Raw genomic sequence first — 50,935 nt, 5'->3', positions numbered from 1 at the left:
CTAAAGAAGGATATACTTGCCTTGGAGGCGGTGCAACAAAGGTTCACTAGTTTGATTCCTGGGATGAGAGGGTTGTCCTATGATGAGAGATTGTGTAGAATGGGCCTATACTCTCTGGAGTTTAGAAGAATGAGAGGTGATCTCATTGAAACATACAAGACTCTGAAGGGGATTGACAAGGTAGCTGCTGAGAGGTTGTTTCCCCTGGCAGTTGTGTCTAGAAATAGGGGGCATAGTCTCAGGATAAGGGGTAGGCCATTTAAGATCGAGATGAGGAGGAATTTTTTTCACTCAGAGGGCTGTGAATCTTTGGAATTCTCTGCCCAAGAGGGCTGTGGATGCTGAGTCTTTGAATATATTCAAGGCTGAGATAGATAGATTTTTGGACTCTAGGGGAATCAAGGGATATGGAGATGGGGCAGGAAAGTGGAGTTGAGGTTGATGATCAGCCAGGATCTTATTGAATGGCGGAGCAGGCTCGAGTGGCCATATAGCCTACTCCTGCTCCTATTTCTTATGTTCTTATGAACTATTACAAGAGTACTTCAAATCTGACCCCAAAATGGCAATCAATTTCTTTGACTTTGTAATTGATCCATATTCTTACACACAGACGGTGGAGAACATATTCCATGTCTCCTTCATTGTGAGGGATGGTTTTGCTGCAATTGAGCTTGACGAAGACAAACTACCCATCATTGAGCCAATCAATGAAAGTGTGGATAATGAAAGGCCACTACAACAAAGGCAATAGTTATTTTTTGAGTCAACTGCAATGGAAGGAAATAATTTATACATTTAAAATAGCAGATGCCATGATACCAGCATTCACCCAAAGAGACAGATGACATTACTTGATATATTTAATCTGCCTTATACAAATCCCTACAACAAATGGAAGATGTGATTGTGCAGAAATGAGGATTATTTTGTACAAATGGCTTATGAAGTTTAGACAACAATGCAATAAATGCTAATGCCTTCATTTGTATATTTTTTCACTTCTATTTTTGAAAATTGAAAATCACAGCTCCTTTTGGCCTGGATGTAATTGTGCATTTACATTTTTTTGGAAATAAATGGTCCAAATTTTTTTAAAAATCAGCCGGTTCCTATGGTGATGAGGACAGCGTGTCCCCTCTCCTCCTTTGGTGCCACAGTTACAGAAACTAAAGCGGGCCAGATCAGTGCAGCCGGCCACCACTGTGGAGCTGGACAAAGCTTTCAAATCGGTGGGAAAGATCAGTAGACACCAAGTGTACCTCATCTTTTTATTAAATCTATTACACGTAAGTGAGTCGCCGAGTTTTACCCGCATCAGGTGAGTAAGAAGGTACTTTGTTGCTGTCAGATGGCAGTGACATGTTTTAGGAGAGGAAATGAGAAACGAGTTTGTGTAAATTTTGAGCTTTATGTGAATGCATTTTTTAAAATAAAATGATCCTACTGCAGATGGGTTTGTAAGATCAGGCTTTCAATCATTAGGTGAGGCAAGGAAGCATTTTAGCAGAGGAAAGAAGAGTGATTGACACAGGTTTAACTCAGCTACTTTTTACTAAGTCCAATATTCCACCAGGGGTGGATTTATGGTTTAATCTTATTGCTGATGAAAGTTAATAAAAACTTTAATAACGTAAAAAGTGGGGAAAATTGGAGCTTACTTTTGAAAATCAGAATTCTGGCGTCAGGTTTACATTTTTAGAAATGTTGGGGGGAGTTTTGCCAGCCCTGGGGAGGCGGGTATGGAGGCGGGACTGCCGGGAAAATGTCAGAAACTGGGAGCGTTTACCGAGCCCGCTCCCAACCCGCCTCCGTGCCATCTTCCCAGGAGGTGGGTCCCCGAGTCGTGCAGGGACCCATCTCCTCGAGGCAAGAAGGGGATAACAGCCAATTAACTGCCTGTTAGCAGGTAGTTAACAGGCAGTTAAGAGGCTTATCCCCATTTTACCCCTGCAAGTGCGGGCTTCCCGACGGCTGCGAACTTCGCCAGGATCAGCGAGGCGAGCAGTGGGTCTGCGGGGTGAAAGGGGTCGAAATGTCAGCTGTAGAAGTGAGTGATGGGCGCAAGTGTGGAGAGGTAAGTATGAGAGCTGAGTGTAAAGTGTTGGAAAAAGTTTCCTTACCTTTGCTTCTTCCTGCAGGCTTCAACTCTTGGGGATCCGGGGGTGCCTCATCTCAACGGCAGAGATGACAGAATGGCTGCTGCATTCAGTCAGTCATCTCAAATTTAAACATTTCAATCCATTGCTGTACCATTACAAATACAAGAACAATCATAGAACATACCTGGGTCAAGAGTAAAAACAAATAAACCCAGTACAGAATAATTGGGGATATCACTTAGCACTTCAGGTGACAGAGGGTTTCTGCACAATTTTCTCCAGCTACTTACTTTTCTCCTGATAAAAGGTTGCAAACAATGGGCATGAAGTGACTTCATTTTTTTTTGAAAGTGGCAGTTATGTTGTAATGTTTTCCTTTTACAACTACAGTACAAGAGCTATTAATTCTAATTGTCCTAGTAACCATCCTCTCACAGGATAACACTTATCACAAAAGCTTTAAAATTTACATGTGGTGAACTTTGAGATCATTTGCCAGGTGACTGTACAAGTCAGAGCCTTTGAATAGTATGATTTATTTTTAACTAGGCATCAGAACCAAGGCCACTAAATTGCAAAGATAAACATTCATGACTCTAATGATAACACCACTGTTAATATGTAGATGTATGGAAAGACAAGTAGGTAACATACCAGCGAAAGAGAGTTAACTGACGAAGTTCTGACAAAAGGTCATCGACCTGAAACATTAACTCTGTTTCTCTCTTCACAGATGCTGCCTGACCTGCTGAGTATCTCCAGCATTTTCTGTTTTTATTTCAGATTTCCAGCATCTGCAGTATTTTCTTTTTGTTGTAGGTAACATACCATCTGGCTGGGATCATCATCAAAACAAATTGGTTTAGGACTGTACCTCTAGAAAATACAGTCTGCAGCTCAGTGTTTTGAAATAATACAGGGATGAACCTTAGCTTGTGAATGGAGAGAACTAACAATTTGCAGAAGCATTAAATATTAACAACTTTGTAAGCACAAGTTTGATCAAAATAAATTCCTTAATGGTGTTATCCTCTCTTTCATTTTTTGGTTGTGTTAATTTGTTCAAAGTTTACATCTATATAACATGTAAAACACATGCATTTCAATAAGAATTTAACAAAATCAGCAAACTAACAGAATGCAAAATGCACAACAACCAAACAACGACCTGAACTTAGTATCATACGGAGAGGAATTGTGAAACACACCTTATTTTCAGTTCTGAAAATGATTACATAAACTTATGAGTAATAATTTCCAGTGACCCACAGGGAAAGAGGAGATTTACAGCCTTTTCAAAATAAGACATTATTCTTTTCTCGTTATTTCTCACTTGCTTGACTTCAATAGAAAGGAAAATCGGGCGGGGTGAATAGTTGGTGGTTGATCCGCTACCACCCGTTTGTGTCCCCACCAAAGTTGAATTTTACCCCCTGTGTTTGAGATCTACATCTAGAAATGGACACATCCTGCCACTCACCAAGTTTGTTTTTCCACTGAAATCCTGCACCTTCTAGCCCCCAAGAACATGCTGCACATTTCCTGTACTCCAAGATGAACAACCATCTTTGAGTCCTTTCCCAGCACTTAATGGCCTAGAAATTCAATCGTGCCGGACCTGTTTTTTGTGTGCTACATGGGTACATAGGCCTCCAAAATGGTGGGCAGAAAGCGCCCAGAACTCTGCCACCTCTTGCAACCAGACCTCTAGCCTCACACCAGGGGAAGGAATGCGCTACCAGTGGCTGTGAAGGTGACCGTGGCCCTGAATTACTTCGCATTGAGATCCTTCCAGGCTGGAGCAGACGACATCTGCAACTTCTCCCAGTTCACTGTCCACTGCTGCATAAGAGAGGTGACAGATGCTCTTTAAGTCAGGAGAGGGGACTTCATTGTCTTCTCTCTGACCAGAGAGAAGCAGGCGGAGCGTGCACGTGGCTTTGCCAGGATAACGGGCTTCCCATGGTGCAGCGCGCTATCAACTACACGCACGTGGCTTTGCAAGCGCCACATGTAAATGCTAAGATGTACCGCAACCGCAAAGGTTACCACTCGCTGAATGTGCAATTGGTGTGCGACCATGCTCATAACATCATGATGGTGAATGCCAGGTATCCTGGCAGCAGTCATGATGCTTTTATTCAGCGCCAGTCCGCTGTTCCCTCAGTCATTGAGACACCATGACCAACCAGAGAGTGGCTACTGGGCGACAAGGGCTATCCACCTGGCTCATGACTCTGCTGTGCAACCCATGGACTCGTGGGCAGCATGTATATAGCGAAAGCCATGCTGCCACACGGAATACGGAATCTGATAGAGCAGACCATTGGCGTCTTTAAACAATGCTTCCGCTGCCTGGACCACACTGGAGGAGCTCTGCAGTACTCATTAGAGTGCGCCTCAAGATTCGTTGTGGTCTACTGCATACTCCACAACCTCGCCATCATGAGGGCACAGCCCTTGCCACCAAGCATACAGTGACCAGCTGAGGAGGAGGAGAAAGAAGAGGCAGAAGAGGAAGTGGAGAAAGCAGAAGAGGAGGAAGCGGAAGGGAGGAGGCAACCCAGATAGCCCTTTTTTGCCCAGGCTTTCCATGATCAACTCATCCAACTGTGGTACCAGTGACGCAACCCCAATTCCCCATTCAACAATATTCGCCCACCTTACCTTCCCTCTCTTACTGACCATCATAGCGTCCTCTTGGCCACAATACTGAAGTAAAAGCCACCACAAAAGAAACATTCCAATACAACTTTATACATCAATCCATCCAATATTACATAACAAAGTGAACTAATTACCCTTAGTGCCTGTCTTCAGTGTGCCTTTGCCTATCCTAGTGCCCCTACAAAGTGCTACTCCAGTGGCTGCAGCATGGCTGGCGGAAGGCTGCTGACTTTTAGTGGGAGAGGCTGCAGATGGCCTTGCAGGACCACCTCGAGCAGCTCTTGGCCTAGTAGGCCCGGCTTCGGACTTCACCACCTCGGCATGGGTGGCAGCAGTCTGGGCTGGCTAGCTGACAGGCAACAGCAAGGGCACTGGCGGAGTGACAGGGGTGGGAAGACGAATGCTGTCACCCTGAGAGAGGACAGCAGGTTCGTCCTCCACGGAGCCACTGCCACTCCCCCGGGGTGGCACCTCAGCATTCCGAGTAATCTGTCGGAAGATAAACTGCTGGACTGCTGTGACACCCAGCAAGCCCCTTTCCACTGGTAAATGCAGCCACGATGGCAGCAGTCTGAGCTTGCATGGCAGAAATCTGAGCTTCCATTGCAGCACTCAGACGTTGGGTGGCTTCTGATTGTGCTGCAATGGAAGCTGAGGCATCGGCCATCAGACTCTGCATCATGGTTGGGTTCACAAGTGCCCTAATGGAGTTTCCCATCACTTCCATGCTGGAAATCATGGGCTCCAGGCTCCAAGCTCTGCGCAAAACCTTGTGCAAGTTTGGTGCCGGACTCCTCTACGCTCCTTGACATTACACTCAGACTTCCTGGCAGGCCTGCCAATGCACCAAGCATTTCATTGTGCATATCCATCAGCGCTCTCTGTACACCGCCCCATCGAAAGCCTCATATGAGTCATCTGCAGCAGTACTTGTGTGCAACCTCGCCCTCTGAGGATCTGGCACCTGTGACAACCTTTCCCCCTGTCTCAGCTGCAGGCCACTTAGGGGAAACGTGGAGTTGAGGTCAAAGCTGAACCATTACCTTATTGAAAGGCAGAGCAGGCTCGAGGGGTCGTATTGCCTACTCCTGCTCATATTTATGTTCTATGTTCTTATGTGCCTGGTGTCTCACCACGTGCAGATCCCGCGTCTAACCTATCCTTTAAACTACGCGGAGTGTCAGTACCTGTGTGTGAAATTGAGTGATGGTGCTGTGACTTCATCATCAGTGCCTTGGTGCTTTTCTATTTCCTGCTCCTTCACCAGTGCCTGGCTAGGTGACAGTTCTTGGCTATCTGAAAGGAGAAAGGCACAAGGGTAATGTTGTGGTGAAGGGAGGTGGGGGGAGAAGCAAGAGATGCATGCTTACACCATGTGCAGCTTGTAAATCAGAAGAGATTGTGGGATGAGGGGCAAGTGGGATGTGTGAAGGTGGATTACATATGAGGATACCGACATATTGTATTGTTTCAGCCCCAACACTGGCCAAGGGCTGAGCAATGGCCCTCCCAATAATAGCCAGCACTGTCTCCTCCATCGGGGTCAGGATATGCAAACGTGCCTGTCCCCCGCCAGTTAGGTCCTACTGCCGCCGATTGTGAGCTATCTTGGCCTGCAAGAGAAAGGGAAGTGTATCAGTGAATGTGGTGCAATGAGTTTGGGTGATATGCATGTCATGGTTGAATAGCTGACAGTGTGTGCAAGCTGTGAGGTGTGAGTGTGAGGCTTGTAGCAGTGTTAAGTGTGAGAAGGTGAGGTGAAGCTATGAATGTGAGGTATGAGTCATGTTTGGTAGAGATTGTTGGCAGGTGAGTGATGGGGCTCTCATGCAGTGAGCAGTGTGTGAGGCGAATTCAATGACATTGTCCACTCGTGAGAGGTCATTAAACTTCTTCCTGCACTGCATCCAGGTCTCGGGGCAAGACTGCTAGGATTCATAATGACGGCTATCTGCTCCTAATGCATTTTCCGCATTTGCCTGGAGGGCCTTCTGGCCCCCTGTGGAAACAGGACCTCTCCCCTCGGGGACGATTTTCCCAGCCCTGAGGAGGCGGGATTGGAGGTAGGACAGTTGGCAAAAATTGAGTGCGGGTTTGGAACCCGCCTCCAACCCGCCTCCGCGCAACTTTGCCGAAGGCGGGCTTCACAAGTGCAATTCGGTCCCGCCTCCAAGAGGCAGAATAGGCAGTTAAGACCCTTAACAAGCTGTTAAGTGCCTCTATAATCCAATTTTCCCAGGCCTTTGTTATTTTGCCACATTTACAGCATGTTGCACGCCTCTCCTAAACCACGCCAGCTAATCCTGGTGGGTTGACAAGTGGCTGGCCTCCTCACAGCTGCAGCTCCACCATAAAAACAGAGCTTTCAACAGGGAGCAGTTGCAGGTGGCAAAACTTTTGTTCCACAGATCTTTGAGCACTTTTTCCAGGCCTACTGAAGTCGAAGGTGGTGCAGCTGCGGTCTATCTACTTTGGGGCCTTCCCACTTGGACTGAGCGCTTCCCCAACGGAGGTATCTACCAGCAGTATGGGAAACATTTATTTCCTTTCATCATGAACCTCAGATTCGGATGAGGAGCAGCCACAGCAGCAGCAGAACCGGGCAGAACAGCAGCAAAAACAGCAGGAGTGCCAACCTGCTGCTCACCCACTTGATGGTGCACAGGGCAGAAGGCACAAGTTCATGGCAGTACGTCGCTGCAGGGGATACCCTCCTTTCAGGATTTACAGACAGAGGATGAGCTTCCTCAACATGAGTGAGCAGCAGTGCCAAAGGAGGCTGAGACTTTCGTGAGAGGTTGTCGGAGACATCTGCGCAATGCTGCACCAACACCTGGAGCCCAGAGGATCCGGTGGACACCCCTTACCAGCGGCTGTCAAAGTCACCACCGCACTCAACTTTTTTGCTTCAGGGTCCTTCCAGGGATCATCAGCAGCCATCAGCGGCATCTCCCAGTCAGCCGCCCACAGTTGCATCACGCAGTTTACTGATGCCCTCTTCGCAAAGGCCCACAATTATATCAACTTTTCAATGGATCAAGCAAGTGTAACCGCGCGTGCAGTTAGATTCGCAAATATTGCAGGCTTGTCAATGGTGCAGGGTGTCATAGACTGCACACATGTGGCCCTGAGGGCACCCCATCACAGCCCAGCTACTTTTGTCAACCGCAAGGGCTTCCACTCCCTCAATGTACAGCTGGTGTGTAACCACAAAAAGGAGATTTTGCATGTTTGCGCCTAGTACTGTGGCAGTTGCCATGACTCGTTCATCCTGCGGCAGTCTAGTGTGCCTCCGCTCTTCCAGCCGCCAAACCAACTTAATGGATTGCTACTTGGAGACAAGGGCTACCCCTGAAGACGTGGCTAATGATGCCAATTAGGAGGCCAGTGAAGGAAGCTGAAGTGTGCTACAATGCCAGCCACATTTCGACTAGATCCATCATCAAACCATCAGCTTCTTGAAGATGCGATTCACATGCCTTGACCGATCAGGTGGCGCCCTGCAGTAGTCAGTAGCCAGGGTCTCCAGAATGGTCGTGGTCTGCTGTGCTCTGCACAACATCACACATCATCATGGCTTGCAGCTTCCTGAGGAGCAAGTGGCTCAGTACATAGCCTCCTCAGATGAAGAGGAGGAGGAGGAGGAGGAGGACGACGAGAATGATGACCGAACAGAGGTGCATCAACCAGCAGCAGCAGCAGCACGTCAGCACATTGCTGGCTGGAATGCAAGGGGTGCGCTCATCTTGGACAGATTTGCTTAGGCTGCTCATTCTAGCACATGTACTTGGCTCCTTCTTAGCACAAGATACACAATGAACATGACTCTCTGGCTTCCTCTCACTTTGACCACCAACCTGACCAAGCAAGTCTCGCGGTGGCCGCAATGTGGAACTTCCAAAGCCGAAATCACAGAAGCCATAACATCAACAGTTTGCATCACCAGAGTTTAATACATTCACAAAGGGATGGCATTTAATTATTAAACACAAAAAAACACCCAAGTGACTGCCCGTGTGACTAATTGTGCTTTATCTTCCTCTTACATGTGCTCCTATGTGGTGCTTCCCCTGTGGCTTCAGCAGATGTGGGGGCCCCTTGTTCACTTTCATGCTGCTCCTGCTTCGACACCTTTGGCAGGTGTCCTCTGGGTTTGCGAGCCTGTGAGGGCTCGGCAAATGCCTGCTCATCCTGTGGCTGTGCAGGGGATGAGATGCCCATCACAGTTGGGTGAGGACTGTGGTGGGGCTCTGACCGAGGCCTCTGCAATGGCATGGAAGTGTGAGCACTTGGAGAGGAGCCCCCACTTCCTTGTTCTCTGCCACCAACATCCCTCTCATGGGTCAGCCCCACCTCAGTGCTAGCAAGTGGCTTGACAGCACCTAGCTGCACATCAGGGGGGCCATCAGGAAGCGTGTCTGCACTGGCAGTCCAACTGCTGAGGACTTCCATGAAGCTCTGGTCTCTCTGATCAATAGCTGGCCATCACGCCTCCAGAGATGTCAGTCTATTCTGAACATTGACCATGTTTTCAACACTCTGGCGACTTATCTCCTCCATGGCCCTGGCGATTGTCTGCATCGAGGCAGCCATCGATACCACGGAGGTAGACATCACTTCCATGGAGGTAGCCACCCTTTCCAAGGAGATGCGCTCATGCGCCAATGACTCCACAAAGGCTCTGCTCATATTCAAATTGAACTCCTCCATCCTCTCCACACACACACTGACCCTGGAGACAAAACCTGCCAGAGACTCCTATACATGTTCCTAGAAATTAAAGAAGCGTGCAATAAAGGCACAGCAGTCATCATGGGTGACTTTAGTCTACATATAGATTGGGCTAACCAAATTAGTAACAATACTGTGGAGGAGGAATTCCTGGCGTGTTTACGGGATGGTTTCCTGGGCCAATATGTCAAGGAACCAACCAGAGATCAGGCCATCTTAGACTAGGCATTATGTAACAAGAAAGGATTAATTAGCAATCTTGTTGTACGAGGCCCCTTGGGTCGGAGCGATCATAATATGATCGAATTCTTCATTAAGATGGAGAATGAAGTAGTTGATTCAGAGACTAGGGTCCTAAATTTAAATAAAGGAAACTACGATGGTCTGAGGCACGAGTTGGGTAGGATTGATTGGGGAATGTCACTCAAAGGGTTGACGGTGGACAGGCAATGGCAAACATTCAAACACCGCATGGATGAATTACAGAAAATGTTCATCCCAGTTTGGCACAAAAATAAAACAAAAAGGGTGACTGAACCATGGCTAACAAGGGAAATTAGGGATAGCATAAGATCCAAGGAGAGGACATATAAATTGGCCAGCAAAAGCAATAATCCTGAGGATTGGGAGCAATTTAGGATTCAACAAAGGAGGACAAAGGGATTAATTAAGAAGGGGAAAATAGAATATGAGAGTAAGCTTGCAGGGAACATAAAAACTGACTGTAAAAGCTTTTATAGATATGTGAAGAGAAAAAGATTGGTGAAGTCAAGCGTAGGTCCCTTGCAGTCAGAATCAGGGGAATTTATAATGGGGAACAAAGAAATGGCAGACCAACTAAATACATTTTTTGCTTCTGTCTTCACAAAGGAGGACACAAATAACCTCCCAGAGATGCTGGGGAACATAGGGTCTGATGCAAGAGAGGAACTGAAATAAATCAGTATTTGTAGGGAAATGGTGTTAGGGAAATTGATGGGATTGAAAGCCGATAAATCCCCAGGGCCTGATAATCTACATCCTAGGGTACTTAAGGAAGTGGCCCTAGAAATAGTAGATGCATTGCTGATCATCTTCTAACATTCGATGGAATCTGGAACAGTACCCATGGATTGGAGGGTAGCTAATGTTACTGCACTATTCAGAAAAGGTGGTAGAGAGAAAACAGGGAATTACAGACCGGTAAGCCTGACATCGGTAGTGGGGAAAATGCTAGAGTCCATTATAAAGGATGTAATAGTAGAGCACTTGAAAACCAGGGAAAGGATCGGACAAAGTCAACATGGATTCACAAAAGGTAAATTGTGTTTGACTAATCTACTGGAATTTTTTGAGGATGTAACTGGTAAAATAGATAAGGGAGAACCAGTGGATGTGGTGTATCTGGACTTTCAGAAGGCCTTCGATAAGGACCCGCATAAGAGATTAGCGTGTAAAGTTAAGGCACATGGGATTGGGGGCAAGGTATTGAATTGGAGAGAGAACTGGTTGGCAGACAGAAAGCAAAGAGTTGGAATAAACGGCTCCTTTTCCGAGTGGCAGGCAGTGACTAGTGGGGTACCGCAGGGATCAGTCCTTGGACCCCAGCTATTCACAATATATATTAATGATCTAGACAAGGGAACTAGATGTAATATCTCCAAATTTGCAGACGACACAAAGCTGGGTGGGCGTGTGGGCTCTGAGGAGGATGTCGAGAAACTCCAGGATGATTTGGACATGTTGGGTGATTGGGCAGAAACATGGCAGATGCAATATAACGTGGATAAATGTGAGGTTGTCCACTTTGGTGGCAAAAACAGGAAGGCAGATTATTATCTAAATGGCAATAGATTGGGAGAAGGGGAAGTGCAACGAGACCTGGGTGCCCTTGTGCACCAGTCGCTGAAGGTAAGCATGCAGGTGCAGCAGGCAGTTAAGAAGGCAAATGGTATGTTGGCCTTCGTAGCGAGAGGGTTTGAGTACAGGAACAAGGATGTCTTGCTGCAGTTGTCCAGGGCCTTGGTGAGACCACATCTTGAGTATTGTGTGCAGTTTTGGTCGCCTTATCTGAGGAAGGACGTTCTTGCCATGGAAGGAGTGCAGCGAAGATTCACCAGGCTGATACCTGGGATGGCAGGAATGACGTATGAGGAGAGATTGGGTCGATTGGGCTTGTACTCGCTGGAGTTTAGAAGAATGAGAGGTGATCTCATTGAAACTTATAACATTCTGACAGGACTGGACAGACTAGATGCAGGAAGGATGTTTCCGATGGTCGGGGAGTCCAGAACCAGGGGACACAGTCTAAGGATAAAGGGTAGGCCATTTAGGACAGAAATGAGGAGGAATTTCTTCACCCAGAGAGTGGTGCACCTGTGGAACTCTCTACCACAGAAGGCGGTGGAGGCCAGTTCTTTAAATATACTCAAGAAGGAGTTGGATATATTTCTTAAGGCTAAAGGGATCAAGGGGTATGGGGAGAAAGCAGGGACCGGATACTGAATTTGGATGATCAGCCATGATCGCATTGAATGGTGGAGCAGGCTCGAGGGGCCGAATGGCCTACTCCTGCTCCTATCTTCTATATTTCTATGTTTCTATGAGTTCCAGCACCGCTCTCCTTCTGGATGGACCCAGAGGCACAGGGTCCACATGGAGCTGAGCAGAGCTAGGAGAGTCCTGCGACCTCCGACGAGGACCCTCCACTGCTATCCCTGTCTCCCCCAGCTGCTGATGCTCACTTGTGAGCTGTAATACACCAGGTGACAACACTACTCTATCTCCCGAAGGTCCCCCCGAGGTGTGAGTGTCTGCGCTGGTGCTGGGTTTGCTTACATCTGCTGACGCTGCGTCCTCGGAGGTTGCAGGTTCCTCTGAGGAGCCTTCTGCCTCAGGCTCTTTCTCCTGGACAGTGGGGAGGGGGGCTGTCGAAGGTCCTGTGGGGGAGTAAAGGAATGAGTTAGAGATGTGACGGTAGTGTGGCATGCACATGCAATAGCGCAGATGATCAATTGCCATTCTATAAATGTACATTCGCAGCCATTCTAATGACTCCTGCAATGTAAAAGAGAGAGAAGCAAAACTATTCTGTCACCAGCTTGCTCTGCTGTGCCCGTCTGTCCGTCCCCCACTTCCACCTCCACCTCAGCGCCAACGATTTCCAGGGCCGCCTCTTCAGCATTGGTCAATTGGGTGAGGGAAGGTGGCCCTCTTCCAGTCTTCGCCATTTCCCTTTTATTGTGGGCTAGCTTTTCCTGCAATGAGGGAGACAAGTGGAAACATAGAAACATAGAAGATAGGAGCAGGAGTAGGCCATTCGGCCCCTCGAGCCTGCTCCACCATTCAATGAGATCATGGCTGATAATCCAAATTCAGTACCCTGTTCCTGCCTTCTCTCCAAATCCCTTAATCCCTTTAGCCTTAAGAAATATATCTAACTCCTTCTTGAATATATTTAATGAATTGGCCTCTACTGCCTTCTTTGGTAGGGAATTCCACAGGTTCACCACTCTCTGGGTGAAGAAATTCCTCCTCATCTCTGTCCTAAATGGCTTACCCCTTATCCTTAGACTGTGACCTCTGGTTCTGGACTCCCCAACCATCGGGAACATCATTCCTGCATCTAGTCTGTCTAGTCCTGTTAGAATTTTATAAGTTTCAATGAGATCCCCTCTCATTCTTCTAAACTCCAGCGAGCACAAGCCCAATCGACCCAATCTCTCCTCATACGCCATTCCTGCCATCCCAGGTATCAGCCTGGTGAATCTTCGCTGCACTCCTTCCATGGCAAGAACATCCTTCCTCAGATAAGGCGACCAGAACTGCACACAATACTCAAGGTGTGGTCTCACCAAGGCCCTGTACAACTGCAGCAAGACAGCCTTGTTCCTGTACTCAAACCCTCTCGCTACGAAGGCCAACATACCATTTGCCTTCTTAACCGCCTGCTGCACCTGCATGCTTACCTTCAGCGACTGGTGCACAAGGACGCCCAGGTCTCGTTGCACTTCCCCTTCACTCAATCTATTGCCATTCAGATAATAATCTGCCATCCTGTTTTTCACACCAAAGTGGATAACCTCACATTTATCCACATTATATTGCATCTGCCATGCTTCTGCCCAATCACCCAACCTGTCCAAATCATACTGGAGTTTCTCAGCATCCTCCTCACAGCACACACGCCCACCCAGCTTTGTGTCGTCTGCAAACTTGGAGATATTACATCTAGTTCCCTCGTCCAGATCATTAATATATATTGTGAATAGCTGGGGTCCAAGGACCGATCCCTGCGGTACCCCACTAGTCACTGCCTGCCACTCGGAAAAGGAGCCGTTTATTCCAACTCTTTGCTTTCTGTCTGCCAACCAGTTCTCTATCCAATTCAATGCCTTGCCCCCAATCCCATGTGCCTTAACTTTACATGCTAATCTCTTATGCGGGACCTTATCGAAAGCCTTTTGAAAGTCCAAATACACCACATCCACTGGTTCTCCCTTATCTATTTCACCAGTTACATCCTCAAAAAATTCCAGTAGTCAGGCATGATTTACCTTTTGTAAATCCATGTTGACTTTGTCTGATCCAGTCACTGTTTTCCAAGTGCTCTGCTATTACATCTTTTATAATGGACTCTAGCATTTTCCCCACTACCGATGTCAGGCTTACCGGTCTGTAATTCCCCGTTTTCTCTCTACCACCTTTTTTGAAGGGTGGGGTAACATTAGCTACCTGCCAATCCTTGGGTACTGTTCCAGAGTCTATCAAATGCAGAGTGCTGGTGATGAGAGGAGAAGGGGAGCAGAATGGGGGTCAAGCTGATGGTATACTCGCTTTGGCTGATCTTACAGGGTCAGTGAACCTCTTGCGGCACTGCAGCCGTGTTCTGCTGCATACAGATCTGGAGGTTACATTCCATGCCAGCTGCACCCAGACAGCCTTGGTTTGTTTGGGAGGCTTCTTCCTCCCAGATGAGGGTAAGGGCACCTCCATGCTACCTCTCACCCACTCAACCAGAATACTCAGAGACTCATCGGAGAACCTTGGGGAGGCCTTGGCTCTCGAGTTGGCCATCTCTTCTCAGCGAAGTGTTCAGCAGCCACAAAACAACAGTGAAATGAGCCAAGGAAGCAAGCAGCCCTTAAATGAAGCTTCGTAAGTGGCGTCAGCAGAGGCGAGTTTCAGTCCCAAAAGAGTAATTGGCCCAGGGGAACCCACACGCCTGGAATTAATTGGGCAATTAGGGGAAAATCGCAACTTTTTCCCACCTGACAGTGGAGGCGGCTTTGGAACCCACCCCTAAACCCGCTCCCAACCCGCCTCCAATGGGAAAATCACCCCCTTAGAGGCAGTGGAAGGGTCAAGAGAGGTGGTGATGAGGTAGAGCTCGATATCAGCATGTAGAAACTGACGCTGTTTTTTCGGATGATGTTGGCGATAATGGACGTCCGATCTGTAACCGTCCGTTTTCCACCCCCGCCAAAAGTTTAAATTTACCCTATAAACTTTACCTGAATAAAGCTTTTGAAATGAGTCATCTCATTTTTCTACAAATAATTTTGAAAAATAAATGATGGAAGCGGAAGAGGAACATTAGAGCTTGGTAAATGCTGCTGCTGCATCCTGGGAAATGATGTGCACTACATTTGCTGATACTGCACGAGCTGCATTCTGCTGACTGAATCGCAGCTACAGGGGAAAAATTGAGAGCAAGCCTCGGCTTTTGGGAGAGGTGGTGGTCTTCATGTAAAAGCTTTAATGGAAGTATTAAAATACACACAAGAGTTCAATGGGTATATTATTGTCATTGTGAAATATGTATTTTTTATGCCTTTGTTTTGTTTAAAATATTATTTTGGGACATAAGAAACTTTCATGGTTAAGAATTTTTTTCCAAAATGTTTTAAATGCGCTTTTTATGGTGTTAGGTTTTCTTGACTGGTCATTCAGGATTGGTTGTTTTTATAAGTCCTTCATAATTTCTCATTGTCAGTTATTTAGCCACTTTCCTTGCTGTTGATTCATACGTTCCCTATCTTTTCCATTCTCATATGCTACTGCTTTACTTTGAGCCAATCAACAAAGTGTTATGGAAAAAGTATGATGATAGAAGTGTGCTGAACAGGAAGTAAGTGCTAGATGCAAGACTTTTCATAGATCGTAGATATATAAATATTAATGAATGGAAAATCTGGTGAGCCCTTCTGAACTCTGCTCCCAAATTTCCAATTTTCAAGCAAAGTTCTGCATCAGAGGTCTAAATTCATAAAATCTATCCAACGGATTTTTTCCACCCAGGAAAATAAACAAACCAGAGACCCGTCGGATATATTTATCTAGCAGGCAGACAAACATCAGAGTTTATTTAGTCATGTTCAGGTATTACACAAAGATATTTTTTATTTCTGGAATTTCAGAAAAATCTTACCAGCAAATCTCATTAATGGCAAGAATTGATAAATTATTGGTCTGAACTAGTACTTGTAGCTATTATAATAATGGACAAAAGTACAGATACATTGATGATACGTTTAGTAAGTTTCTATTAAAAATAAAGAACAGTACAAAATATTCCTTTAAATATGTTTCTTAACCAAAAGCAATATATATATATATGCAGAATTGTAATTAAGCCTCAAGGTGCACCAACTGAGTTAGCTAACTCCTTTGCTAAGTATTCTTTGCTGGGTTCACAAAGAATTGCTTTTTATTCATAGGAAAATTCAGGATGCATGCTCAAATCCCTCATATATTCTTCAGCACAGCATCCAATTATCACAAGCTACTAATTAAAAAAAAACAATCAATACTAGAAAAGAGACTGGAAAATTTGGTCAATAACTTGCATCATTCGTCATGTCCTGCACAAAGGGATAAAATTGTAGGTTTTGTACTTAAAGAATATAATTACAGAAATTCCAGCACAGAGAGAAGCTATTTGGCCCATTTTTGGCAGATAAAGCAGTGGCCAAACAATATAAAACATTCAAACAGAAGATGCCTAGGGTACAGACTAGACATATTCCCAGAAGGGGGTGCACTAAAAGATCAAGGGGGAAAAATTCAGTTGCTTGCAACTCCCGTTAGCGCCTTAAGAGGGCGCTAATGGGGCACAAAGCAACTAGCGCCTGTGCACGGCGATGTTTGCGCCGCTCGCGAAATTAACTAGACATTTTGCGTCGGCGCTAAACACTACTGCCACGATCTCCTGCACCGGCAGATCGTTATGTCAGTCGAGTGCGCAATGCCCCGGTAGCGCCCCGGACTGGATATTGAGTGGCGCCCCCTGCCTTACCACCTGCCGCTAGCAATGACAGGTTGAGGGGAGCGTTTTGCAGTCAGAAAGGGACTGGGGGAGCGCTATTTAAAGGCGACCGCTTCCTGCCTTTTTTTGTTGGTGACATTTTTGCACCACGCATTCTGAGAGAAAGAGAGAGAGACTTCTGGAGAGATTCATCGCTGTGTGAAGGAGTTTTGGGTACTGAGCAGCACTTTGCAGGTTCATTTTGATTTGCCCTTCCTTGCTTCGCCAGCGCTCTGAGGTAGCACCTCGCTCCTCGGCCTTTGCGCCTTAAGGCAGGTGTGAAGTGCCTGAGTTAGTGCTCTAATCACATCCAGGGGTGATAAAAGTCAAGTTTGCTGTCGGAGGCGATAATTAGCGCCAGACGCTAAACTTTGCGCACGGCCGATAATGGCGCCCCAAAGGGGCGATACTGAATTTTTCCCCCAAAGTTCTTTGGATGATTAGAAAAAATAGAAATTAAACAGAGACTTTTAAAAGTGGCAAACCTGGGGCTACTAATACAAAAGAAAATCAAGTGGAGCATAGAAAATATAGCAGGGAAGCAAAAAAAATTAGAAAAGTTAAGGAGGGTGCTATAAAGAAAGACTGGTAGGTAAGATAAGGGGAAGTAGTATAGAATTTTATAAACATAAAAAGTAAAAGAATTAAAGAAAAAGGGCCGATTTAAGTTAAAAAGGAAACTTTGCGGAATGGTTGCCATTCCTGACATGCCTTGTAAGGGGCAGAACATCTGCCAAACCCTTACAAGGCAAATGTCACCAGGAGGAGGGGGAGGTGGAGCCAGAATCAGGGCTTCCTTACCCCTGGGGGTCCTGCTAGCCTAGCTCAGTCAGAATGTGGCTAATCTCTGAAGCCCAATATTCCAAGTGAGTTGATGCATGATTGGTAAAAGTGGCCTGGACCAGTTGAACTACAAGCAAATTTTTATAGACCCTCCATTTGAATGCCTCCCAAAGACAAAACAACTTTATATCAGTAATAAGGGATTTCACAGAGGCCAAACATCAACTTTGTTGACAGTGTAATTATGGAATCACAGGAATATCCAACACATGCTGACCCACTAGAGCAGGATTATCCAGTGATTAGTTTTAGTGATACCTATAGATTTCGGGTCAGATTTGAATAGTGCAAATTATGTAAAATAAATGCAACTTCAAATTGAAAATTACGTATATGATGGTATTTTTACTCTATTACAATTGGGAAAAAAGGAAATCATGTTAGCTGTGTAAATAAAATTGAGATAGGTGTATTGCTGCCTCCCATTGACACCTTTTCCCTGCAGGAATGGTTGGGTCTTGAAATTTTCTAGCTGTTATTAAAACCAGCTAACAGTTTGTGTGCTACCGAGGGGCCCAGCTGAAAGTTGGCTAAATAAAGGTAACTCATTATGAATATCAGTGAAAACAGCAATTGAAGCTTGAAATCTTCAAGTTGGAAATTTAACTGATAACTACTGAAAGATCAGAGGTGATATAAAAAGTGAAGTTTTATCTTATGAATCACTTCTTGTGGTAGGGGTTTTCTTTTCTTCTGTTAACCCAGCTAACATTTACATTAAAGTCACATCACACATTTTCAACAAAGCCCCTTATTAAAATTTGCATCACTATTAAAAACTGTAGTAAGTTCAAATTGTATCTTGAAGGGTCACAATAATGCTTAAATGGCATAGGAATATTTTATTAGTCCAGTAAGAATATTTCCCCTCTTTGGTGCATGAATGTTTTAGACAAAATCTGATCAGATCATATATAAAGTATATAAATAAGAAAACTGGAGTCATTTTACTTCCATCAGAAAGAGTTAATGTCAAATCAAATAACTCTACATGAGGTGCTGGACAAATAGTTGATTAAGAATGGAATTAATGATTACACATATCTACACATATTTGTCTGTTCCATTGGTTCAGGTGGATGTTAAAGATCCTATAGCACTATTTGATGACGATCAAGACGTTCTTCTGATGTTATGGCCAACATTCCTCCTTCAACTACCACAAAAAACAGATTAACTGGTCATTCGTCCCATTGCTGTTTGTGGGACCGTGCTGTGTGCAAAATGGTGTTATGTTCACCCAAGAATTAACAATAACTGCACAATGTTATTGATTCCACGTGAAGTGCTTTGGGACTTTTCTGAGAATCATGATAAGGGTTCAGAAAATGCAAGTTTGATGTTCCTTTTGGAAAGTTTACCTCAGGTTGGTTCATCACCTCAGGTTGGTTCATTTCCTCAAAAGATCAAATTAACTGAGTAGAGGTCATGATATTTTAAATTGTAGATAAATCTGTGGGAAAGGCAGGGATGGGTCAAATGACCTCTTCTTGTACCATAAATGTTTATTTCTTCACAGTTGTACGTGGGTTAATTCTCGTATTAGTCAGTCATTTCTGTGATTCCTTTCAGCGTACTTTTCAGAATCTTAAAGTTTGCTACTGACATTGAAAATGTACTTTCTATGGTCATAAACACAATGAGGTTTGCATGAACTACTGTCTGTAATTATATGATCTCTGGGTCATCAGCCTCTTCTGTCAAAGAATGATTAAATGGTTCTTCCATTTTAGGAATATACAGATGCTTTAATATGCTTTGCTGGCATAAGATATCTCATCTTCTTCCAAAAGTATGAATTTTGTGATAGAGACGCACTTCTCCACTTCAATGTCCTGTTTGATCTCAAAATAAGCTGAAGTGACTGTGGCAAAAATGTAATGTCTCTTATTGAATTATATTCAATAAGTATCGGTTTTATTAACCTCTCAACCAAAACTTGATGAAGACCTGTCATCAGTTCATACATAGAACTGTCATCTGCCATGCATTTAGCACATACTATTATAATTAATCTTCTACATTTGTTAATGTAGGAAGGTATGTCATTTGCAGAAGCTGAAAAACAAAAAATCATTTTTAGATGATCAAATAATTTCAATAAATGGATTACGTGCACAATTATGAACAAACACAAATTTGAGCTGTTTTACGCAACCAGTTTTCTTTGTGCTCAGGGTATTTTTATTGCTTCATTTTATGTTATTTCTCAGCTGGACAATTCACATTGTCAAAATGTGTAAGTTAGTGTTTTATCCTCAAACGTTCACTCTATTATATTTACTGTTGATATTCTTCATATCAACCAAACCATCTAAACAGGATGTCAAAGTTATGAACAGTTTAGTTCAGTCTGAGTAAATAGTCACGGTGGGGCTATTTTCTCAGACTGGTGGCTGAATTGGTGGCGAGGATATGGAGGGTGATTTTGCCAATGGGGAGCTTTTGGAGGCGGGACTCCCACTTGTCGGGTTTCAGTCCCGCCTCCATCAACTTCTGGCCAACCCACGCTATTTTCCAGGGGTTTAGCCAGCCAATTAAGGGAAAGCCGGTTGCAGGGAATGTCAACGTATGACGTTTCATCATTCAAAAATTTTTGACAGATGAATTGTCATCGTTTGACAGCTCTGTGAAGCTGTCAAACAGTGACATTTTCTGTAGTTTGAATTCAAGACCTCATCAAACCTCTTTCTTTTGCAGAAATGAGATGGTTGTCACATTGGAGAATGCAACGGCCATCTGTCATCTCTACCACAGAGGTACGAGACTCTCCGCATACCCACCGACTGAAGCCTGCAGGAAGTAACAAAGGTAAGTACACTTTGCACTTACCTCAGATACTCACTGCTCCACACTTGCACCCATCACTCACCGTCACAGCGCACTCTTGCACCCCTCCGACCCCCGCAGACCCACTACTCGCCTCGGTGACCTGGCGGGCTTCAGAGCCTTTGGGAAGCCTGCACTTGTGTGGGCAAAAAGGGAATAATCCTATTTTCTGCCTGTTAACTACCTGTTAACAGGCAGTTAATTGGTTTTAATCCCTTCCTGCCTCCAAGGAGATGGGACCCAGCGCGGGACGGCTACCCGCCTCCTGGCAAGATGGCATGGAGGCAGGTTGGGGGCGGGTTGAGCACCCGCCCCCAATTCTGCCATTTTCCCAGCTGTCCCGCCTCCAAACCCACCTCCCCAGGGCTGGCAAAATCACCCCCATGGAGTTTGTGGCAGGAGCCAAAGATGATGGATTCAGTTTTCCCAATGTTTAACTGGAGGAAATTAATTAAGGGCCATCCAGGACTGGATGTTAGACAAGCAGTCTGATAGCACGGAGGCAGTGGAGGGGTTGAGAGAAGTGGTGGAGAGGTAGAGCTATGTGTCATCAGCATTCATATGGAAGCTGACCCCATGAGTGTGGTTGATGTTGCAAGGGGCAGCATATAGATGAGGAACAGGCAGAGATGAATCCTTGGGGGACTCCTGAAATGACAGTTCAGAGGTGGTAGGAGAAGCCATTGCTAGACATGTTCTGGTTACAATCAGATAAACAATGTTAAACAAAGCAAGGGTAGACCCATGGAGCTGGATAATGAAAGAGAGGTGTTGGAGGAGGATGGTGTGGTTAACCATGTTGAAGGCTGCAGAAAAGTCAAGAAGGATAAGGAGGCATACTGTACTACAGTCCGTCACAAAGAATGTCATTCATGACTTTGCTTAGGAGTATATTAGTGCTGAAAGAGGGACAGAAGCCTAATTGGAGAAATTCAAACAGGGTGTTGCGAGAGAGATGGGCATGGACCTGGGATCAATAGCATGTTCCAGGACTCTGGAGAGGAAATGGAGCTTGGAGATGGGATGGTTAAGGAGTTGAAACTTTTTTTTTGGCAGTGGGTGATACTGGCAGTTTTGAAAGAGATGGGGACAATGCCTAAGGAGAGGGAACTATTTACACTAACAGTTAGAATGGTGCCCAGAAATCAAAGTTGGGTGGGCATGAATTTAAAGGGAATGGGATCATGGATGAGTTCAGCTTGGTGAGTGGCAAGAGATGGGGGAGAAATTAGAGACAGACAGACAGAAAGACAGACAGTGTTTCAGGGCTAAAGTAGGAGGGGATTGGGAAAGGTTTGGCTTAGTGGGCAAGGAGCAGGTGGGGAAGCATCAGAGACAAAGGAATCCATGAGCTCTTCACATTCATTGTTAGAGGTGAGGTAGGAAGTGGAAGAGAAAAGAGGTTTAAGGAGACAGCTGGTAGTTGCACTTTGGAATGGTTCTAGAGTGGTGGGCTGTTTTGTCAAAGGAGAGTGAGGCCCAGTAGATGTTGATGGTCAAGCCCTTGGTTCAATGGATTGGATCCGTGCATTTTAAAGGAATCTAGGGAAGAGATAGCAGAGGCACTATTACACATATCGGAAAAAGGTGTAGTGCCAGAGGACTGGCGGATAGCTAACGTAATACCTATATTTAAGAAGGGAGATAGAAAATGTCCAGGGAACTATAGACCAGTCAGCTTAACATCAGTGGTGGGAAAGATTATAGAATCCCTACTAATGGAGAAAATAGAAAAAAAATACCCAGAAACCAAAAATATTATAATGAATAGACAGCATGGATTTCAAAAGGGAAAGTCTTGCTTGACCAACCTCATTGAATTCTTTGAAGAGGTAGCAGAGAGAGTAGACAAGAGTAATGTAGCAGATGTAATATATCTAGATTTTCAAAAGGCCTTCAATAAAGTCCCACATAATAGACTAATGAATAAGGTCAGAGCATGCGGAGTCAGGGGACAAGTGGCAGAATGGATAGCTAGCTGGTTGCAAGATAGAAAGCAGAGAGTAGGGGCAAAGGGTAGCTATTCAGAGTGGCAGAAGGTAGGAAGTGGGCTTCCACAAGGTTCAGTGCTGGGAATACTCTTCTTTACGATTTATATTAACAATTTATATTTTGGAATCAAAAACACAATTTCTAACTTTGCAGATGACACCAAATTGGGAGAAGATAGTCAACACTGAGGAGGGCTGCAACAAATTACAAGAAGACATTAATAAACGTGCAGAATGGGCATATAATTGGCAATTGAATTTCAACATAGATAAGTGTGAGGTATTACATTTTGGTAAAAATAAGGAAGTCATATATTACTTGGAAACCGAGAATCTAAATGGGATATAGGTGCAAAGGGATCTGGGAGTACAAATACACAAATCACTAAAAGTAGAAATGCAGGTTAATAAGGCCATAAAAATGCAAACTAAGCACTAGGGTTTATTTCTAAAATGATAGAATTGAAAAGTAGAAACATTCTGCTAAACTTGCATCGAACATTGGTTAGACCACATTTGGAGTACTATGTACAGTTCTGGTCACCATATTATAAAATGGATATAGAGGCACTGAAGAGGGTGCAAAAAAGATTTACAAGGCTGGTACCAGAGCTGTGACGTTATACTTATCAGGAAAGGTTGAACAGCCTGGGTCTCTTTTCCCTTGAAAAGAGAACAACAACAACTTGTATTTATATAGCGCCTTTAACGTAGTAAAACAGTGTTTAAAAAAAATTGACACCGAGACACATAAGGAGAAATTAGAGCAGATGAACAAAAGCTTGGTCAAAGAGTTAGGTTTTAAGGAGTGTCTTAAAGGAGGAAAGAGAGGTAGCGAGACGGAGAGGCTTAGGCAGGGAATTCCAGAGCTTAGGGCCTAGGCAACAGAAGGCACGGCCACCAATGGTTGAGCGATTATAATCAGGGATGCTCAAGAGGCCAGAATTAGAGGAGCACAGATATCTCGGGGGTTGTGGGGCCGAAGGAGATTACAGAGATAGGGAGGGGCGAGGCCATGGAGGGATTTGATTCAGCTTCAGACAGATGTTAGGGAGAGGGATGGAGTCAATGGCTAGGGAACAGAGTTTGTGGTGGGGACTGAAAACAATGGTTTCAGTCTTCCCATTATTTAATTTGAGAAAATTTCTGCTCATCCTGAAATGGATGTCGGACAAGCAGTCAGACAATTTAGAGACCATGGAGGGGTTGAGAGAAGTGGTAGTGAGGTAGAGCTGGGTGTCGTCAGCATACATGTGGAAACTGACGCTGTGTTTTCGGATGATGTCGCCAAGGGGCAACATGTAGATGAGAAATAGGAGGATGCCAAGGATAGATCCTTGGGGGACACCAGAGGTAATGATGCGGGAGCGGGAAGAGAAGCTGTTGCAGGTGATTCTCTGGCTACAATTAGATAGATAAGAATGGAATCAGGTGAGTGCAGTCTCACCCAGCTGGACGACGGTGGAGAGGCATTGAAGTAGTATCGAGTGATCAACCGTGTCAAAGGCTGCAGACAAGTCAAGAAGGACGAGGAGGGATAGTTTATCTTTGTCACAGTCACAAAGAATGTAATTTGTGACTTTAATGAGAGCTGTTTCGGTATTGTAGCAAGGGCGGAAACCTGATTGGAGGAATTCAAACATGGAATTGCGGGAAAGATGGGCACAGGTTTGGGAGACGACAACACGTTCAAGGACTTTGGAAAGGAAAGGGAGGTTGGAGATGGGGTGGTAGTTTGCAAGGGCGGAGGGGTCAAGGGTTGTTTTTTGAGGAGCGGGGTGATGACAGCAGATTTGAGGGAGAGGGGTACAGTACCTGAGGAGAAAGAACCATTAACAATATATTTCATTATATAAATATAGTCATTAAATACCATGATTAAATAGAAGAGAATGAGTCCATCTTACCTCCTCCTGGAAGAACATCACGTTCAAAAATGCACAGCCGATAACCAAATTTTTGTTCTAGAATTGCAGGCAACAGTTTCAAAGCAAATGTTTCTTCCTTAGGACTGAGGAGAGTGTCATCACTCTTGAGGAGCAACACATATGCGTCATATTCCTTACCATCTGAAAATTAAATCCAAGACACAGCATTAATCAGTATAGTTCAGGCATTGAACAATAAGATAAAACTTAATGGTTTCTTTTTTATGCATGTATGTGTAGCACTGGATGGAAAATTCCAGTCACGAGAGTGTGTGAGCTGTAAAAAGCTGCAGGGCTAATTTTTCAGGTGTCCCCCCCAACGCAAACAGAGCTGTAGCACCTTGAAAACAGTGGGCAATGACCTACCCACTTTCCCCATCGCTGTGGCTGTGGCAATGCTCCCCCAGGCCGACTGCTGGGCAGCTGGCATTGCACCGAGTCATGTGGAAGGCCAATTTATAATGTTAATCCGGGTCCTCTGACATACATAGGACCTCGGCTGCCATTCTTGGTCTGAACTGGGTGGGGTGTGCACCATGCACGCTCCAACCAGTACCAGCTCGCTGCCCAGCCAATGGGGATCCCAAAGGTAAGTTCATCTTCATCTTTGTGGGGCCAGGAGGAGCATGAGTGCTTCTCCAGACTCCACAAAACCAACCTGGGCATGTGCCGCTCTGCTCGTCCGCCCCCGCCCTCTCACTCTAGTGAGCGGGGACCATCCTTCTCACTCACCTTCCTGTGGCCCACAGGCTGGCGGGCTTCCCTGGATGCTCGATGTCTGCTCAAAGCCAGCCTGCCCGATGCTAATCAGGCCTCCCCCCTAGAATGGATCGGGTCTCACGCCAGTTTTCCTCCCTGTTATCAGGGTGAACTTTTTTTAATTGTTGAAACAAATTATTCATTTCATCTATTCATGACATGATTGGTGGTACCTTGGCGAGAACACAGGGGCTGTTCAAAATCATCTCTTTCTTTAAATACCTCGAACGCCTCATTTACTATATTATTATTATTATTTATACAACTGTTAATGTCACTTTGGGGGTTTTGCAGCTTCGGAAATCATTTTTAGGGTGTATGAGGACTGTGTTTCTGTGTTACATAATTAATGTTGCTGGCGACTGTCAAATTATTTGCTGCAATGTTCCCTTTAAGCTGCAAGACCATGCAGTGCTCCAGGGAACCCGCGCAGCCAGCTTGCCAGCTTTTCAATGCTAAAACCGTGCATGCATGGTATTTTGAATGAGCCCGCGCAACTCCTTAAAGGGGATGTGCGGCGCCAAATAGAATTACAGGAACGTTGATTAACTGTATACTTAAAATTCATAACAGGGTTTTATAGTCTTTTTAATTCATTCACGGGATGTGGGCGTTGCTGGCAAGGCTAGCATTTATTGCCCATCCCTAATTGCCCTTGAGAAGGTGGTGGTGAGCCACCTTCTTGAACCGCTGTAGTCCATGTGGTTATGGTACTCCCTTTGCTGTTAGGGAGGGAGTTCCAGGAATTTGAACCAGCAACGATGAAGGAATGCGATGTATTTCCAAGTCAGGATGGTGTGTGACTTGGAGGAGAATTTGGAGGTGGTGGTGTTCCCATGCGCCTGCTGATCTTGTCCTTCTAGGTGGTAGAGCTGGTGGGTTTGGGAGGTGCTGTCGAAAAACCTTGGCGAGTTGCTGCAGTACGTCTTGTAGATGGTACACACTGTAGCCATGGTGCACCAGTGGTGGAGGAAGTAAATGTTTAAGGTGGTAGATGGGGTGCCAATCAAGCAAACCGCTTTGTCTTGGATGGTGTCGAGCTTCTTGAGTGTTGCTGGAGCTGCACTCATCCAGGCAAGTGGAGAGTATTCCATCACACTCCTGATGTGCCTTGTAGGTGGTGGAAAGGCTTTGGGGAGTCAGGAGGTGAATCACTTGCCACAGAATACCCAGCCTCTGACCTACTCTTGCAGCCACAGTATTTATGTGGCTGGTTCAGTTAAGTTTCTTGTCAATGGTGACCCCCAGGATGTTGATGGTGGGGAATTCAACAATGGTAATGCCATTGAATGTCAAGGGAGGTGGTTAGACTCTCTCTTGTTGGAGATGGTCATTGCCTGGCACTTGTGTGGCTAGAATGTTACTTGCCACTTATCAGCCCAAGTCTTGATATTGTCCAGGTCTTACTGCATGCTGGAACAGACTACTTCATTATCTGAGGAATTGCGAATACAACTGAACACTGTGCAATCATCAGTGAACATCCCCACTTCTGACCATATGATGGAGGGAAGGTCATTGATGAAGCAGCTGAAAATGGTTGGGCTTAAGCCACTGCCCTGAGGAACTCCTGCAGCGATCTCCTGGTGCTGAGATGATTGGCCTCCAACCACCACAACCATCTTCTTTTGTGCTAGGTATGACTCCAGCCATTGGAGCATTTTCCCCCAATTTTCATTGACTTCAGTTTTACTTGGGCTCCTTGGTGTCATGCTCGGTCAAATGCTGCCTTAATGTCAAGGGCAGTCACTCTCACCTCACCTCTGGAATTCAGCTCTATTGTCCATGTTTGGACCAAGGCGGTAATGAGGTCGGGAGCCGAGTGGTCCTGCCGGAACCCAAACTGAGCATCGGTGAGCAGGTTATTGGTGAATAAGTGCCACTTGATAGCACTGTCGATGACACCTTCCATCACTTTGTTGATGATTGAGATTAGGCTGATGGGGGTGGTAATTGACCGGTTTGGATTTGTCCTGCTTTTTATGGACAGGGCATACATGGGCAATTTTGCACTTTATCGGGTAGATGCCAGTGCTGTCGCTGAACTGGAACAACTTGGCTAAAGGTGCGGCTAGTTCTGGAGCACAAGTCTTCAGCACTACAACTGGGATATTGTCATGGCCCAATGCCTTTGCTGTACCCAGTGCATTCAGCCGTTTCTTGTTATCACATGGAATTAATAGAATTGGCTGAAGATTGGCATCTGTGATGGTGGGGATCTCAGGAGGAGGCCAAGATGGATCATCCACTCAGCACTTCTGGCTGAAGATGGTTGCGAACACTTCATTTGCCTATTTCACATTCCTGTCTCGCACAGGTGATCCATTCTATCCAATCCTTGTCTGATACAAATGGTCCCATCCCTGTCATCTGTCTGCTATAGATGATCTGCTTTGATATTAATCAAAATACAATGTGTATGTAGATTTTATTTTCATAATCTTACCTTGCAAAGTTTCATCCTGGGAAGTGAAGTCCCTGAAGCAAAGGACAAAGTAAATCTTGAATCTGACATACACAACTGCTACAATGATGAAAACAGCCATGGTCATGGTTAGCAGCAGGGCTATTCGTCCAGTATCACTCTTGCCTATGAAAAAATATATTAAATAACATTTGCAGTTGTTAACAAAACTCCAGAATATCAATCTGACATTGCAACCTGTATTATCCAAATAGTCCCCAGAACACTATGGTTTCTGCGATTATGCGGTATTGGTGCTGGTACTGAGCAAATATCACTTGTGTAATGCAATTGGTCAGGCATCAACAATGTTGGTTGTGAGTACATTGTATTAGTTACTTATTTTATGTATTTAAATGAAGTGAGCAGAAATGAATACATCATAAATATAATCATGGACAAATTCTAAATTGATACCAATTGTCAATTTACAGCAGGGCTAGTGAAGATCATGCTTGCAAAGGATCCCCCCTCCCCCTCCCCCAAATGTTTTTACAGTAAATGCCATTATATCTGACTGCGCTGATCCAAACCCAACACAAATACTTCTGCACCAAATGCAAAACACTGTAGATGCTGGAAAGCTGAAACAAAAACAAAGTGCTGGAAACACTCAGCAGGTAGGACTGCATCTGTGGGAAAAACAGACAAATGAAAGTTTCAGGTATGAATCTTTCATCAGAACTGGAAAATGTTACAGATAAACAGCATTTAAAAAGGAACAGAACAAGTGGAAGGGGAAAGGGAGAAACACACAAGTACAGAGCGAGGAAGAGAAGTCGAATGACCTTTAAAGTGTTAATGTGGAAAACAGGAGATGGTTAAATGGCAGAAATGTCTCGTATATGACTTTTATTTCTTTCATTTTGCCTCCTATTATCTCATGTCTTTATCACTTTTGCCAATTAACAATCTCCTGTTTTCCACTTAAGCACTCTACAGGTATTTATAGTATATATTTTCCGGTGTGAATTTGTGTGCGTTTTGCCCTCCCTCTTCCTCTGGTTCTGTTCCTTATTAAATACTATTCATCTGCAATACCTTCCAGTTCTGACAAATGGTGCATACCTGAAATGTTAACTTATCTGAATTGTGCTTGTTCATTTAAATATTTTACATTAATTTAGCTCAAGCAGGAAATTGGCACATGCACTTTAACTCTCAGCTGTGGCTCAGTGGGGCGCACTCTCTAGGTGGGAGGGGCTAGGAGTGAGCAGGTGCTACTGGGTGCTTGATTACTGTAGGGAGTTGGAATGAGTTTGTAAAAAGTTGGTGGTGGGTTTGGTTGTTTTTTTAGTTTTAGGCTCTTTTTGGAGTGCCGGGCCCCTCAGAGGACAATGTTCCCAGGATGAATTTTGTAAAGTCCGTGCCTCAATAATACACGGACTTCGGGAGAATAGTTTAACAGGTACTTTACTGAACAAGAGGCAGCTTGAAACTGAAACTACAGAAGCCTGCTAGGGCCTTTTATACAGGGGTGGTCACTGCCGGTACTGCAGTCTAAGACCAGTTATTGCCTTAAAGGTACATACACAACAATTCCTCCCCTTTTAGATAAACAGTACATAACATTCATTTAACAACTAAATAATAACTAATTACAATTACAATTACAATTTTCTCAGTAATATATACATCAACTGAAATAGTCATTTATAAGTTCAGTCTTTGAGGAGGCTTCCTGATCCGGACTGGATAGCGCCTTTCTCGAGTATCCTGTTCTGGCGGTGGAGTCAATTGTGGCTCATTGTCATTGGTTGGTTCGTCAGCTTCCAATACCCCTGCTTCTGAGGTAGACGCAATCTGTACTTCGGGCTCATTACCAGGTGCACATGCTTGTGGTACAGGTTTGGCTTGTTCCTGTGACTCTAGAATCTGGTCAGCATGGCGTCTCACGATGCTCTCTCCAACGTCCACTGTGTACATTAGTGGTCCCTGCTGTGTGCATATCGTGCCTGGCTGCCATTTTTCTGTTCGGTAGTCGTGGGCCAATACTGGTTGCCCTATCTTGAAGCTCCTGGTTGGCTTCTCATTTATGTGCTGGAACTGCTTATCCTCAACATCTCGTCTTATGTTTGATTTGAGCAAATCCAAGCGACATCTTAGTCTCCGGTTAAAAAACAGTACGGCTGGAGTTTGGTTGGTTACTGCATGTGTCGCATTCCGGTAAGCAAACAGGAAGTTATCCACCTTGTGTTGCAGTGGTATGTCATCATTATACATTGCCTTTATGGCCTTTTTAAAGGTCTGAACAAACCTCTCAGCCAATCCATTTGTGGCTGGATGATATGGGGCAGATGTGTAATGTTTCACCCCATTATTCTTCAGGAACCTCCGGAAATCCTCAGACACAAACTGTGGGCCATTGTCGGAACAGATCTGTTCTGGCAACCCATTCCTGGTGAAGATGGTTCTTAGGACTGCAATAGTTTTCTCTGTGGTGGTGGAGGACATTTTAATGACCTCTGGCCATTTCGAATGGGCGTCCACAGCAATTAGAAACATTGAGTCCATAAATGGACCAGCAAAATCAATGTGTACCCATTGCCATGGAGATGAGGGCCACTCCCATGGATGTAGCGGGGCCTGTGGTGGAGCGTTTTGGACCTTCTGGCATCCTGTGCATCTCTTGGTCATATTCTCAATTTCTTTATCGATTCCCGGCCACCACACAAACGCCCTGGCTAGGCTCTTCATTTTTACCCCTCCCAGATGACCCTCGTGAAGCTCATTGAGTACTCTATCTCTCAACTTGGGTGGAATTACCACTCGGGATCCACACATCAAGGTTCCCCGGCACACTGACAGCTATTCCCTCCTTGGCGAGAATGCTGGCAACAGTGAGTCGCCATATGCTGGCCATCCCTTCACCGTCAAATCATAGACCCGAGAGAGTGTCAGGTCATTTCGGGTTTCCTTCTCAATACTTGCGTTTGTAACAGGCAAACATTCGACTAAGGTCGCATGGAATATCTCCACAGGGTCCACTGCAGGTGTTTCTTCCGCCATAGGCAATGGTAGGCGCGACAGCCCATCAGCGTTTCCATGTTGTTTCGTACCTTTGTACTCTATGTCATACTGATGTGCCCCTAGAAAAAGTGACCATCTTTGCAGCCGTTGCGCTGTCATCACTGGAACGCCCTTCTTTGGGTTAAAAATTGAGACCAGGGGTTGATGATCAGTCAGTAGGGTGAATTTCTGCCCGTGCAGATAGTGATTGAACTTCTTCACCCCCCACACCAGGCTGAGGGCCTCCCTGTCAATCTGGGCGTAGTTACGCTCGACTGAGGTTAGCGAGCGCAATGCAAAGGCTATTGGCCTCTCTGAACCGTCACGGAATTTGTGTGACAGCACCGCTCCAATGCCGTAAGGTGACGCATCACATGCCAACTGAATCGGTAGTGTTGGGTTGTAGTGGGCCAATACTTCTTTTGAAGTGATTTGGCATTTACATTCCTGAAAGGCACGCTTAGACTCATCACTCCATTTCCATGTTACACCAGTTTGAAGGAGGGCGTTCAGTGGGTGCAGAATTGTAGATAAATTCGGCAAGAACTTATGGTAGTAGTTCACCAACCCGAGGAACGACCTCAGTTGCGACACATTTTCTGGTGCTGGAGCCTTGACTACAGCCTCAATCTTGTCCGGCGACTTATGCAACCCCTCCTCATCAATCATGTGGCCACAATACGAGATTTGTCTCCTGAAGAACTCGCATTTGGGACGGTTGGCTCGTAGCCCATATTCCTGCAATCTCGTGAGCACCTGTTCCAGGTTGGCAAGGTGTTCATTGTCATTTTCGCCCGTAACCAGGATGTCGTCCAAATAACACTGGGTCCCCGGGATCCCTTGCAGGACTTGTTCCATTGCCCTCTGCCACATAGCCGGGGCCGATGCTACCCCAAATACCAGTCGATTGTACTGGTAAAGGCCTTTGTGAGTGTTTATCGTGAGGTATTTCCTAGATGCTTCTTCCACCTCCACTTGTAGATACGCTTGAGCCAGGTCAATCTTTGTAAAACGTTTCCCTCCAGATAGCGAGGCGAAAATATCTTCTATCCGCGGAAGCGGATATTGTACTGTGTGCAGGACTGGGTTCACAGTCACCTTGAAGTCCCCACAGATGCGAACCTTCCTTGGCTCCCCAGGCGTGCTGCTCAATGCTTTCTTCATTACAGGAACGATGGGTGTGGCCCACTCGCTCCAGTCCAACCTTAGACAGCACCCCCGAACGCTCCAGACTCTCCAGTTCAGCTTCCACAGCTAGACGTATCGCGTACGGTCTGGCCTTGAAAAATTTTGGGTTGCATTATCCTCAAGCTTTATGGCTGCCTTTACTCCTTTTAGAGTCCCAAGTCCTTGTTGGAACACCTCTTCCACGTCAGATAGAATTTGTGACAGACGTCCAGGTGCGACATCATCATCTTTTTTGTCAGTCACAGTTAGTGCCAGAATGGAATGCCAATCCAATTGTAGTCTTCGGATCCATTCACGTCCCAATAATGGTGGTCCTCCATCTCGTAGTATATACATGTATAGTTTCTGTGTTTCCTTTCCGTTATATTCAACTGGCACCCTTATTTTTCCTCTGGGGTAGAACTTTTGCCCCGTGTATGTCTTCAATACAATGGACGTGTCCTTTAAGGGTATGTGTGAGAATAGCCGCTCATAGTCTCGTCGATTCATGACAGTTAGGGCTGATCCTGTGTCCAATTCCATCTTCACTGGGGACCCTGCTATCATGAGGGTGACCCAAATGGTTCGGTGATCTTCTTTTGTGATCACGCTGTGTAACTTTAAACAACTTAGTCGCCTGCTCCCGGAGTCCTTATCACTCTCCTGATCTTCTGAACTACTATCTGTCAGTTTCTTTACTTTCCTGTACTGTTCCTTAGTAGTTCTTGTCGTGTTGATCTTCTTTCCCGACCTGCAGACTCTTGCTATATGTCCCATTTTCCCGCATTGCCTGCATATTTTGTCTTTAAACCAGCAGTCCTTCTGCTCATGGGTTGTTCTGCCGCAGCGATAGCACTTTTCGGCTCCATACGCCATTTCGTTAGTGCTGTATTCTTGTGGTTTCTGTTGTATTTCCGCAGCTCCCCGTGCTGCTGCTTCGTAGGATACTGCCACGCTGAAAGCCTGTTCTAGCGTCAGGTCCTTTTTTGAAAGTAGTCGTTTCTGGGTTCCTTCACTCTGGAGCCCGCAGACAAACTTATCCCGTAAGGTGTCTGCCAGTCCTGCTCCGAACTGGCAGTGCTTCGATAACTTGCGTAGTTCCGTAAGATAGTCAGCATTGCTCTCATCTTTGTGCTGGTTTCTTTTATGGAACTTGAATCTTTCTGCTATCAGCAGTGGTGTAGGGCTTAGATGTTCCTGTAAGATATGAACAATCTCCTCAAAACTTTTCTCCATTGGTTTAGCTGGGGTAATTAAATTCCGCAATAGGCCGTACGTACTCGCACCCATCAGATTTAATAATACCGACGCCCTCTTTCCGTCAGCCACCTCATTTGCCTTGCAGTACACTTCAATTCTTTCCACATACGTGGTCCAGTCTTCTACCTCGTTGTCGAAAGCAGTGATACTGCCACTTTTCGGCATCTTGGGCGATTTAAAATGGCGCCTCCCGCGCTTTTGCTTCTTCCCCAATGGAATAAAATGGCGCCTCCCGCGCTTTTGCTTCTTCCCCAATGGGATAGAATGGTGCCTCCCGCGCTTTTGCTTCTTCCCCTTACTGCCACGCTGCTCCTAGCGTTCTACAGGGTAATGGCGGCGACCCGCAGCTTCGGCGCGTCTCGCTTTCCTTCCCCCCCGTTTAGTTTCTCTCCGCTGTCCTGTTCTCGAGCACCGACCGCGCCCTGTGCGCTCCACCTTCTCGCTCTTGTTTTCTTTTCCTGGCAACGCTGCGCGGCCTGATTTGTAGAGCCGCTCGATCGAGCTTGAGCCCACCGCAGTCTGGAAGGGTCAGCGTGCTACCTGCTACCAGCACGATTCGCTGGAACCACAGTCTCTCCCGCAATTCTCCAAACACCAATGGATTCTTTGGGCGGTTGCCCTCGGTCGACGCCCGTTGCTCAGACTACGACCTTCCAGGACCTTCCTTTCAGGCGTGATCCCCGTGAGATGATGCCACACTGCAGGTGAGTTCGAACTTACTCGTCGCCACTGTAAAGTCCGCGCCTCAATAATACACGGACTTCAGGAGAACAGTTTAACAGGTACTTTACTGAACAAGAGGCAGCTTGAAACTGAAACTACAGAAGCCTGCTAGGGCCTTTTATACAGGGGTGGTCACTGCCGGTACTGCAGTCTAAGACCAGTTATTCCCTTAAAGGTACATACACAACAAATTTAATCAGGGGAGAAAATGTTGGGGGAAGGGAGAAAAAAAGCCCAAAGATTTGGGCCGGGACCCCAGGAGGTTTGGAAAAGAAAACACGGTGGTGGTTCAGTGTGAGGATAAGGAGATACGAGCTTGGGATATTATCCAGGTGGTTCATGAGGACTGCGGCGAGGGAAGCTGCTTTGCTTGCTGACCAAAGCCGAATGTTGGGTTCGAGGTGATGGTCAGTGGCCGAGAGGAGGTGGAAAGACTTTTACTGAGTTTCAAGGTTGGAAATAAGTTCTTGGAGGTATCTCTGCTATATTCTGAAGAAGTGGTGGTCTCATTCTTAAACCTGCCAGCTTATATTGAGCATGGTGTGCTAATAAAAAAGTTGGAGTCGTGGGACATTAAAATTTGCGCAGCAATAAAGAGAAGATACTATCCAGGAATGCGGGTAGCAGATGGAACCCATTAGTAAAGGTGCAGTTCCCAGAGGGGGTGAAGTAATTGCTGTATCGCATGAAATTCGAGACATTGGAAGCAGGCAGAGGACACAGCAGGTGAATGGAAGAAGAAAAGAGGCAGAAAATTGCGGAGCAGAGAACAGGATGGAGATGGTAGAAAACACACAAAGTATGGTGGAAAAGGGCAAAGACAGCAGCGGGCAGCATAGGTCGAGAGCAGAGTCGAGCCATAGGCTCACCCTAAAGAATCTGGTGCCCGCAGGGGGAGAGGAGGCGGGATCGGGGTGCAGGGTAAGTGTAAATACTCCAAAGAAAGACGGGGAGTCCGATATCTGAGGGAGCAGGAGGGGGCAAGACAAGGAAAGTGTGCAAGGGGCGGGAGCCTTAAAGGGGCAGCAGGACAGGAGCAGGGAGACAAAGATGCCAGAAGGGAGCAAGATAGGTGCAGATGCGCCATTGTCCCAGAGAGAGAAGAAACGGGGAGCAGGGGTCAGCAGTGGAAATGAGGCCGAAGGGAGTGGCACTGTTGGAGAAACCGTGATAGCAGGAAGATTCTCTAAGGGAGATAATGGGCTGGATTTTGTGAATGGAGGCGAGTTGGAGGCGGGACTGCTGCTTGTCATGTCAATGTCCCGCCTCCATCCTCGCCTGATCAACCAGAGGGATTTTCCCCTGATTGACCTTGTTAAGCCCACCCTGTGGGCTCATCAGGCCAATTAGGGAGGAAGTCACTGACAGAGCATGTCAAAGTCAGACGTGCTATCTGTCAAGGCTTGCTGAAAGAAGAACTGTCAGTGTTTGACAGCTCTGTGAGTCTGTCAAACACTGACATTCTCTTTAGTTTGATGGGGCCTTGTGTTCAGGACTCATCAAACCTTTCAAATTTGTAAATTTCACATGGCTGTTGGATCGGAGGTGCCAATAGCCAGTCTGTGAAATTGACAAGGAGGATGCCGGCTCTCCTGATCCATCACGGCTGAAGGCTGTAGGAAGAAAACAAGGTAAGTGAACACTTTTTAAAACTTATCACTCACCTTGCATACTTACCACTCCACACTTGCACCCATCACTCACCTCTACATCTTACTTCCAGGTGCCTCCGACCGCTGCAGACTTCCTTCACGTCTCCTCCAACCTGACGGGGTTCTCTGAGGTTGGGAAGCCTTCACCAGTGAAAGTGAAATGGCACTAATCCTTTTTTCTGCCTGTTAACTACCTGTTAACAGGCAATTAAAAGGATTAAATGCCTTTTCCGCCTCCAGGAGACGGGACCCGAAGCTGCACATCTTCCCGCCTCCTGGCTAAAGGGAACGGAGGCGGGATGGGGGCGGGTTTGTCATCGGTCCCCACTTTCTCTGAATTTACCGGCTGTCCCGCCTCCATGCCCGCCTCCTCAGGGCTTGGAAAATCCAGCCCTATGTATCTGATGGGGAGCAGGGATGGGAGGGTTACAGAAGAGCTCGAGAGTGAGGAGTCAGAGGAGGACAGAGACATGGAAGTGGGGGGTGAGGTGGCATCGTGTGGAAAGGGAAAGGTTAGTGAGGGGCAGAAGGAGGGAGAAGGGGCAGCTCCTCTGCCCAAACCTAATGTAAGGAAGAGGCTGAAACTGCAGGGAAGGTTCAAACGGGAGGTGAAAAAGAGCCGGAGGCTGCAGGAGAAAGCAACAGCTGCCCGAAAAGTTGAGAAGGAGCGTGAGAGGAGGGAAGGGCCGGAAATTAAATGATGGGATTATCAGGCACACTTTCCTTATTCGGAGCCATGATTATTGATCAATTTTTAAAGTACAATAGATTAGTATATGTTATGGGAGACAAATTAAACTTCAGGCTAGATGTTAATATGTGGTGGAGGAATGGCTGTGCAGAGCGGTGGAATGGATTTGTATGATACAATGGAATGTTCACTATGTTGTAAATGGTTTTTAATGTTCAATAAATAATATATTAAAAAAAGTGGGTAACACTCTCGCCTCCAAGTCAGCAGGTTGAGGCTTCAAGTCCCACTCCAAAGACTTGAGCACAAAAATCTAGGCTGACATCAGTGCTGACAGAATACTGCACTGTCGGAGGTGCTGTCTTTCGGATGAGACGTTAAACTGAGTCCCCGTCTGCTGTCTCAAGTGGATGTAAAAGATCACATGGCACTATTTTGAGGAAGAGCGGGGGAGTTATCCCCAGTGTCCTGGCCAATATTTATCCCTCATTCAACATCACTAAATACAGATTATCTGGTCATTATCACGTTGCTGTTTGTGGGAGCTTGCTGTGCGCAAATTGGCTGCCACATTTTCTACATTACAACAGTGACCACCTCCAAAAAGTACTTCATTAGCTATAAAGTGCTTTGAGACGTCCGGTGGTTGTGAAAGGCACTAAATAAATGCAAGTCTTTCTTTCTTTCTAAAAATAGAAAAGCGGGGAATTGCAGCACATATTGAAATTGACACAGGGCCTATTTTCCAAAGCCCATGCTCCCTTTACACTAGTTGTGTACCTATAGTTCTGGTGCACAGGATCAGGTGCTTGTGTTAATCTAAACAGTGAGCAAAGGCAGGCTAATCAAACTTGGGGTGCATCACAGAGAATTCAATTTTATCCTCACTAACATCCATAGACACGCAGCGGCCACTGGGTAGTAATTAGAAGTGAAAACCCTGACTGATTCTTCCCTTCCCAGCAACAGCACTGAGCACCATTGCATCACTGTAAATGTTGCTCCAGCTGAGGCCAGCTAACCTTATATACACTTGACCGTGGCACTTTCTGACTTATATGGTTAGTATTACACTGGTCAGAAGAGTGAATAAAAAGGCATGAAATAGTGTTACAATTGTTCCAGCTTGGATTTACTATCCTATTACTATAGTGGGAGGATGGAATACCTTTTTCCAGAAGAATGATGGTACCGATTGCATTAGTCTCTGGGCAATCTAAAGCACAATTAAAAATTTGATTCAGATGCTCTGCTTTGATTCTGTTGAACACAAGCAGATTTATCATAGATGTTCTGTTGTCTTCAGTAACAATCCTAAAAGGCACAGAAGCATAAACATTTTATGATTTAAAATACTGAAAGGCGTCAATTAAACAAATAATTTTTATTTCAGCAAATAGCACAGTGGTGGAATGGTAGAAGACAACTATCATTGACAACAATAGTTAAAAGTCTAAGGCTTGCAACTCCCTGCCCACTCCTTCTCAAAGAATATGCGTGATAACTAGTATGTCATATTGACCATGATTGGAGAGTTGAATACAAAGGACAATCAACTTTCTATTACACAGAGAGATCCGCAGAAACACATCACCAAAATCACTGAAACCAAAATTATTGTCCGCATCACTTACAATCCAACAGTGGTATTATAATCAAACTGAGTTTAATTGAGTTTTCATAAAGTGTTTGACAAAGTTTTTCATGTGACACAAAGAATCTTAAGGCTCATGGAATTCTTAACAAATAATATAGATGGCTTAGCAACAGAAGACAGAGCGTGGTGATACAGTAAATAGAAAATCGCTCCTATTGTGTAGATGGGCTGAGACTGGGCAGATTAATCTTAATTGGATAAATGTGGATAAAAGCGATGGTAACTGTAAACATGTGTGTAACAGGAAATGCCCTATTTTCAGCTATTTATAGCAAGTGAAGTTGTGGGAGGGAAGACCATGGCAGAATAATTACATGTTTACTCTGGATGGAGCAGGCTTGATGGGCTTTTGCATTAATAAGAACAAGAATAAAATCCACTTTTCTCTATGGGTTTTCTTAAATTAATACAAAAATGATTGTTGACTATTTGCATCTAGTGATTGTCACCCTGCAGCATGATTTCTCACAAAATAACCGAGGGGTGAAATTAAACAATATACTGCACAATTAAGGGAGTCAATTATTGAACTCTGGAGGATTGAGAATATCACTTTCAATGATTTTTCTCGTGCAAACAATTAAGCATATGATAACAATGCACAGAATATAATTTATATCAATACATCTCTTACCTATTAGGAATTTCATAGACTGCATCATTTCCACTGATATTAAAAAAACTGTCTTTATAATTCCAATATAGTATGCAGAAGTCATTCATTTTGTAGCCAACAACAGCTTTGCATTCAATTTCTCTCTTTTCACCTAATAAACAAAAAATAAAGAAGCTCAATAATGTAAATGACTGTTTTTGTGTAGCCAGTAAAATAGTCATTTGCTTTTAACTAATTTCTTTCCTGTTCTAATAATCAAAATGATCACAAAAATAGTCATAGATTCCCTATCTCAAATGGACTAACAATACGCATTGGGACTGAAAACCCCAGGTCCTTCCAGAGGGGAGACAAATTCGGGCGGGGCCTTGCCCCAGAGTTTCCGTCTGGCCAAGAGCAGCAGCAGAGATTCTCAGCGGATGGCATCCTGGCTTAAGTGCCAGGATCACTGTCCTGCTGTTTTTGGTCCCAGTGTTTTAACATCTAAATGCTGCAAGAGAGATCGATTGCGATTTGGATATCGGAACACGTCTAGAGAGCAGCAGGGAATGAAAACTGGTGCCTGTAGAATGAAAACTGGTGCCAAAAATCCCGTCAATGGTGCAAATGCCTGCCCCTAATACTCAAGTGACCCCATTCTGGGAATTTGGGATAGGGTCAATATGAGGGCCAATGGGTGGGCAGAAATCCTGCCACGCTGCTCTTCCAGCAGTTCAGGAGCAGGACCACAATTTCTGGGCTGTCATCTTTATTCAGTTGCACTATTTTGAACTGTAGGTTAATTGTATCATTTGAAATAAATACCGTTGGTCATGATTATTTTATGGTATGATCATGGTTGGAAATAAAGAATGAGACCCTGAAAATCCATCTTTGTAGGGTTGTGTTTGGAGCATAATGGCAATACAACACAATTTGGAGCTAGTAATGGTCAGCGGGACCTGTTTCTACCACTGAACCACCTATTTTCCAATCCTAGAATCATACTGCACAGGAGGTCATTCGGCCCATTGTGCCTGTGCCAGCTCTTTGAAAGAGCTATCCAATTAGCCTCACTCACCTGCTCTTTCCTCATAGCCCTGAAAATGTTTCCTTTTAAAATATATATCCAATTCACTTTTGAAAGTTACTATTGAATCTGCTTCCACCACCCTTACAGGCAATGCATTCCAATTCTCCAAAGTTTTTGGTCTGAGCTGGAGATCCCAGTTGCTATGCTCACCGCTTCACCAGCTAATGAGTTGGTTTGATTAAGAAGTCAGAGTTCCCAGGATGTGTGACCCCATTATTATTAGATATATATAAACGAAGCACAGACTTCTCAGTAGCTGATCCAATCAGTGGAAGTGAATCTTTTAAAGCTGTTTACAGCATTGAAAGTGTTTGAACATTTCTTAGGTTTGCCTGCATCTTTGGACACAATTCTGTTTTGATTTGGGGAGCTACTGAACTGTATTCAAAGCTGTCTGAATGAGGGTCTCTCTGGTCTTCAGCCCATTTTCAACATCCACCTATAATAAGGGATGCCACTGAATATCCATGTCTAGGTATAAGTTTCCCCATGGGGATTTCCCTGTATGCTATATTAATGGGGGTGGAAGAGGAAGAGGAGATCAGAAGGTAGCAATGGAGAATGTTGCCATGTTATTCTGCAAACGATCGGTCAACAATATCATCATTGGGAGAGCTGGGGGGATTCATCTATTTTTGGATGACTCTCGGGTAGCAGCATGACAGGCTATTCGGTGCCATCATGTTGCTGATTTTCCCAAAGTTCAGGAGACAATAGATGGTACCCACACTGCGCTGCAGGTTCTTACATTGGAGCAATTACATTTCCTGAATAGAAAGGGATTGTTCTCCCTCAATGTTCAAATAAGTTGTGACTAGCTACAACAAATCCCATTTGCAGGCAGTTGTCACAATGCATTCATTATCAGGAACGCCAGCCTTCCAGTTCTATTCAGAATAGACAATGGAGAATCAAGATGGTTTCTAGGAGACTAGGTATATCCTTTGGTTCCATGGCTTATAATCCAATTTTGACTGCCAAACTCACCAGAACATCAATAAAATGTTCTGCTATCCCAAAAAACAGAAGCCACATATTAGGCAACTCCAGCTGCACTGTACTGGGTACATGTTCTGGGTGGCTACTCATTAACAGGATGGCAGATCTAATAGCTCCCACGAAATTCTGAAAGCCCTGAGAGTGTCTCCATTAATCCAGTCTGAAGGCCGGAATACAGGACTCTCTTAAGCCTCACACTCAGGACCTCCAGGGCTGCTGTCTGTGCTTCTGATAAGAAGGAAGCACTGGCTTGTCCTGGGATGCTGCTTTCGGAGCAGAAGTCTGTCAGCTGCCTTATGTTCAGGATCTCCTGTTTGTGGCCTGCCTCTCTCAAATATTGTGTGCCAGCTTCTCCCGACACAATAGTAACAGCAGTAGGTAAAACTAAACATATAAAGGCAATTCCCAGGTGACAACAGGCAGCTGAAATAATCGGAAGGACAGAGCTAGAAGGACCCAGTAACGTGAGAGGATAGTGTTGTAAGGGGCTAACTTGTGAGGGAGGGTTCCAAATAGAGGTTCCAGGTGGAAAAGTTAGAGACCGATTGAGCCGCAGTGCAATGTGAATGAAGACTCGTCATTCCATTCAAGGAGGAAGTGTGATCGATGAAGGGGGTCCAATGATGCCAAAGTGAAAATGGGAAGGTGACTGTTCTCCTCAGTTTGGCTGCCCTCAACATTAACATCTTGCAACACTGGTCCACTATCTAGGAATGATAAACATGGCACTCGCTCCACATGCGTCTGGTGGCTTCTTTGAATGGCTTCCTTCCCTGCAAGCCCAGCAGATAGTCTCTCATCTGTCTGACCTCATTGAGGAGAATCTGCATCTGAAAAGTTCTGGGCTTGTCTCCTTTTGTTTCCCCGTTCCTGATGCCTTCCTTGTGAGCCACCAGAGTGTGAGACAGAAGCCATTGTGACGTTGTGAGAAAACAATGGAATCCTTTGGCTAGACATCAATGTAGTTGAACGTTCTGACAAAAGCTGAAGGAGAAAACACACACCATGGCATACACCATTTATCTGCTGTGCCTCCAAGAACCTGCTGCCACAAGCAACATGTTTCCTCCCCCTCCCTCAATGACTTATTTCCATGTTGTATGGGAGCGGGGCTCTTGGTTTGCAAATGCATATTTAAATGAGCAGACCTCAGAAATTCTAGTGGGGTCAGCAGCACAAATCACTAGTGGATGTCAGTCCCAACCAGCTGGAGTAACAGGGATGCAAACCACAACACAGACTTTCAGGACCCGAATTATCTAAGAGCTTCTTACATATGATAGGAAATTTCTCCTTCTTACGAATATACAGCTCTCCTGATGACCAAATGGTTAAAGACACTTGCCTAGATCTTCTGAATGGTGTGATTTTAATGTAGGTGCTAACCCATTTAAAATAAATGGGTTTTTAAAATAAATGGGTTAAAGCCACTGTTAAGATAACATCAATCATAAAATCCAGTTTATTGTGCTACTAAGCCATATAGGCCGGAAGTTCCCGGGTTTGATTCTTGGTTAATGTTGTATTAGCTGATTTCAGCTGGGGCAGCAATTAGGCTGCTACAGTTGGTCTTTGTGCCCCTAGAATTGAATGGAAAAAATAGTCAGGGTTCTTGCTCCTGGTTGCTCTCCAGTCATTCCTGTTGGCAAATGCACATGAGTAGACAGGGAAAGAACAGGTGTGACTGTAATTCTTCTATCAGTCTTGACTCACATGAAGAATGGCTACCTGAGTAAGTTTATGGTGCCTATAGCATGAATAGTACCTTCAGCAGAAAAGGAAAGAAAATTGTCAGGGATGTTCTTTTATAAAGCTACTCTAAATTGTACATACCTAGTTCAACCTCAATTTGTTCCTTACCACCAGGATAAATTAATTTTGGTTTAAATGGTTCGACATACTCTGCGAAGAAAGAGGAACATGATATTTATTAACAGATCTTAATTTTTAATTAAAGGGCCATAATAATACAGGAAACTTTCGTTTAAACGAAGGTTAAATCTCCGGAATGCTCTATCCACCGGCAAAATTCAGGAGTCGGTTCAGATAACTTTTTTTACTTTTCGTTGCTTTTTTTCTCCATTCCTGGCTCTGCAAGCGTCTAGCTGAAGCTGTTGCTTAGCTACAGAGACACTTGCAAGCTGCGTCGACTGTTTTGAAGCTGTTGCTAAGCAACAGGGTTTGTTGCTAGATACGGAGCTCAGAAGCTCCGTATGTTTTAACATTGGTGCTGGTTTCTCCGGCAGTGTTGATCGACTGGCACCAGCTCTGTCCCGTCAGTGCCGGATACCAGAAAGTTTCCTGTAGATTTAAAAAGAAAACACTGGGGAACAAACAAAAGGCCTAAAATTCTGAGGGTTCCACCACTCTTCCATTGCAAGTGTGGTGAAGGGGAATCCCGTCCACCCATGCACCAAGACGCAGACCCGTCCCAAATTGCAGGAATGGGGTCATTTGCATAATTGGTCTCCGATTCTCTCTTGTAAGATGAGTTGTCCACAGCCACTTCATTAGAGATGACTGAGGGCCTTCCGGGCCAAAGAAAAAATACTTACAAAAGTCTTCAGCTCTGAGGGGAGCCATTCTGCCTCCATAGAAAAGGTAATCAATTACCTATGGATCAATTATCCTAGTTTGGGTGCAGAACTCACACCGGCTCTCAGCTGGCAAAAGTTTCACTGAAGCCTTATAATGCTATCCTGGGCAGAATTCTTGGAGTAGCGTGGGAGCTCTCTTAAATACACTCTCTTCTAGAGGCATGTGGAATAATTGCATTCTTCCCACCCCAATGGAACCGGGTCAAATCCAGTCCGCATTGGGTGATCTCTACCCTTGGCCTCAACTGAAATTTCAGCCCAATATATTTCCATAAATCAAAAGGTTCTCTTGAATTAAAATGTTATTGGAGAAAAGCCGAGCAAACCACCCTAACCTTCCTCTAAAAGCAGCAGATATCACACATATATTCCTCAGTAGCTAACATTACTATGCCCCTGTCCTGCAGTTGAATGAGATAGTTTTATGGTAATTATTAAAATAGGATTCTAAAATAGGAAATATATTCATTTTGCTTGAAATTTGGTGACACCAATAAAGGGCATTAGTTCAATGGACGTATTGTTCCTCAGATTTTTATTGCATTTGAAAGAAGCAGAAATGGTTAAGAAGTTGAAGGGTCTCACCCTGTGTTTCACTCACAAGAATCCATCATGTGTCCATGTTGCTGACATCTGGCAACATGGACACAAAAAGGTAATGAAGTAACAACAACTTTAGATTTGATACAAACAAGAGAGATCTTTTTATCAAAAACCTGAGACCATGACATTGGCCATCTCAGTTTTTTCCTCATTTTATTCACTATAATCTAACTCCCTCTGAATTTGTAGCACTCCATTCCTTCAGTTTTAACCCCAACATCATTAGCAAACCTGGGGGAAGGGGTTGCTGTTGTTGAATGTTTGACCGACCTCTACTTGGTTGAGGCTGAATGGAAACTCTCCGATTAATCAATCTCTCTCTCTCTCTTTGGTTCCTGACTCCACTAACAGACACCAAATCATTATTTCCCAGACTGTTACTGATCTCACCTCTTCTGGAGATATTCCCCACCACTGCCACCAGCCTCCTAGTTCCTCAGCCCCACACAGCTCGTTTTTACCTGTTCCCAAGATATACAAACAGGACTGTCCTGGTAGATAGCGGTAATCTGCATCAGGCCGCCGGCACCTGCAAGAGCCCCTCAGTGGTGGCTGTCCCAGCCAATTTGTCCTTCTACGGTGGAGCAGAGTTCTTCTGAGGCCCAAATGAACTAAAGGAATTCTTTTTTTTAAGTTTCCAGCTCCCACTGGGGCCACTCCAGCTCATGCCAGAATGTATTTTGCATAATTGAAATTGTCAGTTGGGTACTCTTTAATGATACATTTAAAAAATCTATGTTAAACTATACCTTTGGCTGTCAGTTTCAGTATTCGTGTAATATTATATTGTACTCCACCATTTTCTAGCAGGAGTACACACAAGTAATATCCAGAACTCTTTTCTTCCACTTTCTGAATGGTGTACGTAGTCCCTGTGTGGACATTATCCTTGCAGTCCTGAAAGATACAAGAACTTAATGGTGGTATTTTTCACCTGCATCATCTGGGTGGCTATCTGGTGGAGCTGATCTCTCGCCCATTGTAGAAGACACCCGATTTTCATCCCTTTGATTTTAATGAGATGCAAATTGAGCAGGTTCTACAACAGGTGAGTGATCCACTCTTCCAGATTGTCATCCAGGTGGCGAAGGTAAAATTTACACCCAATTATTTTCTTAATATTCTCATGAACTGTACTCCCTAGATATGCATCATACATTTAAATAGTCAGAGGTACAACTGATGGAGGGACTTTTCCAAATGCTCCTCTGCCTCACAGCAGATTAATACAACTTACTTAACACGGAGAGAGCCTAACTCTTATGTTTCCTTTGTTTGACAAACTGGAATTTGTCTTTTATAATGCATTATATTTATGATGCTCTACTGTATTCTCAGTTTTAATATTTAATAAATTAAAGCTGTCATTTATATTTTAAATATATTTAAGAATGTTACTTTCATGATTTGAGTACTTTGATAATTTTGACTATCCTTTTAAATAATCTCTATATACTTACAAGGATTATGGAATTAACTCAAGATTGCAATTAGTGTCACTTCCATCCTGTCTATTTGAGTCTGCTTGAGTAACAGGCACAATGGTGGAGATGACACGCCTGCTGTCATATGAAACAGATGAAACTGCAGGTCCACTCAACCTGCCAACTTTCATAATGTTGGAACTGCTGAGTAGCAATACTGCTGCATTTAGAATTAATTTCAAATTTAAATTTTAAATGACTACTTGCATCTTTAGCAGATTGTTAGTTATAGAATTACAATGATAATAATTCTATCGTCAACAATGGAACAATAAAGAAGGAACGATGGAAGGAAGGAAAGATGGAAAGAAAGAAGGAAAAAAGGAAAGAAAGAACGAACTTGCATTTATATTGCACTCATCCTCAGAATGTTTCAAATTACTTCACAGTCAATGAATTATTTTTGAAGTGCAGTCACTCTTGTTATGTACAAATGACCACAATTCTTTTAATAAATGTATTTTTACTACTGCAACTACAGTATTGTCATCTCTTTTACTGAAAATATAGGTGCTTTTTAAACCTTTATTTGGGGGTATTTCCATTTATTTAAAAAAATGTAACAAATATTTTTGTAAAACTTCAGCACATGTATTATTAATTAAAGTAATTTAAAGCCTTAAAAATCAAGTCAAATCTATAAGATATATAAGTCCACAAAAGTATGAAAGTGTTCATACCTTCAGCCATATAATATTTTCTTCCTTGCTACTATAATCTTCTAGTTTTGGACAGGGCAACATAACTGATCTTCCAACATATTGACTAAAAGAATACATGCTTTTATAACATGATCCTTCATTCTTGTGTACTTTCAAAGATGTATCTGCACTTGTAATATTATAAGTTCTATTCCTGTAAACAGAAAATAAACACCAGAAATTTAGCAATATTATAATTACTATTAATGTGCGATCACAAAAGAAACCAGCATTTATCCTTCATTGTTTGAAAATATTTTTGGATGTTTCTTTCTGCCTATTCCTGTTCCATATACTGTAAAGCAGGTCTAATTCATCCACAGTGGCCCTGTATTAACTCAGGGCCGGGAAGCAAGTGGGGTGGGGAGGGACAGGATTTCTCGACGGGAAACCCGGAAGTATGAGTTTCCTGGACATCCTACAGAAATAAACCACAGGCTATCTTTTCAAGTTTTTTCAACAGGTTTCCCTGCAGACAGTCAGCCAGATTGACATCGCGGGTGTGGGGGCGGAAGGGGGACGGTGTGGGTCGGACATGGAGGGGAGAGGTCAGGCATCAGGGCGAATTGGACATCACAGTGGGGTGGGGGTGAATCGGACATTGTGGGGTGCGGGGATCCAATTTTGTGGAGGTAAGCTTGTTGAGCCTGGAGGAAACCCTCCTGCTCCTCCTGGCCCACAAGCACTGTAATAAAGGCACTTACCTCATGGATCCGGCCATTCTCGCTTCCTTTTACCTGCTGTGACTCCCGAGGTCCAGGAATCCCAGCCTCCATGAGTTAAAAGTAAAAATGCTGTTAAAATGGAGGCTCGCAGCCTTCTTAAAAGTTTGCAGTGTAAGTTTTACCTACCCACCCACGCCCAACCCACCCGTCCTTGCAGGGGTTAGAACTCCCCCCAGTATATTTTGTGCAACCAGGCACCTTGAATAAAGCATGCAAATAAATTTTCACAAAATCACCAGTCAGCAATATTTTGCTCCTGTATATCAAAAATGCATCAAACTACAAAAAGCCCCAACACCATTCTAGACTCACAACTGAAAGTCTCCTCCACATTCTTGAAAAGGAAGGCATAGTGCAATTTATGTATTTCTGCCTCGCCCCAAATACTATTAAAGATAAAAACAAATTTCATAGGACTTGAGCGATGCACAAATACAGCAAAAATATATTTACCATAAGTTTCACAGTCCCACAATCATTATGTCATAACACCCTGGCTGTTGACAATAATCTTTTTATCCTAGCATGTGCATTGGCAAAAGATGGGTTGACAATCACAAAGATCACTGAAGGTGAGGGAGGCCATTTGGCCCACCCCGCTCATCCTTCCATAGAAACCTACAATTCCTCATCACAGAATCCAACTCTCTGCAATAATTCCAGATCTTTTGTTACCACTATGTTACCCAGAAGGCCATCGCAGACATTATTCACTTGCTGTGTGAGGAAGTGTTTCCTGACTTCAGTACCGTACTTGCCACTTACTAGTTTGTATCTAAGTGCCAGTAGAACCTCTCCTCACAAAAATGAGTTAAAACAGTCCAAAAATGGCTGACATCAAAATACTTACCTGTGCCCTTTAGATCAGTTACCGCCACAGCGGATTTCCTAGAAATGCTGCACATGAATTCCCTATCGACATCTTTTACAAATAACATCCTTCGAGTCCAAATTAACCTGCAAGACATCCCTGTCCCCTAATGCATACTTAAATGAAGCATCTGCCTGTTTGAGAAATGGCTTCCAAGGTAGCTGGTACCCACCCAAAAGAAACTGCACTGCAGTGCAAAATGGCTGGAGCTCCGATGGGACAGAACACCTGCTAAATTCTGCTACTAGTCACCTGACTTAAGCTGCTCCAACAGGTGTATGTGTGGAAAATCTAAGCTGTGGTGTGGGTTATTGGTCTCATAGCTACTTACAAGACAGAACAAGAATATCTTCCAGCGTCATTCACAAATACAGGCCAAAATGCTAACGAGGTTCCTTCAAGCTTAATTCTGTCTGTTTTTCCTAAAAGCTCCACACGACCATCTTTGGAACTGTCTTTGAACCAGGTGACATTAAATCCGTGTGTTTGAAGGTCACTCAGGACAAGTGGAATGGACGCATTGCACAGTCTACACCTTAAACGGACATGCTCCCCTTGAAGAGCAATGACTTCTGTTGACCCATATGGAGGACACTCGTGAATCAGATCTCCTAAAACCAAAAGTAGAACATCTTTGTTAGAAACAACAGTAAGGTACTAGGATCGGCACATAGATTTTGTTTACACAGCTTCAATCTTTGTACTTTTTACTGTGAGATTATGTCAGTCGAAGATTTTTCATTTAAAGCTTATTTTGGCAGTGCTAAATGCAAAATGTACAATAACAGATTTTTTCTTTTGATGCAAATTTCCTCCAGGAGGTGATCACTCTTTACTAGTGTAGCATTCTACAGGCACCAGTTGAGTGTCAACAGGCTATTCTACCACAGGGGCATTATAGCCAAGTTCAATCAATGCCTCATTTGATATTTACATGGGCTCTTCGAGCAAGAGTGATTGGATTTGATTAGGAGCAGGAAATTACATTTTTCCCTCCTTAAGATCTTAAGATAAATGATAGTTTTCCGACTGCTGCTCTAGTTGAGATCAGCTAACTGTTCCTGGACCATCCTGATCTGTATAGCTCAGCTAGTCACTGGGTAAGTGCAGAGAGCATCAGAAAATATGGGTTGTATTGTAAACAAATGCTGAAGGCACCATTGGCACTGCACTAGGACACTAAGGCCGAGAAATTTGATGGCACCTAAGCGTTCAGTATGGTGCATGCTGGAAGTCCCATATTGGATTAGGCTCCTCTGTAGGCGTCTAGAGTACACACCAGAATGATTTAGGAAGCTCAATATAATATTTAATAAGGGTCCCACGCTTATTCTAGGACCCTTTTCTGGAATCAGCGCTTGATCTGGCATGTGATAAACTCACTCAACAACTTGTGGTGGTAACAGGCAGCAAGGACCCTTCAGCAGTGCTAAAGGGTTCATCCACTAAATACAGGTTAGTTGCTGGTTTGTCCTTTCAGGCTGCTGCTTAACTTCTGGGCATTTTTTGACCTATTTTCTCACTTCTGTCACTGATTCTTGACTTCTGAGAAGAGGTTTTTGCTGAGACTGCACTGCTTTCAAAACAGTTTCACTGCAGTCATGGGTGGTCTGGTAGGTCTGCCTTTGTGGCTGAAGGACAAGAGGGAACAGCCAAGAAGATGGGTGAGAGCAGGAGCAACTGGGAGTAGATGGAGGAGGAGGGCACAACTCGAGCCTTGAACCAGGGCATGGACAGCACTGCCTGTGGCTGTCAAGGTCACTGTGGCCCTTAACTTTTATGCAACAGGCTCCTTCGAGGCTGCAGCAGGTGACATCAGTGACATCTCCCAGCTTGCAGACTACCATTGTAACAGGGAGGTCACCGAGGCTCTCTATGCCAACCCTTAGTGTCTGTCTTCTGTGCTCATTTATCTATCCTAATGCTCCAACGCAGCATCTGAGAATCTATTGCACCATTTGGACTACTTCCAGCTATTTTCTTTAATCTGGGAAGTTTCCTTGTTATCTGCTGCCAGAGTGCACCTCCCCTTTAAGAGGTGCACTCTAGCCACCTTTAAGTGGTGTCAAAATGGCCAACTTCCTACCCTCGCCCCCAACAGGCGTGCAGCCAATGATAAGCGTGCATAGTGCTGGCTGCACACCTGTATCATTTTAATGAGGTCCCAGTACAAATTTAACGTGGCCCCTGAGAACTCGCGAACAGGCGCGTGCACTGCGATCCCTGCCCCCTGAGTGCCCATTTTCGGGCACAATCGAATTTCTAGTATTAATTACAATCTGACTCAGACATCATATTATTGACATGGGAGATGGAAATGTTACAATAGTACAGCAGGAGGTCCCTGCCTGCAAATAGGGTTAAGGCACATTGCTGAAGTAGACTATAGGGAGTTTTACTATCTATTTCTACCTGATCTGTGTGATGTTTGCTGACAATCAGTGGACAAAGTGGAAAGTTGTTTCATTCTACATACCTTACCTTAATCAGTAAAAAAAGTCACCAAAAATATAATTAATAAAAAGAAACCAGCCATTGGCCACTCATTCCTCCTGGGTATGAGAGTCCATCATTTTCTTCTTACACAGTATATACATTCCAATGATGCAGCACCACCATTATATCATACAACAGTGATCATATTATGGCTTGGATGAAATCTGCAATGTGGCAACTTTTTATATTGAGAATTGAGATTCATGTCTTCTATAATACCTACCCTGTTTCCTTGATCCCTTTCCAACTCAGATCCTGACCACTCAAATACACTTCCTCTGGATTAACATTGTCAAAAAGAAAGCCATGCTGTTTGATTCCCTGTCAGACACTTTACATCTTAGCCCTGATTCCAGACTGTTCCCCAGTTGCTTGCTCAGGAACATGAAGTCTCTGGAATGGGCACACTTTAATTGTTTCCTCATCTCCCTCTGCTTCATGAACCTGATGATGCACAACTTCAGTGTTCTGTTTGAGCCTGAGCTGAGCTTCAAGCCTCATATCTTATCCTTCAACAAGAATATCAAAGCTCATCTCTGCTACTTCGCCCACCTGCATCCATACCTCACCCTCACTGCTGTTGAAACCATCAGCCATGCCTTTGTCACCTCCAAGCTGATTTTGCCAATACTATCCTCACTGGTCCCATCTACATAAAGACCCAATTCATCCAAAGCTCTGCTGCCTGCATGCTATTACATACTAACTCCTGCTCAGTTATCTCCCCACTTTCAAAAAGCCTCCTCAAAACCTGTCTCTTCGTCTATGGTCGCCTTTCCTAATTGTTCTTGTAACTTCTGCTCATCATCCATTTCCTCCTCTCCCTTTTGTGAAGCATTTTAGGATTGTTTATTGCATCAGAGGTGCCATAAAATGGAAGTTTTCTTGTATTTCATACTGTACAGTGTTACAAATTAAAGTAAGATTATAAAATGAGCGTAACAGGGCACGTTTAGTAGAACGCAATTGCGGCAGCAAAATGTGTAAAGATGAAATGTACTAATTATTCTATG

The 50,935-nt window shown here is 44.5% G+C and overlaps 1 pseudogene; it reads right to left on the bottom strand.

Moving 5' to 3' along the window:
- Nucleotides 1-15,808: 15,808 nt before the first annotated feature.
- LOC147111755 (interleukin-18 receptor 1-like) lies at nucleotides 15,809-50,734 on the bottom strand (annotated as a pseudogene).
- Between the last annotated feature and the right edge of the window lie 201 nt (nucleotides 50,735-50,935).

This window comes from Somniosus microcephalus, chromosome 10, assembly GCF_052327205.1.
Source record: "Somniosus microcephalus isolate GS21.2 chromosome 10, FLI_Smic_1.0, whole genome shotgun sequence".
Taxonomy (NCBI): Eukaryota; Metazoa; Chordata; class Chondrichthyes; order Squaliformes; family Somniosidae; genus Somniosus; species Somniosus microcephalus.
This window is presented reverse-complemented; position numbering and strand designations above follow the sequence as displayed.